Source organism: Palaemon carinicauda, chromosome 6 (genome assembly GCF_036898095.1).
Source record: "Palaemon carinicauda isolate YSFRI2023 chromosome 6, ASM3689809v2, whole genome shotgun sequence".
NCBI lineage: Eukaryota > Metazoa > Arthropoda > Malacostraca > Decapoda > Palaemonidae > Palaemon > Palaemon carinicauda.
The window spans coordinates 65,972,519-66,044,607 of NC_090730.1; the positions used below are offsets into that span (position 1 = coordinate 65,972,519).

The window sequence follows — 72,089 nt, forward strand, 5'->3', positions numbered from 1 at the left end:
ATGTATATATGTGTATATATATATATATATATATATATATATATGTCTATATAGGTATAGATATGTATATATATATATATGTATATGTGTATTTATGTATATATTTGTATGTGTATATGTGTGTATGTATGTATATATATGTATAAGTATATATGTATATATGTTTATATGTGTATATATATGTATGTATATATACATATGTGTATATATATGTATGTATACATATGTATATATATCTATATATATGTATATATATGTATATATGCATATGTATATCTATATATGTATATATATGTATATGTATATACATATATATATATATATATATATATATATATATATATATGTGTGTGTGTGTGTGTGTGTGTGTGTGTATATATATATATATATATATATATATATATAATTTATATATATATATATATATATATATATATATATATATATATATATATATATATATATATGTAATGTACATATATACATATATTTATTTGCATATGTCTGTTTTTATAAAGGTTGTGCTAAAAATTATGGAGCATCATTTGAAAACTTATTCGACTTACCCTCTTTACCGAGTAAGCACATTCTCTTATTAAAGACAATGGAACAATGTATATTTGCATTTCATATATTTCACATTTTCAACTCGAAAGGAAAATAATGTTCACATCTTGAATGAACTACTGTACTGTGCATTCCGCCTTGACATTTTCAGTTATTTCTCCTTTGACAAGTTTCCACTAATATTTGCAAATCTATTTTTACGAAGGAAAACTTTTTTTTTCTTTTTTTTTATTATCGATTGTTATAAAGGTACGAAATTAACTGTTAACTTCTCTGATAATTGTCACAGTATGTTGGAATAATACTTAAAACATTTTTTCCACAAACAAAATTCCTGTTATTAACCTTTGGTAGAATTTATTAAAAGATATATGCCACTGTTCATATGCCTACACGCTACATATTCATATGTAATTAGCGGAAAAGTACTATAGTTTAGAAACTCAACGAAAAAGTATAATCTGTCAAACAAAATGCACAAAATAAGTCGCATAGACCCATGGACAACTTTGATGTACCTCAAATATCAGGTATGCCGCATTTGAGATATGTAGGAGTGTAATACCTTATTTTAGCGGAGATGATATATTTTGTATACAAATCTTTGTATTAGAATTTGAAATGGGCGTAAATTCACAATCCCTATATTAATAGGAGAGATGCTTTACTTTGATGGCTGCTTTTCCGGTCCCATACAGCAGGGGAACCCCACTCTCTACAGGACCTCCACTGTCGTTTTACTTTGTTCGTTCAGAGCATTTAACGTTTCATATCTCTTACACCTTGAATAGAACTCATTATAGTAGAATTTGAGATGTTTTATAAATTAAAATCCCTATTTTAATGGGAGAGATATACTTTGCGTACAAATATTTATAGTAGTATTTGAGATGTTTCAGAAATTCTAATCCCTATTTTAATGGGAGAGATATACTTTGGTGTACAAATATTTATAGTAGAATTTGAGATGTTTCAGAAATTAAAATCCCTATTTTAATGGGAGAGATATACTTTGCGTACAAATATTTATATTAGAATTTGAGATGTTTCAGAAATTCTAATCCCTATTTTAATGGGAGAGATACACTTTGCGTACAAATATTTATAGTAGTATTTGAGATGTTTCAGAAATTAAAATCCCTATTTTAATGGGAGAGATATACTTTGCGTACAAATATTTATAGTAGAATTTGAGATGTTTTATAAATTGGAATCCCTATTTTAATGGGAGAGATATACTTTGCGTACAAATATTTATAGTAGTATTTGAGATGTTTCAGAAATTCTAATCCCTATTTTAATGGGAGAGATATACTTTGCGTACAAATATTTATAGTAGAATTTGAGATGTTTCAGAAATTAAAATCCCTATTTTAATGGGAGAGATATACTTTGCGTACAAATATTTATAGTAGAATTTGAGATGTTTCAGAAATTCTAATCCCTATTTTAATGGGAGAGATATACTTTGCGTACAAATATTTATAGTAGTATTTGAGATGTTTCAGAAATTAAAATCCCTATTTTAATGGGAGAGATATACTTTGCGTACAAATATTTATAGTAGAATTTGAGATGTTTTATAAATTAAAATCCCTATTTTAATGGGAGAGATATACTTTGCGTACAAATATTTATAGTAGTATTTGAGATGTTTCAGAAATTCTAATCCCTATTTTAATGGGAGAGATATACTTTGCGTACAAATATTTATAGTAGAATTTGAGATGTTTCAGAAATTAAAATTCCTATTTTAATGGGAGAGATATACTTTGCGTACAAATATTTATAGTAGTATTTGAGATGTTTCAGAAATTAAAATCCCTATTTTAATGGTAGAGATATACTTTGCGTACAAATATTTATAGTAGTATTAGAGATGTTTCAGAAATTAAAATCCCTATTTTAATGGGAGAGATATACTTTGCGTACAAATATTTATAGTAGAATTTGGGATGTTTTAGAAATTCTAATCCCTATTTTAATGGGAGAGATATACTTTGCGTACAAATATTTATAGTAGAATTTGAGATGTTTTAGAAATTAAAATCCCTATTCTAATGGAGAGATATACTTTGCGTACAAATATTTATAGTAGAATTTGAGATGTTTTAAAAATTAAAATCCCTATTTTAATGGGAGAGATATACTTTGCGTACAAATATTTATAGTAGAATTTGAGATGTTTTAGAAATTAAAATCCCTATTTTAATGGGAGATATATACTTTGCGTACAAATATTTATAGTAGTATTTGAGATGTTTCAGAAATTCTAATCCCTATTTTAATGGGAGAGATATACTTTGCGTACAAATATTTATAGTAGAATTTGAGATGTTTTAGAAATTCTAATCCCTATTTTAATGGGAGAGATATACTTTGCGTACAAATATTTATAGTAGAATTTGAGATGTTTCAGAAATTAAAATCCATATTTTAATGGGAGAGATATACTTTGCGTACAAATATTTATAGTAGAATTTGAGATGTTTTAGAAATTAAAATCCCTATTTTAATGGGAGAGATATACTTTGCGTACAAATATTTATAGTAGAATTTGAGACGTTTTAGAAATTCTAATCCCTATTTTAATGGGAGAGATATACTTTGCGTACAAATATTTATAGTAGAATTTGAGACGTTTCAGAAATTAAAATCCCTATTTTAATGGGAGAGATATACTTTGCGTACAAATATTTATAGTAGAATTTGAGATGTTTCAGAAATTAAAATCCCTATTTTAATGGGAGAGATATACTTTGCGTACAAATATTTATATTAGAATTTGAGACGTTTTAGAAATTCTAATCCCTATTTTAATGGGAGAGATATACTTTGCGTACAAATATTTATAGTAGAATTTGAGATGTTTCAGAAATTAAAATCCCTATTTTAATGGGAGAGATATACTTTGCGTACAAATATTTATAGTAGAATTTGAGATGTTTCAGAAATTAAAATCCCTATTTTAATGGGAGAGATATACTTTGCGTACAAATATTTATAGTAGAATTTGAGACGTTTTAGAAATTCTAATCCCTATTTTAATGGGAGAGATATACTTTGCGTACAAATATTTATAGTAGTATTTGAGATGTTTCAGAAATTAAAATCCCTATTTTAATGGGAGAGATATACTTTGCGTACAAATATTTATAGTAGAATTTGAGATGTTTTAGAAATTAAAATCCCTATTTTAATGGGAGAGATATACTTGGCGTACAAATATAGTAGAATTTGAGACGTTTTAGAAATTCTAATCCCTATTTTAATGGGAGAGATATACTTTGCGTAAAAATATTTATAGTAGAATTTGAGATGTTTTAGAAATTCTAATCCCTATTTTAATGGGAGAGATATACTTTGCGTACAAATATTTATAGTAGAATTTGAGATGTTTCAGAAATTAAAATCCCTATTTTAATGGGAGAGATATACTTTGCGTACAAATATTTATAGTAGAATTTGAGACGTTTTAGATATTCTAATCCCTATTTTAATGGGAGAGATATACTTTGCGTACAAATATTTATAGTAGAATTTGAGATGTTTTAGAAATTCTAATCCCTATTTTAATGGGAGAGATATACTTTGCATACAGATATTTATAGTAGAATTTCTAATCGCTATTTCAACTGGATATATATATATATATATATATATATATATATATATATATATATATATATATATATTGAATGCAAATCTTTATAGTGATGTGGTTTCGAAGATATTTTTTTTCCTATAAAGACTATCAAATACGTGCTACCACTACTACCACCATTTCTAGTAGTAATCATTAAAAATAATAGTTGAATCAGTAGAACTTCAAAAGTTCAAACTCGCACCAAATGTTTTTATGTTGAACAGGCTTACATAAGTTCTTTTATAGTTTATGTATCAAATATCTGTTTTAATGTTATTAATGTTTATAAAATATTTTATTTTAATTTTTCATTACTTCTTGTATTGTTTATTTCCTTCCTCACTGGGCTATTTTTCCCTATTGGAGCCCTTGGGCTTATAGCATCTTGCTTTTCCAACATGGGTTGTAGTTTAGCTAATAATAATAATAATAATAATAATAATAATAATAATAATAATAATAATAATAATAATAAGCAAGGAAAATGCGGTTTTTAAGGCCTAATGTAAATATGACCTTTTTTATGGCAAAGCTTTTAAAGTCGAGCGCTAAGGGAAAGGTTTAGTTTCCATCGACTTTATCTCGACCTTCCCAAAGGCCATCAACTTTGCTGAAATTGATTTTGCAATGATGGTGTTTTCCCTGAATTTACTGATCATTGCCAAATTTCTCTCTCTCTCTCTCTCTCTCTCTCTCTCTCTCTCTCTCTCTCTCTCTCTCTCTCTCTCTCTCTCTAAGTGAGGCGAACACGTTTCTTTTCACCTTTGTTTGCTGTTATTTTAGTTAGTTATTAGAATAATCTTTTAAATATATAGCAACCAAACATCCTAATTTATATGGAAGCTTTTAGGCTGAATTTTTTTTTCAACTGCATAAGGAATACATTGCCCACATTCATGTTTACTCACATGTTTATATGGAGTTTATTAAACTCAATTTTATATAAATTTATATACAAGATATTTGATCAATCAGGGAATTCATATATATATATATATATATATATATATATATATATATATATATATATATATACTGTATATATATGTATATATATATATATACATATATATATATATATATATTTATATATATACATATATATATATATATATATATATATATATATATATATATATATATATATATATATATATATATATATTATAAGAAACGCAAAATTAAGAGAAAACAGTTCCTTTATTTGACGATATTTTCACGAATTATCAATGGTACAGTTGGACAAAGGAGTTCCTGGTACACCTCTCTCAACAGAGTAGTGCACCCTGTGTTTAGCCCCTCCTTTTACCTCTGACATCTCTCCTTACCCTATCTGTTTGGTTACTTGCCGCGAAGTAAGGGTGTGAAAGGGTTTACCTCTTCGAAGCGGGGTGTGCCAGGGACTCTGGTGTCCAACTGTATATACATGTGAAGTAAGAATACAGAGAAAATATCTTAAAGGGATCTTCACAACTTGGCCATTTATTCAGTCATAAAATAATGTTTGATTTAGCTAAAATCAAAAGTTGAGATCGGTAAATTTGATTTAAGTCATATATAAATGATAAGAAAGATCTTCCACTCAAGATTATATGGAAGCCGCGATAATGTATTTTCCCCGGAGGGGTTAGTGCCGTCAGTCCGCCTTGCAAATTGCACTGAAGATATTACCAGAGGTCTTTGCAGCGTTCTGTCGGTACCTATACTCCAATTTTTTTTTTTTTTACCGAGGCGCGTTTGCACCGACTCGCAGGGGTGCCCTTTTAGCTTGGAAAAATTTCCTAATGGCTGATTGGTTGGACAAAATAATTCTAACCAATCGAGCTAGTGCAAAAGCGCCTCAAAAAGAAAAAAAAATTGAGTATATCACATCCATTTTTTAGTTTTCTATTTTGTTTCCTCTCCTGCTCCGGAAAGGCCAGGCAGTCCTAATAACGAACTAGCCTACTAATTTCCACCTTGCTGTCCAACCACTCTTCACTTTCACTACTTATTGAACCTGAATGACCTACCAAATATCTAATCAAACCGATGATATATTTAACGGCTCTGATGAGACACGCTGTGGAAAATAACACCCCCCCCCCACACACACACACCCAAACACCAATTTAAATCAGTCGAGAGTTGTTGCTTTGAACAGACCACAGTCTTTCATGTCGTATGATCTAATCTTAAGTTTGGAATACTTCGATTTAATTAGGGATCGGGAATGCTAGGATTAAGTTCTGAACTTGGCATGCGACAAGGTCTCGAACTTGGAAAACGACAGTTGCTCTTCTGTGAGGTGGGAGGTTATCGAATCCAAAGTTCAGCTGTCTGATTTTTCGGAATTCTGCTGGAAAATCTCTGGTGCCTAAGAATCTAGTGGTGCAAAATGGAAGGGGATCAATGAAAGAATTATTTTTTTTTTTCCGAACAAGAATAAACTGTTTCTTGCCAGTGGAGTCTTGAAGTAACCGGCGAAAAGTCTTTGTTAGGCAAGAAAAATTTTGAAACCGATTCCGTTCTTATGTTATATTGAACATGAAAGTCTTACACTTATCAAACGTTTATTAAGATCCTAATGATCTCGATATAGAGTAGTGTCTTTTGTCATAACAAAACCGATGTTTAACTATGTTTAAGTGCCATTTCCAAACCCAAACCAAATGTGTTCCCAGCCCCAACAAACTGACATTAAAGCAGTGACGTCACGTCACTCTCAAGGGCTATAAACGTACAGGGAAGGCAAAGTTTATTAGAAATTCCATATTTGATTGGAATGAAGTGGCCCTTTGACGCCGAAAATATAATTTGATCATTACTTAGTTGTGTGTTGGATTAATTTAGGTATTCGTGGAGATATATAATTCCAATGGCCGTCACTTTAAGAAAGATGATTTTCAACTAGTAAAAAAGGGTTTCGTTAATTAATGCCAGGGTTGTGTTGAAGTATTGGAAACGTCCCTGCCTGACTATGGTTTGAGTCCCGCTCAAGCTCGATAGTTTCTTGTAGTGTCTGCAACCTCACAATCCATGTGAGCCAAGGGAGGTAGAGTTTGGGGGATCCTATTGGTCTATCTGCAACCTCACTTGTCCTAGCTTGGTTAGAGAGGGACTTTGGTGCTGATCATATGTACGGTATATAAAGCCAGTCTCTAGGGCATTGGCACTCTAATGTCCCTGCCATTCATGAACGACATCATCGCTAAATTAATTCACTTTGCCTGTTATGACTTTTAGTTTTGATCTCTTTTCAAAATCTTCTAGTAGACTCAAATAGAGAAATTGCTTCCCGAAGGATATGGATTTTAATTACCGGTAGTTTTGTGTCTTAAAATTTAAAATGTGTCGATTATTCTCAATACTTTAAAAATTGTTTCTTTTCTCTGTTCCTTATCTTACATATCTCAGTCTTTCCCAGAGTCTCGATCCCATTCCCAATCTTTGCCCGGATCTCGATCCCATTCCCAGTCTTTCCCTAGATCTCAATCCCATTCCCAGTCTTTCCCCATATCTCGATCCCAATCCCAGTCTTTCCCCGGATATCAATCCCATTCCCAATCTTTCCCCGGAACTCAATCCCATTCCCAGTCATTTCCAATATCTCGATCCCATTCCCAGTGTCTCCCCAGATCTCAATCCCATTCCCAGTCTTTCTCCATATCTCAATCCCAATCCCAGTCTTTCCCCGGATATCGATCCCATTCCCAATCTTTCCCCGGAACTCAATCCCATTCACAGTCATTTCCAATATCTCGATCACATTCCCAGTCTCTCCCCAGATCTCAATACCATTCCCAGTCTTTCCCCATATCTCGAACCCAATCCCAGTCTTTCCCCGGATCTCCATCCCAATCCCAGTCTTTCCCCGGATCTCCATCCCATTCCCAATCTTTCCCAGGAACTCAATCCCATTCCCAGTCTTTCCTAATATCTCGATCCCATTCCCAGTCTTTCCCGGGATCTCAATCCCATTCCCTATCTTTCCCCGGATATCAATCACATTCCCAGACTTTCCCCATATCTCGATCCCATTCCCAGTCTTTCCCACATCTCAATCCCATTCCCAGTCTTTTCCAATATCTCGATCACATTCCCAGTCTTTCCTCATATCTCAAATCACATTCCCAGTCTTTTCCCATATCTCAATCCCATTCCCAGGCTTTCCCCATATCTCTATCCCATTCCCAGTCTTTCCCCATATCTCAATCCAATTCCCAGTCTTTCCCCACATCTCAATCCAATTCCCAGTCATTCCCCATATCTCGATCAAATTCCCAGTCTTTCCCCGGATCTCAATCCCATTCCTAGTCTTTCCCTGGATCTCAATCCCATTCCCAGTCTTTCCCCATATCTCGATCTCATTCCCAGTCTTTCCCTATACCTCATTCCCATTCCCAGTCTTTCCCCATATCTCGATCCCATTCCCAGTCATTCCCCATAACTCAATCCCATTCCCAGTCTTTCCCTGGATCTCAATCACATTCCCTGTCTTTCCCCGTATCTCGATCCCATTTCCAGTCTTTCCCCATATCTCAATCCCATTCCAAGCCTTTTCCCGTATCTCAATCCCATTCTCAGTTTTCCCCTATACCTCATTCCCATTCCCAGTCTTTCCCCATATCTTGATCCCATTCCCAGTCTTTCCCTATATCTCAATCCCATTCCTAGTCTTTCCTTGGATCTCAATCCCATTCCCAGTCTTTCCCCATATCTCGATCCCATTTCCAGTCTTTCCCCATATCTCAATCCCATTCCAAGCCTTTTCCCGTATCTCAATCCCATTCACAGTCTTTCCCTATACCTCATTTCCATTCTCAGTCTTTCCCCATATCTCGATCCCATTCCCAGTCTTTCCCCATATCTCAATCCCATTCCTAGTCTTTTCCTGGATCTCAATCCCACTCCCAGTCTTTCCCCATATCTCGATCCCATTTCCAGTCTTTCCCCATATCTCAATCCCATTCCAAGCCTTTTCCCGTATCTCAATCCCATTCACAGTCTTTCCCTATACCTCATTCCCATTCCCAGTCTTTCCCCATATCTCAATCCCATTCCCAGTCTTTCCCCATATCTCAATCCCATTCCCAGTCATTCCCTGGATCTCAATCCCATTCCCAGTCTTTCCCCATATCTCGATCCCATTTCCAGTCTTTCCCCATATCTCAATCCCATTCCAAGCCTTTTCCCGTATCTCAATCCCATTCACGGTCTTTCCCTATACCTCATTTCCATTCTCAGTCTTTCCCCATATCTCGATCCCATTCCCAGTCTTTCCCCATATCTCAATCCCATTCCTAGTGTTTCCCTGGATCTCAATCCCACTCCCAGTCTTTCCCCATATCTCGATCCCATTTCCAGTCTTTCCCCATATCTCAATCCCATTCACAGTCTTTTCCTGTATCTCAATCCCATTCACAGTCTTTCCCTATACCTCATTCCCATTCCCAGTCTTTCCCCATATCTCGATCCCATTCCCAGTCTTTCCCCATATCTCAATCCCATTCCTAGTCTTTCCCTGGATCTCAATCCCATTCCCAGTCTTTCCCCATATCTCGATCCCATTTCCAGTCTTTCCCCATATCTCAATCCCATTCCAAGCCTTTTCCCGTATCTCAATCCCATTCACAGTCTTTCCCTATACCTCATTCCCATTCCCAGTCTTTCCCCATATCTCGATCCCATTCCCAGTCTTTCCCCATATCTCAATCCCATTCCTAGTCTTTCCCTGGATCTCAATCCCATTCTCAGTCTTTCCCCATATCTCGATCCCATTTCCAGTCTTTCCCCATATCTCAATCCCATTCCAAGCCTTTTCCCGTATCTCAATCCCATTCAAAGTCTTTCCCTATACCCCATTCCCATTCCCAGTCTTTCCCCATATCTCGATCCCATTCCCAGTCTTTCCCCATATCTCAATCCCATTCCTAGTCTTTCCCTGGATCTCAATCCCATTCCCAGTCTTTCCCCATATCTCGATCCCATTTCCAGTCTTTCCCAATATCTCAATCCCATTCCAAGCCTTTTCCCGTATCTCAATCCCATTCACAGTCTTTCCCTATACCTCATTTCCATTCCCAGTCTTTCCCCATATCTCAGTCCCATTTCAAGTCTCTTCCCAGATCTCAGTCCCATTATCAGTCTTTCCCTATATCTCAATCCCATTCCCAGTCTTTCCCCATATCTGAATCCCATTCCCAGTCTTTCCCCATATCTCAATCCAATTCCCAGTCTTTCCCTATATCTCAATCCCAGTCCCAGTCTTTCCCCATATCTACCCAGTCTTTCCCCGGATCTTGATGCCATTCCCAATCTTCCCCCAGATCTCGATCCCATTCCCAATATTTCTCCGGATCTCAATCCCATTCCCAGTCTTTCCCCATATCTCGATCCCATTCCCAGTGTTTCCCCATACCTCTATCCCATTCCCAGTCTTTCCCCATACCTTGATCCCATTCCCAGTCTCACCCCAAATCTTGGTCAAATTCCCATTCTTTCCCCATATCTTGATCCCATTCCCAGTCTTTCCCCATATCTCGATCCCATTCCCAGTCTTTCCCCATATCTCGATCCCATTCCCAGTCTTTCCCCGGATCTCCATACCATTCCCAATCTTTCCCACATCTCAATCCCATTCCCAGTCTTTTCCAATATCTCGATCACATTCCCAGTCTTTCCCCATATCTCAAATCACATTTCCAGTCTTTTCACATATATCAATCCCATTCCCAGGCTTTCCCCGTATCTTGATCACATTACCAGTCTTTCCCCATATCTCTATCCCATTCCCAGTCTTTCCCCATATCTCAATCCCATTCCCAAACTTTCTCCGGATCTTGAACCCATTCCCAGTCTTTCCCCACATATCATTCCTATTTCCAGTCATTCCCCATATCTCGATCAAATTCTCAGTCTTTCCCCGGATCTCAATCCCATTCCCAGTCTTTCCCCATATCTCAATCCCATTCCAAGCCTTTTCCCGTATCTCAGTCCCATTCTCAGTCTTTCCCCATATATCAATCCCATTCACAGTCTTTCCCCATACCTCATTCCCATTACCAGTCTTTCCCCATATCTTGATCCCATTCCCAGTCTTTCCTCATATCTCAATCCCATTCCTAGTCTTTCCCTGGATCTCAATCCCATACCCAGTCTTTCCCCATATCTCGGCCCCATTCCCAGTCTTTCCCTATATATCAATCCCATTCCAAGCCTTTTCCCGTATCTCAATACCATTCTCAGTCTTTCTCCATATATCAATCCCATTCACAGTCTTTCCCTATACCTCATTTCCATTCCCAGTCTTTCCCCATATCTCAGTCCCATTTCATGTCTCTTCCCAGATCTCAATCCCATTCTCAATCTTTCCCTATATCTCAATCCCATTCCCAGTCTTTCCCCATATCTGAATCCCATTCCCAGTCTTTCCTCATATCTCAATCCAATTCCCTGTCTTTCCCTATATCTCAATCCCAGTCCCAGTCTTTCCCCGGATCTTTATGCCATTCCCAATCTTTCCCTGGATCTCGATCCCATTCCCAATATTTCTCCGGATCTTAATCCCATTCCCAGTCTTTACCCATATCTCGATCCAATTCACAAGCTTTCCCCATACCTCGATCCCATTCCCAGTCTTTCACCTACCTTTATCCCATTCCCAGTCTTTCCCCATACCTCCTTCCCATTCCCAGTCTTTGCCCATACCTCCATCCCATTCCCAGTCTTTCCTCATATCTCGATCCTATTCCCAGTCTTTCCCCATATCTCGATCCCATTCCCAGTCTTTCCCCATACCTCGATCCCATTCCAAGTCTTTCCTCATATCTCAGTCCCATTCCCAGTCTTTCCCCAAACCTCCTTCCCATTCCCAGTCTTTTCCCCATATCTCAATCCCATTCCCAGTCTTTCCCCATATCTCAATCCCCTTCCCAGTCTTTCCCCATATCTCGATCCCATTCCCAGTCTTTCCCCATATCTCAATCCCATTCCCAGTCTTTCTCCATATCTCAATCCAATTCCCAGTCTTTCCCCATATCTCGATCCCATTCCCAGTCTTTCCCCGTATATCAATCCCATTCGCAGTCTTTCCCCACATCTCAATCACATTCCCAGTCTTTACCCATATCTCAATGCCATTCCCAGTCTTTCCCCATATCTCAATCCCATTCGTAGTCTTTCCCCATATCTCAATCCCATTCCCAGTCTTTCCCCATATCTTGATCCCATTCCCAGTCTTTCTCCATATCTCAATGCCATTCCCAATCTTTCCACATATCTCAATCCCATTCCCAGTCTTTCTCCATATCTCAATCCCATTCCCAGTCTTTCCCCGTATCTCGATCACATTCCCAGTCTTTCCCCATATCTCAATCCCATTTGCAGTCTTTCCCCACATCTCAATCACATTCCCAGTCTTTACCAATATCTCGATACCATTCCCATTCTTTCCCCATTTCTCAATCCCATTCGCAATCTTTCCCCATATCTCAATCCAATTCCAAGCCTTTTCCCGTGTCTCTGTCCCATTCCCAGACTTTCCCCATATCTCGATCCCATTCCCAGTCTTTCCCCATATCTTGATCCCATTTCATATCTTTCCCCATATCTCAATCCCATTCCCATTCTTTCCCCATAACTAACTCCCATTCCCAGTCTTTACCCATATCTCAATCCCATTTCCAGTCTTCCCCATACATCGATCCCATTCACAGTCTTTCCCTATACCTCATTCCCATTCCCAGTCTTTCCCAATATCTCGATCCCATTCCCAGTCTTTCCCCATATCTCGATCCAATTTCCAATCTTTCCCCATATCTCAATCCCATTCCCATTCTTTCCCCATAACTCACTCCCATTCCCAGTCTTCACCCATATCTCAATCCCATTTCCAGTCTTCCCCATACCTCGATCCCATTCACAGTCTTTCCCCATACCTCCATCCCATTCCCAGTCTTTCCCCATATCTCGATCCCATTCCCAGTCTTTCCCCATATCTCGATCCCATTCCCAGTCTTTCCCCATATCTCGATCCCATTCCCTGTCTTTCTCCATATCTCAATCCCATTCCCAGTCTTTCCCCATATCTCGATCCCATTCCCAGTCTTTCCCCGTATCTCAATCCCATTCGCAGTCTTTCCCCACATCTCAATCACATTCCCAGTCTTTACCCATATATCAATGCCATTCCCAGTCTTTCCCCATATCTCAATCCCATTCGCAGTCTTTCCCCACATCTCAATCCCATTTCTAATATTCCCCATATCTTGATCCCATTCCCAGTCTTTCCCCATATCTCAATGCCATTCCCAATCTTTCCACATATCTCAATCCCATTCGCAGTCTTTCCCCACATGTCAATCACATTCCCAGTCTTTACCAATATCTCGATCCCATTCCCAGTCTTTTCCCATTTCTCAATCCCATTCGCAGTCTTTCCCCATATCTCAATCCCATTCCAAGCCTTTTCCCGTTTCTCGGTCCCATTCCCAGTCTTTCCCCATATCTCAATCCCATTCCCAGTCTTTCCCCATATCTCGATCCCATTCCCAGTTTTCCCCGGATCTCCATACCATTCCCAATCTTTCCCCGTATCTCGATCACATTCCTAGTCTTTCCCCATATCTCAATCATATTCCCAGTCTTTCCCCACATCTCAATCATATTCCCAGTCTTTCCCCATCTCTCAATGCCATTCCCAGTCTTTCCCCATATCTCAATCCCATTCGCAGTCTTTCCCCACATCTCAATCACATTCCCAGTCTTTACCAATATCTCGATCCCATTCCCAGTCTTTCCCCATTTCTCAATCCCATTCGCAGTCTTTCCCCATATCTCAATCCCATTCCAAGCCTTTTCCCGTTTCTCGGTCCCATTCCCAGTCTTTCCCCATATCTCGATCACATTTCCGATCTTTCCCCATATCTCAATCCTATTCCCATTCTTTCCCCATAACTCACTCCCATTCCCAGTCTTTACCCATATCTCAATCCCATTTCCAGTCTTTCCCCATACCTCGATCCCATTCCAAGTCTTTCCCCATATCACGATACCATTCCCATTCTTTCCCCATATCTTGATCCCATTCCCAGTCTTTCCCCATATCTCGATCCCATTCCCAGTCTTTCCCCATATCTCGATCCCATTCCCAGTTTTCCCCGGATCTCCATACCATTCCCAATCTTTCCCTGTATCTCGATCCCATTCCCATTCTTTTCCAATATCTCGATCCCATTCCCAGTCTTTTCAAATATCTTAATCACATTCCCAGGCTTTCCCCATATCTTGATCCCATTACCAGTCTTTCCCCATATCTCTATCCCATTCCCAGTCTTTCCCCATATCTCAATCCCATTCCCAAACTTTCTCAGGATCTCAAACCCATTCTCGGTCTTTTTTCAGGATCTCAATCCAATTCCCAGTCTTTCCCCATATCTCAATCCCATTCCCAGTCATTCCCCATATCTCGATCAAATTCCCAGTCTTTCCCCAAATCTCAATCCCATTCGTAGTCTTTCCCTGGATCTCAATCCCATTCCTAGTTTTCCCCATATCTCGATCCCATTCCCAGTCTTTCCCCATATCTCTATCACATTCCAAGCCTTTTCCCGTGTCTCAGTCCCATTCTCAGTTTTTCCCCATATATCAATCCCATTCCCAATCTTTCCCCATATCTCAGTCCAATTCCCAGTCTTTCCCCATACCTCCATCCCATTCCCAGTCTTTCCTCATATCTCAATCCCATTCCCAGTCTTTCCCCATACCTCGATCCCATTCCCAGTCTTTCCCCATACCTCGATCCTATTCCCAGTCTTTCCCCATATCTCAGTCCCATTCCCAGTCTTTCCCCAAACCTCGATCCCATTCCCAGTCTTTCCCCATATCTCGATCCCATTCCCAGTCGTTCCCATACCTCAATCCCATTCCCAGTCTTTCCCCATATCTCGAACCCATTCCCAGTCTTTTCCAGGATCTCAATCCAATCCCCAGTCTTTCCCCATATCTCAATCCCATTTGTAGTCTTTCCCTGGATCTCAATCCCATTCCTAGTCTTTCCCCATATCTCGATCATATTCCCAGTCTTTCCCTAGATCCCAATCCCATTTGTAGTCTTTCCCTGGATCTCAATCCCATTCCTAGTCTTTCCCCATATCTCGATCCCATTCACTGTCTTTTTCCATATCTCAATCACATTCCCAGTCTTTCCCCATATCTCGATCCCATTCCCAGTCTTTCCCCATTTCTCAATCCCATTCGCAGTCTTTCCCCATATCTCAATCCCATTCCAAGCCTTTTCCCGTGTCTCGGTCCCGTTCCCAGTCTTTCCCCATATCTCGATCCCATTCCCAGTCTTTCCCCATATCTCAATCCCATTTCCAATCTTTCCCCATATCTCAATCCAATTCCCATTCTTTCCCCATAACTCACTCCCATTCCCAGTCTTTACCCATATCTCAATCCCATTTCCAGTCTTTCCCCATACGTTGATCCCATTCCCAGTCTTTCCCCATATCTCGATACCATTCCCATTCTTTCCCCATATCTTGATCCCATTCGAAGTCTTTCCCCATATCTCGATCCCATTCCCAGTCTTTCCCCATATCTCGATCCCATTCCTAGGCTTTCCCGGATCTCCTTACCATTCCCAATCTTTCCCATATCTCAATCCCATTCCCATTCTTTTCCAATATCTCGATCACATTCCCAGTCTTTCCTAATATCTCAAATCACATTCCCAGTCTTTTCACATATCTTAATCCCGTTCCCAGGCTTTCCCCATATCTTGATCCCATTACCAGTCTTTCCCCATATCTCTATCCCATTCCCAGTCTTTCCCCATATCTCAATCCCATTCCCAAACTTTCTACGGATCTCGAACCCATTCTCAGTCTTTTCCAGGATCTCAATCCAATTCCCAGTCTTTTCCCATATCTCAATCCCATTCCCAGTCATTCCCCATATCTCGATCAAATTCCCAGTCTTTCCCCAGATCTCCATACCATTCGTAGTCTTTCCCTGGATCTCAATCCCATTCCTAGTTTTTCCCCATATCTCGATCCTATTCCCAGTCTTTCCCCATATCTCTATCACATTCCAAGCCTTTTCCCGTGTCTCAGTCCCATTCTCAGTTTTTCCCCATATATCAATCCCATTCCCAGTCTCTCCCCATATCTCAGTCCCATTCCCAGTCTTTCCCCATACCTCCATCCCATTCCCAGTCTTTCCTCATATCTCGATCCCATTCCCAGTCTTTCCCCATACCTCGATCCCATTCCCAGACTTTCCCCAAACCTCGATCCCATTCCCAGTCTTTCCCCATATCTCAATCCCATTCCCATTCTTTCCCCATACCTTCATCCCATTCCCAGTCTTTCCCCATATCTCGAACCCATTCCCAGTCTTTTCCAGGATCTCAATCCAATTCCCAGTCTTTCCCCATATCCCAATCCCATTCCCACTCATTCCCCATATCTCGATCAAATTCCCAGTCTTCCCCCAGATCTCAATCCCATTTGTAGTATTTACCTGGATCTCAATCCCATTCCTAGTCTTTCCCCATATCTCGATCCCATTCCCAGTTTTTCCCCATATCTCTATCCCATTCCAAGCCTTTTCCCATGTCTCAGTCCCATTCTCAGTCTTTCCCCATATATCAATCCCATTCCCAGTCTTTCCCCATATCTCAGTCCCATTCCCAGGCTTTCCCCATATCTTGATCCCATTACGAGTCTTTCCTCATATCTCAGTCCCATTCCCAGTCTTTCCCCATATCTCAATCCCATTCCCAAACATTCTCCGGATCTCTAACCCATTCCCAGTCTTTCTCCACATCTCAATCCAATTTCCAGTCATTCCCCATATCTCGATCAAATTCCCAGTCTTTCCCCGGATCTCAATCCCATTCCTAGTCTTTCCCTGGATCTCAATCCCATTCCCAGTCTTTCCCCATATCTCGATCTCATTCCCAGTCTTTCCCCATATTTCAATCCCATTCCAAGCCTTTTCCCGTATCTCAGTCCCATTCTCAGTTTTTCCCCATATATCAATCCCAATCACAGTCTTTCCCTATACCTCATTCCCATTCCCAGTCTTTCCCCATATCTCGATCCCATTCCCAGTCTTTCCCCATATCTCATTCACATTCCTAGTCTTTCCCTGGATCTCAATCCCATTCCCAGTCTTTCCCCATATCTCGATCCCATTCCCAGTCTTTCCCCATATCTCAATCCCATTCCAAGCCTTTTCCCATATCTCAATCCCATTCTCAGTCTTTCCCCATATATCAATCCCATTCACAGTCTTTCCCTATACCTCACTTCCATACCCAGTCTTTCCGCATATCTCAGTCCCATTTCAAGTCTCTTCCCAGATCTCAATCCCATTCTCAGTATTTCCCCATATCTCAATGACATTCCCAATCTTTCCCCATATGTACCCAGTCTTTCCCCGGATCTTTATGCCATTCCCAATCTTTGCCCGGATCTCGATCCCATTCCCAATATTTCTCTGGATCTCAATCCCATTCCCAGTCTTTCCCTATATCTCAATCCCAGTCCCAGTCTTTCCCCATATGTACCCAGTCTTTCCCCGGATCTTTATGCCATTCCCAATCTTTCCCCGGATCTCGATCCCATTCCCAGTCTTTCCACATATCTAGATCTAATTCACAGGCTTTCGCCATACCTCGATCCCATTTCCAGTCTTTCCCCATAACTCTATCCCATTCCCAGTCTTTCCCCATACCTCCATCCCATTCCCAGTCTTTCCCCATATCTCGATCCCATTCCCAGTGTTTCCCCATATCTCAGTCCCATTCCCAGTCTTTCCCCATACCTCCATCCCATTCCCAGTCTTTCCTCGTATCTCGATCCCATTCCCAGTCTTTCCCCATACCTATATCCCATTCCCAGTCTTTCCCCATACTTGAACCCATTCCCAGACTTTCCCCATATCTCAGTCCCATTCCCAGTCTGTCCCCAAACCTCGATCCCATTCCCAGTCTTTCCCCATATATCGATCCCATTCACAGTCTTTCCCCATATCTCGATCCCATTCCCAGTCTCTCCCCATATCTCGATCCCATTCCCTGGGTTTCTCCATATCTCAATCTCATTCCCAGTCTTTCCCTATATATTCGTTCCCTTCCCAGTCTTTCCCGTATCTCAATCCCATTCGCAGTCTTTCCCCACATCTCAATCACATTCCCAGTCTTTACCCATATCTCAATGCCATTCCCAGTCTTTCCCCATATCTCAATCCCATTCCCAGTCATTCCCCATACCTTTATCCCATTCCCAGTCTTTCCCCATACCTCGATCCCGTTCCCAGACTTTCCCCATATCTCAGTCCCATTCCCAGTCTGTCCCCATACCTCGATCCCATTCCCAGTCTTTCCCCATATCTCGATCCCATTCACAGTCTTTCCCCATATCTCGATCCCATTCTCAGTCTTTCCCCATATCTCGATCCCTTTCCCTGGGTTTCTCCATATATCAATCCCATTCCCAGTCTTTCCCTATATATCGATTCCATTCCCAGTTTTTCCCGTATCTCAATCCCATTCGCAGTTTTTCCCCACATCTCAATAACATTCCCAGTCTTTACCCATATCTCAATGCCATTCCCAGTCTTTCCCCATATCTCAATCCCATTCGCATTCTTTCCCCATATCTCAATCCCATTCCCAGTCTTTCCTCATATCTCGATCCCATTCCCAGTCTTTCCCCATATCTCAATGCCATTCCCAGTCTTTCCACATATCTCAATCCCATTCCCAGTCTTTCTCCATATCTCAATCCCATTCCCAGTCTTTCCCAGTATCTCGATCACATTCCCAGTCTTTCCCCGTATCTCCATCCCATTCCCAATCTTTTCCCAAATCTCAATCATTTTCCCATTCTTCCCCCATATCTCAATGCCATTCCCAGTCTTTCCCCATATCTCAATCCCATTCCCAGTCTTTCCTCATATCTCAATGCCATTCCCAATCTTTCCCCATATCTCAATCCCATTCCCAGTCTTTCTCCATATCTCAATCCCATTCCCAGTCTTTCCCCGTATCTGGATCCCATTCCCAATCTTTCCCCATATCTCAATCCCATTCGCAGTCTTTCCCCACATCTCAGTCACATATCCAGTCTTTACCCATATCTCAATCCCATTCCCAGTCATTCCCCATATCTCGATCCCATTCCCAGTCTGTCCCCGTATCTCAATCCCATTCCCAGTCTTTCCCCACATCTCAATCATATTCCCAGTCTTTCCCCATATCTCAATGCCATTCCCAGACTTTCCCCATATCTCAATCCCATTCGCAGTCTTTCCCCACATCTCAATCACATTCCCAGTCTTTACCCATATCTCAATGCCATTCCCAGTGTTTCCCGATATCTCAATCCCATTTGCAGTATTTCCCAATATCTCAATCCCATTCCCAGTCTTTCCCCATATCTTGATCCCATTCCCAGTCTTTCCCTATATCTCAATGACATTCCCAATCTTTCCACATATCTCAATCCCATTCCCAGTCTTCCTCTATATCTCAATCCCATTCCCAGTCTTTCCCCGTGTCTTGATCACATTCCCAGTCTTTCCCCGTATCTCAATCCCATTTGCAGTCTTTCCCCACATCTCAATCACATTCCCAGTCTTTACCAATATCTCGATACCATTCCCATTCTTTCCCCATTTCTCAATCCCATTCGCAATCTTTCCCCATATCTTAATCCAATTCCAAGCCTTTTCCTGTGTCTCGGTCCCATTCCCAGTCGTTCCCCATATCTCGATCCCATTCCCAGTCTTTCCCCATATCTCGATCCCATTTCCAATCTTTCCCCATATCTCAATCCCATTCCCATTCTTTCCCCATTACTCACTCCCATTCCCAGTCTTTACCCATATCTCAATCCCATTTCCAATCTTTCCCCATACCTTGATCCCATTCCCAGTCTTTCCCCATATCTCGATCCCATTTCCAATCTTTCCCCATATCTCAATCCCATTCCCAGTCCTTCCCCATAACTCACTCCCATTCCCAGTCTTTACCCATATCTCAATCCCATTTCCAGTCTTTCCCCATACCTCGATCCCATTCACAGTCTTTCCCCATACCTCCATCCCATTCCCAGTCTTTCCCTATATCTCGATCCCATTCCCAGTCTTTCCCCATATCTCGATCCCATTCCCAGTCTTTCCCCATATTTCGATCCCATTCCCTGTCTTTCTCCATATCTCAATCCCATTCCCAGTCTTTCCCCATATCTCGATCCCATTCCCAGTCTTTCCCAGTATCTCAATCCCATTCACAGTCTTTCCCCACATCTCAATCACATTCCCAGTCTTTACCCATATCTCAATGCCATTCCCGGTCTTTCCCCATATCTCAATCCCATTCGCAGTCTATCCCCAAATGTCAATCCCATTCCCAGTCTTTCCCCATATCTTGATCCCATTCCCAGTCTTTCCCCATATCTCAATGCCATTCCCAATCTTTCCACATATCTCAATCCCATTCCCAGTTTTTCTCCATATCTCAATCCCATTCCCAGTCTTTCCCTGTATCTCAATCCCATTTGCAGTCTTTCCCCACATCTCAATCACATTCCCAGTCTTCACCAATATCTCGATCCCATTCCCAGCCTTTCCCAATTTCTCAATACCATTTGCAGTCTTTCCCCATATCTCAATCCCATTCCAAGCCTTTTCCCGTGTCTCGGTCCCATTCCCAGTCTCCCCCCATATCTCGATCCCATTCCCAGTCTTTCCCCATATCTCGATCCCATTTCCAATCTTTCCCCATATCTCAATCCTATTCCCATTCTTTCCCCATAACTCACTCCCATTCCCAGTCTTTACCCAAATCTCAATCCCATTTCCAGTCTTTCCCCATACCTTGATCCCATTCCCAGTCTTTCCCCATATCTCGATACCATTCCCATTCTTTCCCCATATCTTGATCCCATTCCCAGTCTTTCCCCATATCTCGATCCCATTCCCAGTCTTTCCCCATATCTCGATCCAATTCCCAGTCTTTCCCCGGATCTCCATACCATTCCCAATCTTTCCCACATCTCAATCCTATTCCCATTCTTTTCCAATATCTCGATCACATTCCTAGTCTTTCCTAATATCACAAATCACATTCCCAGTCTTTTCACATATCTTAATCCCATTCCCAGGCTTTCCCCATACCTAGATCCCATTACCAGTCTTTCCCCATATCTCTATCCCATTCCCAGTCTTTCCCCATATCTCAATCCCATTCCCAAACTTTCTCCGGATCTCGAACCCATTCTTAGTCTTTCCCAGGATCTCAATCCAATTCCCAGTCTTTCCTCATATCTCAATCCCATTCCCAGTCATACCCCATACTCGATCAAATTCCCAGTCTTTCCCCAGATCTCAATCACATTCGTAGTCTTTCCCTGGATCCCAATCCCATTGCTAGTGTTTCCCCATATCTCAATCCCATTCCCAGTCTTTCCCCATATCTCGATCTCATTCCCAGTGTTTCCCCATATCTCAATACCATTCCAAGCCTTTTCCCATACCTCAGTCCCATTCTCAGTCTTTCCCCATATATCAATCCCATTCACAGTCTTTCCCTATACCTCATTCCCATTACCAGTCTTTCCCCATATCTCGATCCCATTCCCAGTCTTTCCCCATATCTGAATCCCATTCCTAGTCTTTCCTTGGATCCCAATCCCATTCCCAGTCTTTCTCCATATCTCGATCCCATTCCCAGTCTTTCCCAATATCTCAATCCCATTCCAAGCCTTTTTCCGTATCTCAATCCCGTTCTCAGTCTTTTTCCATATATCAATCCCATTCCCAGTCCTTCCCTATACCTCATTTCCATTACCAGTCTTTCCCCATATCTCAGTCCCATTTCAAGTTTCTTCCCAAATATCAATCCCATTTTCAGTCTTTCCCTATATCTCAATCCCATTCCCAGTCTTTCCCCATATCTGAATCCCATTCCCAGTCTTTCCCCATATCTCAATCAAATTCCCAGTTTTTCCCTATTTCTCAATCCCAGTCCCAGTCTTTCCCCATATCTACCCAGTCTTTCACCGGATCTTTATGCCATTCCCAATCTTTCCCTGGATCTCGATCTAATTCACAGGCTTTCCCCATACCTCGATCCCATTCCCAGCCTTTCCCCATACCTCTATCCCATTCCCAGTCTTTCCCCATACCTCCTTCCCATTCCCAGTCTTTCCCCATACCTCCATCCCATTCCCAGTCTTTCCTCATATCTCGATCTAATTCACAGGCTTTCCCCATACCTCGATCCCATTCCCAGCCTTTCCCCATACCTCTATCCCATTCCCAGTCTTTCCCCATACCTCCTTCCCATTCCCAGTCTTTCCCTATACCTCCATCCCATTCCCAGTCTTTCCTCATATCTCAATCCCATTCCCAGTCTTTCCCCATACCTCGATCCCATTCCCAGTCTTTCCCCAAACCTCGATCCCATTCCCAGTCTTTCCCCATATCTCGATCCCATTCCCAGTCTTTCCCCATATCTCGATCCCATTCCCAGTCTTTTCCCATATCTCGATCCCATTCCCTGTTTTTCTCCATATCTCAATCCCATTCCCAGTCTTTCCCCATATCTCTATCCCATTCCCAGTTTTTCCCCATATCTCAATCCCATTCCCAAACTTTCTCAGGATCTTGAACCCATTCTCGGTCTTTTCCAGGATTTCAATCCAATTCCCAGTCTATCCCCATATCTCAATCCCATTCCCAGTCATTCCCCATACTCGATCAAATTCCCAGTCTTTCCCCAGATCTCAATCCCATTCGTAGTCTTTCCCTGGATCCCAATCCCATTGCTAGTCTTTCCCCATATCTCAATCCCATTCCCAGTCTTTCCCCATATCTCAATCTCATTCCCAGTGTTTCCCCATATCTCAATCCCATTCCAAGCCTTTTCCCGTATCTCAGTCCCATTCTCAGTCTTTCCCCATATCTCAATCCCATTCACAGTCTTTCCCTATAACTCATTCCCATTTCCAGTCTTTCCCCATATCTCGATCCCATTCCCAGTCTTTCCCCATATCTGAATCCCATTCCTAGTCTTTCCCTGGATCCCAATCCCATTCCCAGTCTTTCTCCATATCTCGATCCCATTCCCAGTCTTTCCCAATATCTCAATCCCATTCCAAGCCTTTTTCTGTTTCTCAATCCCATTCTCAGTCTTTCTCCATATATCAATCCCATTCACAGTCCTTCCCTATACATCATTTCCATTACCAGTCTTTCCCCATATCTCAGTCCCATTTCAAGTCTCTTCCCAGATATCAATCCCATTTTCAGTCTTTCCCTATATCTCAATCCCATTCCCAGTCTTTCCTCATATCTGAATCCCATTCCCAGACTTTCCCCATATCTCAATCAAATTCCCAGTTTTTCCCTATATCTCAATCCCAGTCCCAGTCTTTCCCCATATCTACCCAGTCTTTCCCCGGATCTTTATGCCATTCCCAATCTTTCCCTGGATCTTGATCTAATTCACAGGCTTTCCCCATACCTCGATCCCATTCCCAGCCTTTCCCCATACCTCTATCCCATTCCCAGTCTTTCCCCATACCTCCTTCCCATTCCCAGTCTTTCCCCATACCTCCATCCCATTCCCAGTCTTTCCTCATATCTCGATCTAATTCACAGGCTTTCCCCATACCTCGATCCCATTCCCAGCCTTTCCCCATACCTCTATCCCATTCACAGCCTTTACCCATACCTCCTTCCCAATCCCAGTCTTTCCCCATACCTCGATCCCATTCCCAGTCTTTCCTCATATCTCGATCCCATTCCCAGTCTTTCCCCATACCTCCATCCCATTCCCAGTCTTTCCCCAAACCTCGATCCCATTCCCAGTCTTTCCCCATATCTCGATCCCATTCCCAGTCTTTCCCCATATCTCGATCCCATTCCCAGTCTTTTCCCATATCTTGATCCCATTCCCTGTTTTTCTCCATATCTCAATCCCATTCCCAGTCTTTCCCCATATCTCTATCCCATTCCCATTCTTTCCCCATATCTCAATCCCATTCCCAAACTTTCTCAGGATCTCGAACCCATTCTCGGTCTTTTCCAGGATCTCAATCCAATTCCCAGTCTTTCCCCATATCTCAATCCCATTCCCAGTCATTCCCCATATATCGATCAAATTCCCAGTCTTTCCCCAGATCTCAATCCCATTCGTAGTCTTTCCCTGGATCTCAATCCCATTCCTAGTCTTTCCCCATATCTCGATCCCATTCCCAGTCTTTCCCCATATCTCTATCACATTCCAAGCCTTTTCCCGTGTCTCAGTCCCATTCTCAGTCTTTCCCCATATATCAATCCCATTCTCAGTCTTTCCCCATATCTCAGTCCCATTCCCAGTCTTTCCCCATACATCCATCCCATTCCCAGTCTTTCCTCATATCTCAATCCCATTCCCAGTCTTTCCCTATACCTCGATCCCATTCCCAGTCTTTCCCCATACCTCGATCCTATTCCCAGTCTTTCCCCATATCTCGATCCCATCCCCAGTCGTTCCCATACCTCCATCCCATTCCCAGTCTTTCCCCATATCTCGAACCCATTCCCAGTCTTTTCCAAGATCTCAATCCAATCCCCAGTCTTTCCCCATATCTCAATCCCATTCCCAGTCATTCCCCATATCTCGATCATATTCCCAGTCTTTCCCCACATCTCAATCCCATTTGTAGTCTTTCCCTGGATCTCAATCCCATTCCTAGTCTTTCCCCATATCTCGATCCCATTCCCTGTCTTTTTCCATATCTGAATCATATTCCCAGTCTTTACCAATATCTCGATCCCATTCCCAGTCTTTCCCCATTTCTCAATCCCATTCGCAGTCTTTCCCCATATCTCAATCCCATTCCAAGCCTTTTCCCGTTTCTCAGTCCCATTCCCAGTCTTTCCCCATATCTCGATCCCATTCCCAGTCTTTCCCCATATCTCGATCCCATTTCCAATCTTTCCCCATATCTCAATCCTATTCCCATTCTTTCCCTATAACTCACTCCCATTCCCAGTCTTTACCCATATCTCAATCACATTTCCAGTCTTTCCCCATACCTTGATCCCATTCCCAGTCTTTCCCCATATCTCGATACCATTCCCATTCTTTCCCCATATCTTGATCCCATTCCCAGTCTTTCCCCATATCTCGATCCCATTCCCAGTCTTTCCCCATATCTCGATCCCATTCCTAGGCTTTCCCGGATCTCCATACCATTCCCAATCTTTCCCACATCTCAATCCCATTCCCATTCTTTTCCAATATCTCTATCACATTCCCAGTCTTTCCTAATATCTCAAATCACATTCCCAGTCTTTTCACATATCTTAATCCCGTTCCCAGGCTTTCCCCATATCTTGATCCCATTACCAGTCTTTCCCCATATCTCTATCACATTCCCAGTCTTTCCCCATATCTCAATCCCATTCCCAAACTTTCTACGGATCTCGAACCCATTCTCAGTCTTTTCCAGGATCTCAATCCAATTCCCAGTCTTTCCCCATATCTCAATCCCATTCCCAGTCATTCCCAATATCTCGATCAAATTCCCAGTCTTTCCTCAGATCTCAACCCCATTCGTAGTCTTTCCCTGGATCTCAATCCCATTCCTAGTCTTTCCCCATATCTCAATCCCATTCCTAGTCTTTCCCCATATCTCTATCACATTCCAAGCCTTTTCCCGTGTCTCAGTCCCATTCTCAGTTTTTCCCCATATATCAATCCCATTCCCAGTCTCTCCCCATATCTCAGTCCCATTCCCAGTCTTTTCTCATACCTCCATCCCATTCCCAGTCTTTCCTCATATCTCGATCCCATTCCCAGTCTTTCCCCATACCTCGATCCCATTCCCAGTCTTTCCCCATACCTCGATCCTATTCCCAGTCTTTCCCCATATCTCAGTCCCATTCCCAGTCTTTCCCCAAACCTCGATCCCATTCCCAGTCTTTCCCCATATCTCGATCCCATTCCCATTCTTTCCCCATACCTTCATCCCATTCCCAGTCTTTCCCCATATCTTGAACCCATTCCCAGTCTTTTCCAGGATCTCAATCCAATTCCCAGTCTTTCCCCATATCTCAATCCCATTCCCACTCATTCCCCATATCTCAATCAAATTCCCAGTCTTTCCCCAGATCTCAATCCCATTTGTAGTCTTTCCCTGGATCTCAATCCCATTCCTAGTCTTTCCCCATATCTCGATCCCATTCCCAGTTTTCCCCATATCTCTATCCCATTCCAAGCCTTTTCCCGTGTCTCAGTCCCATTCTCAGTCTTTCCCCATATATCAATCCCATTCCCAGTCTTTCCCAATATCTCAGTTCCATTCCCAGGATTTCCCCATATCTTGATCCCATTACCAGTCTTTCCCCATATCTCAGTCCCATTCCCAGTCTTTCCCCATATCTCAACCCATTCCCAAACATTCTTCGGATCTCTAACCCATTCCCAGTCTTTCTCCACATCTCAATCCAATTCCCAGTCATTCCCCATATCTCGATCAAATTCCCACTCTTTCCCCGGATCTCAATCCCATTCCTAGTCTTTCCCTGGATCTCAATCCTATTCCCAGTCTTTCCCCATATCTCGATCTCATTCCCAGTCTTTCCCCATATCTCAATCCCATTCCAAGCCTTTTCCCGTATCTCAGTCCCATTCTCAGTTTTTCCCCTGAGAATCCCATTCACAGTCTTTCGCTATACCTCATTCCCATTCCCAGTCTTTCCCCATATCTCGATCCCATTCCCAGTCTTTCCCCATATCTCAATCACATTCCTAGTCTTTCCCTGGATCTCAATCCCATTCCCAGTCTTTCCCCATATCTCGATCCCATTCCCAGTCTTTCCCCATATCTCAATCCCATTCCAAGCCCTTTCCCATATCTCAATCCCATTCTCAGTCTGTCCCCATATATCAATCCCATTCACAGTCTTTCCCTATACCTCACTTCCATACCCAGTCTTTCCCCATATCTCTATCCCATTTCAAGTCTCTTCCCAGATCTCAATCCCATTCGCAGTCTTTCCCCATATCTGAATCCCATTCCGAGTCTTTCCCCATATCTCAATGACATTCCCAATCTTTCCCCATATGTACCCAGTCTTTCCCCGGATCTTTATGCCATTCCCAATCTTTCCCCGGATCTCGATCCCATTCCCAATATTTCTCTGGATCTCAATCCCATTCCCAGTCTTTCCCTATATCTCAATCCCAATCCCAGTCTTTCCCCATATGTACCCAGTCTTTCCCCATATGTACCCAGTCTTTCCCCGGATCTTTATGCCATTCCCAATCTTTCCCTGGATCTCGATCCCATTCCCAATATCTCTCCGGATCTCAATCCCATTCCCAGTTTTTCCAGATATCTCGATCCAATTCACAGGCTTTCGCCATACCTCGATCCCATCCCCAGTCTTTCCCCATACCTCTATCCCATTCCCAGTCTTTCCCCATACCTCCATCCCATTCCCAGTCTTTCCCCATATCTTGATCCCATTCCCAGTGTTTCCCCATATCTCAGTCCCATTCCCAGTCTTTCCCCATACCTCCATCCCATTCCCAGTCTTTCCTCGTATCTCGATTCCATTCCCAGTCTTTCCCCATACCTCTATCCCATTCCCAGTCTTTCCCCATACCCGATCCCATTCCCAGACTTTCCCCATATCTCAGTCCCATTCCCAGTCTTCCCCAAACCTCGATCCCATTCCCAGTCTTTCCCCATATCTCGATCCCATTTACAGTCTTTCCCCATATCTCGATCCCATTCCCAGTCTTTCCCCATATCTCGATCCCATTCCCTGGGCTTCTCCATATCTCAATCCCATTCCCAGTCTTTCCTTATATATTCGTTCCATTCCAGTCTTTCCCGTATCTCAATCCCATTCGCAGTCTTTCCCCACATCTCAATCACATTCCCAGTCTTTACCCATATCTCAATGCCATTCCCAGTCTTTCCCCATATCTCAATCCCATTCCCAGTCTTTCCCCATACCTCTATCCCATTCCCAGTCTTTCCCCATACCTCGATCCCATTCCCAGACTTTCCCCATATCTCAGTCCCATTCCCAGTCTTCCCCAAACCTCGATCCCATTCCCAGTCTTCCCCATATCTCGATCCCATTCACAGTCTTTCCCCATATCTCGATACCATTCCCAGTCTTTCCCCATATCTCGATCCCATTCCCTGGGTTTCCCATATCTCAATCCCATTCCCAGTCTTTCCCTATATATCGATTCCATTCCCAGTCTTTCCCGTATCTCAATCCCATTCGCAGTCTTTCCCCACATCTCAATCACATTCCCAGTCTTTTCCAATATCTCAGTGCCATTCCCAGTCTTTCCCCATATCTCAATCCCATTCCCAGTCTTTCCCCATATCTCAATCCCATTCCCAGTCTTTCCCCATATCTTGATCCCATTCCCAGACTTTCCCCATATCTCAATGCCATTCCCAGTCTTTCCACATATCTCAATCCCATTCCCAGTCTTTCTCCATATCTCAGTCCCATTCCCAGTCTTTCCCCGTATCTCGATCACATTCCCAGTCTTTCCCCGTATCTCAATCCCATTCCCAGTCTTTCCCCAATCTCAATCCCATTCCCATTCTTCCCTCATATCTCAATGCCATTCCCAGTCTTTCCCCATATCTCAATCCCATTCGCAGTCTTTCCCCATACCTCAACCCCATTCCCAGTCTTTCCCCATATCTCGATCCCATTCCCAGTCTTTCCCATATCTCAATGCCATTCCCAATCTTTCCCCATATCCCAATCCCATTCCCAGTCTTTCTCCATATCTCAATCCCATTCCCAGTCTTTCCCCGTATCTCGATCCCATTCCCAATCTTTCCCCATATCTCAATCCCATTCGCAGTCTTTCCCCACATCTCAGTCACATTTCCAGTCTTTACTCATATCTCAATCCCATTCCCAGTCATTCCCTATATCTCGATCCCATTCCCAGTCTGTCCCCGTATCTTAATCCCATTCCCAGTCTTTCCCCACATCTCAATCATATTCCCAGTCTTTCCCCATATCTCAATGCCATTCCCAGTCTTTCCCCATATCTCAATCCCATTCGCAGTCTTTCCCCACATCTCAATCACATTCCCAGTCTTTACCCATATCTCAATGCCATTCCCAGTCTTTCCCCATATCTCTATCCCATTCGCAGTCTTTCCCATATCTCAATCCCATTCCCAGTCTTTCCCCATATCTGATCCCATTCCCAGTCTTTCTCCATATCTCAATGACATTCCCAATCTTTCCATATATCTCAATCCCATTCCCAGTCTTTCTCTATATCTCAATCCCATTCCCAGTCTTTCCCCGTGTCTTGATCACATTCCCAGTCTTTCCCCAGATCTCAATCCCATTTGCAGTCTTTCCCCACATCTCAATCACATTCCCAGTCTTTATCAATATCTCGATACCATTCCCATTCTTTCCCAATTTCTCAATCCCATTCGCAATCTTTCCCCAAATCTCAATCCAATTCCAAGCCTTTTCCCGTGTCTCGGTCCCATTCCCAGTCTTTCCCCATATCTCGATCCCATTCCCAGTCTTTCCCCATATCTCGATCCCATTCCCAATCTTTCCCAATATCTCAATCCCATTCCCAGTTTTCCCCATTACTCATCCCATTCCTAGTCTTTCCCCATATCTCAATCCCATTCCAGTCTTTCCCCATACCTTGATCCCATTCCCAGTCTTTCCCCATATCTCGATCCCATTTCCAGTCTTTCCCCATATCTCAATTCCATTCCCATTCTTTCCCCATAACTCACCCCCATTCCCAGTCTTTCCCCATATCTCAATCCCATTCCAGTCTTTCCCATACCTCGATCCCATTCACAGTCTTTCCCCATACCTCCATCCCATTCCCAGTCTTTCCCCATATCTCGATCCCATTCCCAGTCTTTCCCCATATCTCGATCCCATTCCAAGTCTTTCCCCATATCTCAATCCCATTCCCTGTCTTTCCCATATCTCAATCCCATTCCCAGTTTTCAACATATATCGATCCCATTCCCAGTCTTTCCCCATATCTCAATCCCATTCGCAGTCTTTCCCCACATCTCAATCACATTCCCAGTCTTTACCCATATCTCAATGCCATTCCCAGTCTTTCCCCATATCTCAATCCCATTCCAGTCTTTCCCCAATATCAATCCCATTCCCAGTCTTTCCCCATATCTTGATCCCATTCCCAGTCTTTCCCCATATCTCAATCCCATTCCCAAGTCTTTCCACATATCTCAATCCCATTCCCAGTCTTTCCTCCATATCTCAATCCCATTCCCAGTCTTTCCCCGTATCTCGATCACATTTCCAATCTTTCCCCATATCTCAATCCCATTCCCAGTCTTTCCCCATACTCACTCCCATTCCCAGTCTTTACCCATATCTCAATCCCATTTCCAATCTTTCCCCATACCTTGATCCCATTCCAGTCTTTCCCCATATCTCGATCCCATTCCAATCTTTCCCCATATCTCAATCCCATTCCCAGTCTTTCCCCATAATCTCACCCCCATTCCCAGTCTTTACCCATATCTCAATCCCATTTCCAGTCTTTCCCCATACCTCGATCCCATTCAAAGTCTTTCCCCATACCTCCATCCCATTCCCAGTCTTTTCCCATATCTCAATCCCATTCCCAGTCTTTCCCCATATCTCGATCCCATTCCCAGTCTTTCCCCATATCTCGATCCCATTCCCTGTCTTTCTCCATATCTCAATCCCATTCCCAGTCTTTCCCCATATCTCGATCCCATTCACAGTCTTTCCCATATCTCAATCCCATTCCCAGTCTTTCCCCACATCTCAATCCCATTCCCAGTCTTTACCCATATCTCAATGCCATTCCCAGTCTTTCCCCATATCTCAATCCCATTCCAGTCTTTCCCCAATCTCAATCCCATTCCCAGTCTTTCCCCATATCTTGATCCCATTCCCAGTCTTTCCCCATATCTCAATCCCATTCCCAATCTTTCCCATATCTCAATCCCATTCCCAGTCTTTCCCCATATCTCAATCCCATTCCCAGTCTTTCCCCGTATCTCGATCACATTCCCAGTCTTTCCCCATATCTCAATCCCATTTGCAGTCTTTCCCCATATCTGAATCCCATTCCAAGCCTTTTCCCGTGTCTCGGTCCCATTCCCAGTCTTTCCCCATATCTCGATCCCATTCCCAGTCTTTCCCCATATCTCGATCCCATTCCAGTCTTTCCCCATATCTCAATCCTATTCCCATTCTTTCCCCATACTCATCCCATTCCCAGTCTTTCCCAAATCTCAATCCCATTTCCAGTCTTTCCCCATACCTTGATCCCATTCCCAGTCTTTCCCCATATCTCGATACCATTCCCAGTCTTTCCCCATATCATGATCCCATTCCCAGTCTTTCCCCATATCTCGATCCCATTCCCAGTCTTTCCCCATATCTCGGTCCATTCCCAGTCTTTCCCAGATCTCATCCCATTCCCAAGTCTTTCCCACATCTCAATCCCATTCCCAGTCTTTCCATATCTCGATCACATTCCCAAGTCTTTCCTAATATCTCAAAATCCCATTCCCAGTCTTTTCCATATCTAATCCCATTCCCAGGCTTTCCCCATATCTTGATCCCATTACCAGTCTTTCCCCATATCTCTATCCCATTCCCAGTCTTTCCCCATATCTCAATCCCATTCCCAAACTTTCTCCGGATCTCGAACCCATTCTCAGTCTTTCCCAGGATCTCAATCCAATTCCCAGTCTTTCCCCATATCTCAATCCCATTCCCAGTCATACCCCATACTCGATCAAATTCCCAGTCTTTCCCCAGATCTCAATCCCATTCGTAGTCTTTCCCTGGATCCCAATCCCATTGCTAGTCTTTCCCCATATCTCAATCCCATTCCCAGTCTTTCCCCATATCTCGATCTCATTCCCAGTCTTTCCCCATATCTCAATCCCATTCCAAGCCTTTTCCCGTATCTCAGTCCCATTCTCAGTCTTTCCCCATATATCAATCCCATTCACAGTCTTTCCCTATACCTCATTCCCATTTCCAGTCTTTCCCCATATCTCGATCCCATTCCCAGTCTTTCCCCATATCTGAATCCCATTCCTAGTCTTTCCCTGGATCCCAATCCCATTCCCAGTCTTTCTCCATATCTCGATCCCATTCCCAGTCTTTCCCAATATCTCAATCCCATTCCAAGCCTTTTTCCGTATCTCAATCCCATTCTCAGTCTTTCTCCATATATCAATCCCATTCACAGTCCTTCCCTATACCTCATTTCCATTCCCAGTCTTTCCCCATATCTCGGTCCCATTTCAAGTCTCTTCCCAGATATCAATCCCATTTTCAGTCTTTCCCTATATCTCAATCCCATTCCCAGTCTTTCCCCATATCTGAATCCCATTCTCAGTCTTTCCCCATATCTCAATCAAATTCCCAGTTTTTCCCTATATCTCAATCCCAGTCCCAGTCTTTCCCCATATCTACCCAGTCTTTCCCCGGATCTTTATGCCATTCCCAATCTTTCCCTGGATCTCGATCTAATTCACAGGCTTTCCCCATACCTCGATCCCATTCCCAGCCTTTCCCCATACCTCTATCCCATTCCCAGTCTTTCCCCATACCTCCTTCCCATTCCCAGTCTTTCCCCATACCTCCATCCCATTCCCAGTCTTTCCTCATATCTCGATCATTCACAGCTTTCCCCATACCTTGATCCCATTCCCAGTCTTTCCCCATACCTCTATCCCATTCCCAGTCTTTCCCCATACCTCCTTCCCATTCCCAGTCTTTCCCCATACTTCCATCCCATTCCCAGTCTTTCCTCATATCTCGATCCCATTCCCAGTCTTTCCCCATACCTCGATCCCATTCCCAGTCTTTCCCCAAACCTCGATCCCATTCCCAGTCTTTCCCCATATCTCGATCCCATTCCCAGTCTTTCCCCATATCTCGATCCCATTCCCAGTCTTTTCCCATATCTCGATCCCATTCCCTGTTCTTTCCCCATATCTCAATCCCATTCCCAGTCTTTCCCCATATCTCGATCCCATTCCCAGTCTTTCCCTGTATCTCAATCCCATTGCAGTCTTTCCCCACATCTCAATCCACATTCCCAGTCTTTACCCATATCTCAATGCCATTCCCAGTCTTTCCCCATATCTCAATCCCATTCGCAGTCTTTCCCTATATCTCAATCCCATTCCCAGTCTTTCCCCATATCTTGATCCCATTCCCAGTCTTTCCCCATATCTCAATGCCATTCCCAATCTTTCCCATATCTCAATCCCATTCCCAGTCTTTCCCATATCTCAATCCCATTCCCAGTCTTTCCCATATCTCGATCCCATTCCCAGTCTTTCCCCGTATCTCAATCCCATTCCCAGTCTTTCCCCACATCTAAATCACATTCCCAGTCTCCCAATATCTCGATCCCATTCCCAGTCTTTCCCCATTTCTCAATCCCATTCGCAATCTTTCCCCATATCTCAATCCCAATTCCAGCCTTTTCCCGTGTCTCGGTCCCATTCCCAGTCTTTCCCCATATCTCGATCCCATTCCCAGTCTTTCCCCATATCCGATCCCATTTCCAATCTTTCCCCATATCTCGATCCCATTCCCAGTCTTTCCCCATACTCATCCCATTCCCAGTCTTTCCCCATATCTCAATCCCATTTCCAGTCTTTCCCCATATCTGATCCCATTCCCAGTCTTTCCCCATATCTAGATCCCATTCCAATCTTTCCCCATATCTCAATCCCATTCCCATTCTTTCCCCATAACTCACTCCCATTCCCAGTCTTTACCCATATCTCAATCCCATTTCCAGTCTTTCCCCATACCTCGATCCCATTCACAGTCTTTCCCCATACCTCGATCCCATTCCCAGTCTTTCCCCATATCTCGATCCCATTCCCAGTCTTTCCCCATATCTCAATCCCATTCCAGTCTTTCTCCACATCTCAATCACATTCCCATTCTTTCCCATATCTCAATCCCATTCCCAGTCTTTACCCATATCTCAATCCCATTCCAGTCTTTCCCCATATCTCAATCCCATTCCCAGTCTTTCCCCATATCTGATCCCATTCCCAGTCTTTCCCCATATCTATGCCATTCCCAATCTTTCCACATATCTCAATCCCATTCCCAGTCTTTCCCATATCTCAATCCATTCCCAATCTTTCCCCGTATCTCGATCACATTCCCAGTCTTTACCCATATCTCAATCCCATTCCAGTCTTTCGCCATACCTTGATCCCATTCCCAGTATTTCCCCGTATCTGATCCCATTCCCAGTCTTTCCCCATATCTCAATCCCATTCCCAGTCTTTCCCCACATCTCAATCCATTCCCAGTCTTTCCCCATATCTCAATCCCATTCCCAGTCTTTCCAATATCTCGATCACATTCCCAGTCTTTCCATATCTCAAATCCATTCCCAGTCTTTTTAAATATCTTAATCCCATTCCCAGCTTTCCCCATATCTTGATCCCATTACCAGTCTTTCCCCATATCTCTATCCCATTCCCAGTCTTTCCCCATATCTCAATCCCATTCCCAGTCTTTCTCCGGATCTGAACCCATTCTCAGTCTTTCCCAGGATCTCAATCCAATTCCCAGTCTTTCTCCATATCTCAATCCCATTCCCAGTCATTCCCCATATCTCAATCAAATTCCCAGTCTTTCCCCAGATCTCAATCCCATTCTAGTTTTCCCTGGATCTCAATCCCATTCCAGTCTTTCCCATATCTCGATCCCATTCCCAGTCTTTCCCCATATCTCATCCCATTCCAAGCCTTTTCCCGTATCTCAGTCCCATTCTCAGTCTTTCCCCATATATCAATCCCATTCCCAGTCTTTCCCCATATCTCAGTCCCATTCCCAGTCTTTCCCCATACCTCCATCCCATTCCCAGTCTTTCCCATATCTCGATCCCATTCCCAGTCTTTCCCCATACCTCGATCCCATTCCCAGTCTTTCCCCATACCTCGATCCCATTCCCAGTCTTTCCCCATATCTCGATCCCATTCCCAGTCTTTCCCCATACCTCCAATCCCATTCCCAGTCTTTCCCCATATCTCGAACCCATTCCCAGTCTTTCCAGGATCTCAATCCAATTCCCAGTCTTTCCCCATATCTCAATCCCATTCCCAGTCTTTCCCCATATCTCAATAAATTCCCAGTCTTTCCCCAGATCTCAATCCCATTCCCAGTCTTTCCCTGGATCTCAATCCCATTCCTAGTTTTCCCCATATCTCGATCCCATTCCCAGTCTTTCCCCATATCTCTATCCCATTCCAAGCCTTTTCCCGTGTCTCAGTCCCATTCCAGTCTTTCCCCATATATCAATCCCATTCCCAGTCTTTCCCCATATCTCAGTCCCATTCCCAGTCTTTCCCCATACCTCGATCCATTCCCAGTCTTTCCCTATATCTCAGTCCCATTCCCAGTCTTTCCCCAAACCTCGACCCCCTTTCCCAGTCTTTCCCCATATCTCGATCCCATTCCCAGTCTTTCCCCATACCTCCATCCCATTCCCAGTCTTTCCCCATATCTCGATCCCATTCCCAGTCTTTCCCCATATCTCGATCCCATTCCCAGTCTTTCCCCATATCTCAATACCATTCCAGTCTTTTCCATATCTCAATCCCATTCCCAGTCTTTCCCAATATCTCGATCCCATTCCCAGTCTTTCCCTGTATCTCAATCCCATTCCAGTCTTTCCCCACATCTCAATCCCATTCCCAGTCTTTCCCCATATCTCAATCCCATTCCAGTCTTTCCCCATATCTCAATCCCATTCCCAGTCTTTCCCCATATCTCGATCCCATTCCCAGTCTTTCCCATATCTAAATGCCAGTCCCAATCTTTCCCATATCTCAATCCCATTCTAGTCTTTCTCCATATCTCAATCCCATTCCAAGTCTTTCCCATATCTTGATCCCATTCCCAGTCTTTCCCCATATCTCAATCCCATTCCCAGTCTTTCCCCACATCTCAATCCCATTCCCAGTCTTTCCCCATATCTCGATCCCATTCCCAGTCTTTCCCATATCTCATTCCCATTCGCAGTCTTTCCCCATATCTCAATCCCATTCCCAAGTTTTCCCCGTGTATCGTCTCATTCCCAGTCTTTCCCCATATCTCAATCCCATTCCCAGTCTTTCCCCATATCTCATCCCATTCCCAGTTTTCCCCATATCTCAATCCCATTTCCAGTCTTTCCCCATACCTTGATCCCATTCCCAGTCTTTCCCCATATCTCGATCCCATTCCCAATCTTTCCCCATATCTCAATCCCATTCCCAGTTTTTCCCCATATCTCGATCCCATTCCAGTCTTTCCCATATCTCGATCCCATTCCCAGTCTTTCCCCATCTCATACCATTCCCAGTCTTTCCCACATCTCAATCCCATTCCCAGTCTTTCCCCATATCTCGATCCCATTCCAGTCTTCCCCATATCTCATCCATTCCCAGTCTTTCCCCATATCTCAATCCCATTCCCAGTCTTTCCCCATATCTGATCCCATTCCCAGTCTTTCCCCATATCTCATCCCATTCCCAGTCTTTCCCCATATCTCAATCCCATTCCCAGTCACTTTCCCCATATCTGATCCCATTCCCAGTCTTTCCCCATATCTCAATCCCATTCCAGTCTTTCCCATATCTCAATCCCATTCCCAGTCTTTCCCCATATCTCGATCCCATTCCCAGTCTTTCCCCATATCTCAATCCATTCCCAGCTTTTCCCATATCTCATCCCATTCCCAGTCTTTCCCATATATCAATCCCATTCCATAGTCTTTCCCTATACCTCATCCCATTCCCAGTCTTTCCCCATATCTCGATCCCATTCCCAGTCTTTCCCATATCTCAATCCCATTCCCAGTCTTTCCCCATATCTCAATCCCATTCCCAGTCTTTCCCACATCTCAATCCCATTCCCAGTCTTTCCCCATATCTCGATCCCATTCCCAGTCTTTCCCCATATCTCAATCCCATTCCCAGTCTTTCCCCATCTCAATCCCATTCCCAGTCTTTCCCCATATCTCAATCCCATTCCCAGTCTTTCCCCATATCTCAATCCCATTCCCAGTTTTCCCATATCTCAATCCCATTCTCAGTCTTTCCCCATATATCTCAATCCCATTCCCAGTCTTTCCCTATACCTCACTTCCATTCCCAGTCTTTCCCCATATCTCAATCCCATTTCAGTCTTTCCATCTCAATCCCATTCCAGTCTTTCCCCATATCTGAATCCCATTCCCAGTCTTTCCCCATATCTCAATCCCATTCCCAGTCTTTCCCCTATATCTCAATCCCATTCCCAGTCTTTCCCCATATGTACCCAGTCTTTCCCGGATCTATCCATTCCCAATCTTTCCCCATATCTCAATCCCATTCCCATCTTTCCCATATCTCAATCCCATTCCCAGTCTTTCCCATATCTCATCCATTCACAGTCTTTCCCATATCTCGATCCCATTCCCAGTCTTTCCCCATATCTATCCCATTCCCAGTCTTTCCCCATATCTCATCCCATTCCCAGTCTTCCCCATATCTCAATCCCATTCCCAGTCTTTCCCCATATCTCATCCCATTCCCAGTCTTTCCCCATACCTATCCCATTCCCAGTCTTTCCCCATATCTGATCCCATTCCCAGTCTTTCCCATATCTATCCCATTCCCAGTCTTTCCCATACCTCAATCCCATTCCCAGTCTTTCCCATATCTCAATCCCATTCACAGTCTTTCCCCATATCCATCCCATTCCAAGTCTTTCCCCATATCTCGATCCCATTCCCAGTCTTTCCCCATATCTCAATCCCATTCCCAGTCTTTCCCCATATCTCAATCCCATTCCCAGTCTTTCCCCATATGTAACCAGTCTTTCCCCGATCTTATCCCATTCCCAGTCTTTCCCCATATCTCAATCCCATTCCCATCTTTCCCATATCTCAATCCCATTCCCAGTCTTTCCCCATATCTCGATCCCATTCCAGTCTTTCCCATACCTCGATCCCATTCCCAGTCTTTCCCCATATCTCAATCCCATTCCCAGTCTTTCCCCATATCCATCCCATTCCCAGTCTTTCCCCATATATCAATCCCATTCCCAGTCTTTCCCCATATCTCAGTCCCATTCCCAGTCTTTCCCCATACCTCCATCCCATTCCCAGTCTTTCCTCATATCTCGATCCCATTCCCAGTCTTTCCCCATACCTCTCAATCCCATTCCCAGTCTTTCCCCATACCTCGATCCCATTCCCAGTCTTTCCCCATACCTCCATCCCATTCCCAGTCTTTCCCCATATATTGATCCCATTCCCAGTCTTTTCCCATATCTCGATCCCATTCCCAGTCTTTCCCCAATCTCGATCCCATTCCCAGTCTTTCCCCATATCTCAATCCCATTCCCAGTCTTTCCCCATATCTCGATCCCATTCCCAGTCTTTCCCCATATCTCGATCCCATTCCCAGTCTTTCCCCATATCTCGATCCCATTCCCAGTCTTTCCCATATCTCAATCCCATTCCCAGTCTTTCCCCATATCTCAATCCCATTCCCAGTCTTTCCCCATATCTCAATCCCATTCCAGTCTTTCCCCATATCTCAATCCCATTCCCAGTCTTTCCCCATATCTATCCCATTCCAGTCTTTCCCCATATCTCAATTCCCATTCCCAGTCTTTACCCATATCTCGATCCCATTCCCAGTCTTTCCCCATATCTCAATCCCATTCCAGTCTTTCCCCATACCTCAATCCCATTCCAAGTCTTTCCCCATATCTCATCCCATTCCCAGTCTTTCCCCATATCTCGATCCCATTCCCAGTCTTTCCCCATATCTCGATCCCATTCCAAGTCTTTCCCCATATCTCAATCCCATTCCCAGTCTTTCCCCATATCTCATCCCATTCCCAGTCTTTCCCATATCTAATCATTCCCAGTCTTTCCCCATATTCAATCCCATTCCCAGTCTTTCCCCAAATCTCAATCCCATTCCCATTCTTTTCCCATATTGATCCCATTCCCAGTCTTTCCCCATATCTCGATCCCACTCCCAGTTTTTCCCCATATCTCGATCCCATTCCCAGTCTTTCCCCGGATTTCCATACCATTCCCAATCTTTCCCCACATCTCAATCCCATTCCCAGTCTTTTCCAATATCTCGATCCCATTCCCAGTCTTTCCTCATATCTCAAATCACATTCCCAGTCTTTCACATATTTCAATCCCATTCCCAGGCTTTCCCCATATCTTGATCCCATTACCAGTCTTTCCCCATATCTCATCCCATTCCCAGTCTTTCCCCATATCTCAATCCCTTTCGCAGTCTTTCCCCATATCTCAATCCCATTCCAAGTTTTCCCCATATCTCGTCCCATTCCCAGTCTTTCCCCATATCTCAATCCCATTCCAGTCTTTCCCCAATCTCATCCCATTCCCAGTCTTTACCCATATCTCAATCCCATTTCCAGTCTTTCCCCATACCTTGATCCCATTCCCAGTCTTTCCCCATATCTCATCCCATTCCCAGTTTTCCCCATATCTCAATCCCATTCCCAGTCTTTCCCCATATCTCGATCCCATTCCCAGTCTTTCCCCGATCCATCCATTCCCAATCTTTCCCACATCTCAATCCCATTCCCAGTCTTTCCCCATATCTCGATCCCATTCACAGTCTTTCCCATATCTCAATCCCATTCCCAGTCTTTCCACATATCTCAATCCCATTCCCAGTCTTTCCCCATATCTGATCCATTCCCAGTCTTTCCCCATATCTCAATCCCATTCCCAGTCTTTCCCCATATCTCAATCCCATTCCCAGTCTTTCCCCATATCTCGATCATTCCCAGTCTTTCCCCATATCTCAATCCCATTCCAGTCTTTCCCTATCTCAATCCCATTCCCAGTCTTTCCCCATATCTCAATCCCATTCCCAGTCTTTCCCCATATCTCAATCCCATTCCAAGTTTTCCCTATCTCAATCCCATTCTCAGTCTTTCCCCATATATCAATCCCATTCCACAGTCTTTCCCTATACCTCATTCCCATTCCCAGTGTTTCCCCATATCTGATCCCATTCCCAGTCTTTCCCCATATCTCAATCCCATTCCTAGTCTTTCCCGGATCTCAACCCATTCCCAGTCTTTTTCCACATCTCAATCCCATTCCCAGTCTTTCCCCATATCTCAATCCCATTCCCAGTCTTTCCCCGGATCTCAATCCCATTCCTAGTCTTTCCCTGGATCTCAATCCCATTCCCAGTCTTTCCCCATATCTCGATCCCATTCCCAGTCTTTCCCCATATCTCAATCCCACTCCAGTTTTCCCGTATCTCAGTCCCATTCCAGTCTTTCCCTAGATCTCATCCCATTCCCAGTCTTTCCCCATATCTCGATCCCATTCCCAGTCTTTCCCCATATCTCAATCCCATTCCAAGTCTTTCCCATATCTCAATCCCATTCCCAGTCTTTCCCCATATCTCGATCCCATTCCCAGTCTTTCCCCATATCTCAATCCCATTCCAGTCTTTCCCCATATCTCAATCCCATTCCCAGTCTTTCCCCATATCTCAATCCCATTCCAGTCTTTCCCATACCTCACTTCCCATTCCAGTCTTTCCCCATATCTCGTCCCATTCAGTCTTTCCCAGATCTCAATCCCATTCCCAGTCTTTCCCCATATCTCAATCCCATTCCCAGTCTTTCCCCATATCTCAATCCAATTCCCAGTCTTTCCCCATATCTCAATCCCATTCCCAGTCTTTCCCCATATCTATCCCATTCCCAGTCTTTCCCCATACCTCCATCCCATTCCCAGTCTTTCCTCGTATCTCGATCCCATTCCCAGTCTTTCCCCATACCTCTATACCATTCCCAGTCTTTCCCCATACCTCGATCCCATTCCCAGTCTTTCCCCATATATTAGTCCCATTCCCAGTCTTTCCCCAACCTCAATCCCATTCCCAGTCTTTCCCCATATCTCGATCCCATTCACAGTCTTTCCCCATACCTCCATCCCATTCCAAGTCTTTCCCCATATCTCGTTCCCATTCCCAGTCTTTCCCCATATCTCGATCCCATTCCCAGTCTTTCCCCATATCTCAATCCCATTCCCAAACTTTCTCCGGATCTTGAACCCATTCTCAGTCTTTCCCAGGATCTCAATCCAATTCCCAGTCTTTCTCCATATCTCAATCCCATTCCCAGTCATTCCCCATATCTCAATCATTCCCAGTCTTTCCCCAGATCTCAATCCCATTCGTAGTCTTTCCCTGGATCTCAATCCCATTCCTAGTCTTTCTCCATATCTCGATCCCATTCCCAGTCTTTCCCCATACTCTATCACATTCCCAGCCTTTTCCCGTGTCTCAGTCCCATTCTCAGTCTTTCCCCATATATCAATCCCTTCCCAGTCTTTCCCCATATCTCAGTCCCATTCCCAGTCTTTCCCCATACCTCCATCCCATTCCAGTCTTTCCTCATATCTCGATCCCATTCCCAGTCTTTCCCCATACCTCGATCCCATTCCCAGTCTTTCCCCAACTTCGATCCCATTCCCAGTCTTTCCCATATCTCGATCCCATTCCCAGTCTTTCCCCATACCTCGATCCCATTCCCAGTCTTTCCCCATATCTCGAACCCATTCCCAGTCTTTTCCAGGATTTCAATCCAATTCCCAGTCTTTCCCCATATCTCAATCCCATTCCCAGTCATTCCCCATATCTCGATCAAATTCCCAGTCTTTCCCCAGATCTCAATCCCTTCATAGTCTTTCCCTGGATCTCAATCCCATTCCTAGTATTTCCCCATATCTCGATCCCATTCCCAGTCTTTCCCCACATCTCTATCCCATTCCAAGCCTTTTCCCGTGTCTCAGTCCCATTCTCAGTCTTTCCCCATATATCAATCCCATTCCCAGTCTTTCCCCATATCTCAGTCCCATTCCCAGTCTTTCCCCATACCTCCATCCCATTCCCAGTCTTTCTTCATATCTCAATCCCATTCCCAGTCTTTCCCCATACCTCGATCCCATTCCCAGTATTTCCCCATACCTCGATCCTATTCCCAGTCTTTCCCCATATCTCAGTCCCATTCCCAGTCTTTCCCCAAACATCGATCCCATTCCCAGTCTTTCCCCATATATCGATCCCATTCCCAGTCTTTCCCCATACCTCCATCCCATTCCCAGTCTTTCCCCATATCTCGATCCCATTCCCAGTCTTTCCCCATATCTCGATCCCATTCCCAGTCTTTCCCCATATCTCGATACCATTCCTTGTCTTTTTCCATATCTCAAACCCATTCCCAGTCTTTCCCAATATCTCGATCCCATTCCCAGTCTTTCCCTTTATCTCAATCCCATTCGCAGTCTTTCCCCACATCTCAATCACATTCCCAGTATTTATCCCATATCTCAATCCCATTCCCAGTCTTTCCCCGTATCTCAATCCCATTCCAGTCTTTCCCCATATCTCAATCCCATTCCCAGTCTTTCCCCATATCTCGATCCCATTCCCAGTCTTTCCCCATATCTCAATGCCATTCCCAGTCTTTCCCCATATCTCAATCCCATTCCCAGTCTTTCCCCATATCTCAATCCCATTCCCAGTCTTTCCCCGTATCTGATCCCATTCCCAGCTTTCCCCGTATCTCAATCCCATTCCCAGTCTTTCCCCACATCTCAATCCCATTCCCAGTCTTTCCCCATATCTCGATCCCATTCCCAGTCTTTCCCATATCTCAATCCCATTCGCAGTCTTTCCATATATCTCAATCCCATTCCAATTCTTTCCCCATATCTCACTCCCATTCCCAGTCTTTACCCATATCTCAATCCATTTCCAGTGTTTCCATACCTTGATCCCATTCCCAGTCTTTCCCCATATCTCGATCCCACTCCCATTCTTCCCCATATCTTGATCCCATTCCCAGTTTTCCCCTATGTCGTTCCCATTCCCAGTCTTTCTCCATATCTCGATCCCATTCCCAGTCTTTCCCCGGATCTCCATACCTTTCCCAATCTTTCCCACATCTCAATCCATTCCCAGTCTTTTACAATATCTCGATCTCATTCACAGTCTTTCCTCATATCTCAAATCACATTCACAGTCTTTTCACATATCTCATTCCCATTCCCAGGCTTTCCCCATATCTTGATCCCATTACCAGTCTTTCCCCATATCTCAGTCCCATTCCCAGTCTTTCCCCATATCTCAATCCCATTCCCAGTCATTCCCCATATCTCGATCAAATTCCCAGTCTTTCCCCGGATCTCAATCCCATTCCTAGTCTTTCCCTGGATCTCAATCCCATTCCCAGTCTTTCCCCATATCTCGATCTCATTCCCAGTCTTTATCCATATCTCAATCCCATTCCAAGTTTTCCCGTATCTCAGTCCCATTCTCAGTCTTTCCCCATATATCAATCCCATTCACAGTCTTTCCCCATACCTCATCCCATTCCCAGTCTTTCCCCATATCTCAATCCCATTCCTAGTCTTTCTCCGGATCTCTAACCCATTCTCAGTCTTTCTCCACATCTCAATCCAATTCCCAGCCATTCCCCATATCTCGATCCCATTCCCCGTCTTTCCCCATATCTCAATCCCATTCCTAGTCTTTCCCTGGATCTCAATCCCATTCCCAGTCTTTCCCCATATCTCGATCCCATTCCCAGTCTTTCCCCATATCTCAATCCCATTCCAAGCCTTTTCCCATATCTCAATCCCATTCTCAGTCTTTCCCCATATATCAATCCCATTCACAGTCTTTCCCTATACCTCACTTCCATTCCCAGTCTTTCCCCATATCTCAGTCCCATTTCAAGTCTCTTCCTAGATCTCAATCCCATTCTCAGTCTTTCCCCATATCTCAATCACATTCCAGTCTTTCCCCATATCTCAATCCCATTCCCAGTCTTTCCCCATATCTCGATCCCTTTCCCAGTCTTTCCCCATATCTCAATGCCATTCCCAATCTTTCACTATATCTCAATCCCATTCCCAGTCTTTCTCCATATCTCAATCCCATTCCCAGTCTTTCCCCGTATCTCGATCCCATTCCCAGTCTATCCCCAAACATATATCTATCCCATTCGCAGTCTTTCCCCACACCTCAATCACATTCCCAGTCTTTACCCATATCTCGATCCCATTCCCAGTCTTTCCCCATATCTCAATCCATTTGCAGTCTTTCCCCATACCTCAATCCCATTCCAGCCTTTTCCCATATCTCGGTCCCATTCCCAGTCTTTCCCCATATCTCGATCCCATTCCCAGTCTTTCCCCATATCTCGATCCCATTCCAGTCTTTCCCCCATATTCAATCCCATTCCCATTCTTCCCCATATCTAACTCCCATTCCCAGTCTTTACCCATATCTTAATCAAATTCCAGTCTTTCCCCATACCTTGATCCCATTCCCAGTCTTTCCCCATATCTTGATCCCATTCCCATTTTTTCCCCATATCTTGATCCCATTCCCAGTCTTTCCCCATATCTCGATCCCATTCCCAGTCTTTCCCCGGATCCCCATACCATTCCCAATCTATCCCACATCTCAATCCCATTCCCAGTCTTTTCCAATATCTCGATCCCATTCCCAGTCTTTCCCATATCTCAAATCACATTCCCAGTCTTTCCCACATATTTCAATCCCATTCCCAGTCTTTCCCCAAATCTCGATCCCATTCCCATTCTTTTCCCATATCTTGATCCCATTCCAGTCTTTCCCCATATCTCGATCCCACTCCCAGTTTTTCCCCATATCTCGATCCCATTCCCAGTCTTTCCCCGGATCTCCATACCATTCCCAATTTTCCCCACATCTCAATCCCATTCCCAGTCTTTTCCAATATCTCGATCACATTCCCAGTCTTTCCTCATATCTCAAATCACATTCCCAGTCTTTTCACATATTTCAATCCCATTCCCAGGCTTTCCCCATATCTTGATCCCATTACCAGTCTTTCCCCATATCTCGATCCCATTCCCAGTCTTTCCCCATATCTCAATCCCTTTCGCAGTCTTTCCCCATATCTCAATCCCATTCCAATTCTTACCCCATATCTCACTCCCATTCCCAGTCTTTCCCCATATCTCATCCCATTCCAGTGTTTCCCCATATCTCAATCCCATTCCCAGTCTTTCCCCATATCTCGATCCCATTCCCATTTTTTCCCCATATCTTGATCCCATTCCCAGTCTTTCCCCATATCTCGATCCCATTCCCAGTCTTTCCCCGGATCTCCATACCATTCCCAATCTATCCCACATCTCAATCCCATTCCCAGTCTTTCCCCATATCTCGATCCCATTCCCAGTCTTTCCCCATATCTCAAATCACATTCACAGTCTTTTCACATATCTCAATCCCATTCCCAGCTTTCCCCATATCTTGATCCCATTCCAGTCTTTCCCCATATCTCAGTCCCATTCCCAGTCTTTCCCCATATCTCAATCCCATTCCCAGTCTTTCCCCATATCTCGATCAATTCCCAGTCTTTCCCCGGATCTCAATCCCATTCCTAATCTTTTCCTGGATCTCAATCCCATTCCCAGTCTTTCCCCATATCTCGATCTCATTCCCAGTCTTTCCCCATATCTCAATCCCATTCCAAGTTTTCCTGTATCTCATCCCATTCTCAGTTTTTCCCCATATATCAATCCCATTCACAGTCTTTCCCATATCTCAATCCACATTCACAGTCTTTTCCATATCTCATTCCCATTCCCAAGCTTTCCCCATATCTTGATCATATTACCAGTCTTTCCCCATATCTCAGTCCCATCCCAGTCTTTCCTCATATCTCAATCCCATTCCCAGTCATTCCCCATATCTCGATCATTCCCAGTCTTTCCCCGGATCTCAATCCCATTCCTAGTCTTTCCCTGGATCTCAATCCCATTCCCAGTCTTTCCCCATATCTCGATCCATTCCCAGTCTTTCCCCATATCTCAATCCCATTCCAGCCTTTTCCCGTATCTCATCCCATTCCTCAGTCTTTCCCCATATATCAATCCCATTCACAGTCTTTCCCCATACCTCATTCCCATTCCCAGTCTTTCCCCATATCTCGATCCCTTTCCCAGTCTTTCTCCATATCTCAATCCCATTCCAGTCTTTCCCTGGATCTCAATCCCATTCCCAGTCTTTCCCCATATCTCGATCCCATTCCCAGTCTTTCCCCATATCTCAATCCCATTCCAAGCCTTTTCCCATATCTCAATCCCATTCCAGTCTTTCCCCATATATCAATCCCATTCCAGTCTTTCCCCATATCTCATCCCATTCCCAGTCTTTCCCCATATCTCATCCCATTTCAAGTCTCTTCCCAGATCTCAATCCCATTCTCAGTCTTTCCCCATATCTGAATCCCATTCCCAGTCTTTCCCCATATCTCAATCCCATTCCCAGTCTTTCCCATATCTCAATCCCATTCCAGTCTTTCCCCATATCTATCCCATTCCCAGTCTTTCCCCATACCTCCATCCCATTCCCATCTTTCCCCATATCTCAATCCCATTCCCAGTCTTTCCCCATATCTCAGTCCCATTCTCAGTCTTTCCCCATACCTCCATCCCATTCCCAGTCTTTCCTCGTATCTCGATCCCATTCCCAGTCTTTCCCCATACCTCTATACCATTCCCAGTCTTTCCCCATACCTCGATCCCATTCCCAGTCTTTCCCCATATCTTAGTCCCATTCCCAGTCTTTCCCCAAACCTCGATCCCATTCCCAGTCTTTCCCCATATCTCGATCCCATTCACAGTCTTTCCCCATACCTCCATCCCATTCCAAGTCTTTCCCCATATCTCGTTCCCATTCCCAGTCTTTCCCCATATCTCGATCCCATTCCCAGTCTTTCCCCATATCTCAATCCCATTCCCAAACTTTCTCCGGATCTTGAACCCATTCTCAGTCTTTCCCAGGATCTCAATCCAATTCCCAGTCTTTCTCCATATCTCAATCCCATTCCCAGTCATTCCCCATATCTCAATCAATTCCCAGTCTTTCCCCAGATCTTAATCCCATTCGTAGTCTTTCCCTGGATCTCAATCCCATTCCTAGTCTTTCTCCATATCTCGATCCCATTCCCAGTCTTTCCCCATATCTCTATCACATTCCAAGCCTTTTCCCTTGTCTCAGTCCCATTCTCAGTCTTTCCCCATATATCAATCCCATTCCCAGTCTTTCCCCATATCTCAGTCCCATTCCCAGTCTTTCCCCATACCTCCATCCCATTCCCAGTCTTTCCTCATATCTCGATCCCATTCCCAGTCTTTCCCCATACCTCGATCCCATTCCCAGTCTTTCCCCAAACCTCGATCCCATTCCCAGTCTTTCCCCATATCTCGATCCCATTCCCAGTCTTTCCCATACCTCCGATCCCATTCCCAGTCTTTCCCCATATCTCGAACCCATTCCCAGTCTTTTCCAGGATCTCAATCCAATTCCCAGTCTTTCCCCATATCTCAATCCCATTCCCAGTCATTCCCCATATCTCGATCAAATTCCCAGTCTTTCCCCAGATCTCAATCCCATTCGTAGTCTTTCCCTGGATCTCAATCCCATTCCTAGTATTTCCCCATATCTCGATCCCATTCCCAGTCTTTCCCCACATCTCTATCCCATTCCAAGCCTTTTCCCGTGTCTCAGTCCCATTCTCAGTCTTTCCCCATATATCAATCCCATTCCCAGTCTTTCCCCATATCTCAGTCCCATTCCAGTCTTTCCCCATACCTCCATCCCATTCCCAGTCTCTCTTCATATCTCAATCCCATTCCCAGTCTTTCCCCATACCTCGATCCCATTCCCAGTCTTTCCCCATACCTCGATCCTATTCCCAGTCTTTCCCCATATCTCAGTCCCATTCCCAGTCTTTCCCCAAACCTCGATCCCATTCCCAGTCTTTCCCCATATCTCGATCCCATTCCCAGTCTTTCCCCATACCTCCATCCCATTCCCAGTCTTTCCCCATATCTCGATCCCATTCCCAGTCTTTCCCCATATCTCAATCCCATTCCCAGTCTTTCCCCATATCTCGATACCATTCCTTGTCTTTTTCCATATCTCAATCCCATTCCCAGTCTTTCCCAATATCTCGATCCCATTCCCAGTCTTTCCCTGTATCTCAATCCCATTCGCAGTCTTTCCCCACATCTCAATCACATTCCCAGTATTTATCCATATCTCAATGCCATTCCCAGTCTTTCCCCCTATCTCAATCCCATTCCCAGTCTTTCCCCATATCTCAATCCCATTCCAGTCTTTCCCCATATCTCGATCCCATTCCCAGTCTTTCCCCATATCTCAATCCCATTCCCAGTCTTTCCCCATATCTCAATCCCATTCCCAGTCTTTCCCATATCTCAATCCCATTCCCAGTCTTTCCCCATATCTTGATCCCATTCCCAGTCTTTCCCCGTATCTCAATCCCATTCCCAGTCTTTCCCACGTATCTCAATCCCATTCCCAGTCTTTCCCCATATCTCGATCCCATTCCCAGTCTTTCCCCATATCTCAATCCCATTCCCAGTCTTTCCATATATCTCAATCCCATTCCAGCCTTTCCCCGTCTCAGTCCCATTTCCAGTCTTTCCCCATATCTCAATCCCATTCCCATTCTTTCCCCATATCTCACTCCCATTCCCAGTCTTTACCCATATCTCAATCCCATTTCCAGTGTTTCCATACCTTGATCCCATTCCCAGTCTTTCCCCATATCTCGATCCCACTCCCATTCTTTCCCCATATCTTGATCCCATTCCCAGTCTTTCCCCATATGTCGATCCCATTCCCAGTCTTTCTCCATATCTCGATCCCATTCCCAGTCTTTCCCCGGATCTCCATACCTTTCCCAATCTTTCCCACATCTCAATCCCATTCCCAGTCTTTTCCAATATCTCGATCCCATTCACAGTCTTTCCTGATATCTCAAATCACATTCACAGTCTTTTCACATATCTCATTCCCATTCCCAGGCTTTCCCCATATCTTGATCCCATTACCAGTCTTTCCCCATATCTCAGTCCCATTCCCAGTCTTTCCCCATATCTCAATCCCATTCCCAGTCATTCCCCATATCTCGATCAAATTCCCAGTCTTTCCCCGGATCTCAATCCCATTCCTAGTCTTTCCCATATCTCAATCCCATTCCCAGTCTTTCCCCATATCTCGATCATTCCCAGTCTTTCCCCGGATCTCAATCCCATTCCAAGTCTTTCCCGATCTCAATCCCATTCTCAGTCTTTCCCCTATATCAATCCCATTCCAGTCTTTCCCCATATCTCGATCCCATTCCCAGTCTTTCCCCATATCTCAATCCCATTCCTAGTCTTTCTCCGGATCTCTAACCCATTCTCAGTCTTTCTCCACATCTCAATCCAATTCCCAGTCATTCCCCATATCTCGATCCCATTCCCCGTCTTTCCCCATATCTCAATCCCATTCCTAGTCTTTCCCTGGATCTCAATCCCATTCCCAGTCTTTCCCCATATCTCGATCCCATTCCCAGTCTTTCCCCATATCTCAATCCCATTCCAAGCCTTTTCCCATATCTCAATCCCATTCTCAGTCTTTCCCCATATATCAATCCCATTCACAGTCTTTCCCTATACCTCACTTCCATTCCCAGTCTTTCCCCATATCTCAGTCCCATTTCCAGTCTCTTCCTAGATCTCAATCCCATTCTCAGTCTTTCCCCATATCTGTATCCATTCCCAGTCTTTCCCCATATCTCAATCCCATTCCCAGTCTTTCCCCATATCTCAATCCCAGTCCCAGTCTTTCCCCATATGTACCCAGTCTTTCCCCATCATGCCATTCCCAATCTTTCCCCATATCTCGATCCCATTCCCATTTTTCCATATCTCAATCCCATTCCCAGTCTTTCCCCATATCTCGATCCATTCCAGCTTTCCCATACCTCGATCCCATTCCCAGTCTTTCCCCATACCTCTATCCCATTCCCAGTCTTTCCCCATACATTCATCCCATTCCCAGTCTTTCCCCATATCTCGATCTCATTCCCAGTCTTTCCCCATATCTCAGTCCCATTCCCAGTCTTTCCCATATCTCGATCCCATTCCCAGTCTTTCCCCATATCTCGATCCCATTCCCAGTCTTTCCCCATATCTCATACCATTCCCAATCTTCCCCATATCTCAATCCCATTCCCAGTCTTTTCCATATCTCGATCCCATTCCCAGTCTTTCCCATATCTCAAATCACATTCCCAGTCTTTCCCCATATTTCAATCCATTCCCAGGCTTTCCCCATATCTTGATCCCATTCCCAGTCTTTCCCCATATCTCGATCCATTCCCAGTCTTTCCCCATATCTCAATCCCTTTCACAGTCTTTCCCCATATCTCAATCCCATTCCCAAGCCTTTTCCCGTATCTCGATCCCATTCCCAGTCTTTCCCCATATCTCAATCCCATTCCAGTCTTTCCCCATATCTCATCCCATTCCCAGTCTTTCCCCATATCTCAATCCCATTTCCAGTTTTCCCCATACCTTGATCCCATTCCCAGTCTTTCCCCATATCTCGATCCCATTCCCAGTCTTTCCCCGTATCTCGATCCCATTCCCAGTCTTTCCCCATACCTCGATCCCATTCCCAGTTTTCCCCATATCTTAGTCCCATCCCAGTCTTTCCCTAATACCTCGATCCCATTCCCAGTCTTTCTCCATATCTCGATCCCATTCCAGTCTTTCCCCATACCTCCATCCCATTCCCAGTCTTTCCCCATATCTCGATCCCATTCCAGTCTTTTCCCATATCTCGATCCCATTCCCAGTCTTTCCCCATATCTCGATCCTTCCCAGTCTTTCCCCATATGTAACCAGTCTTTCCCCGGATCTTTATGCCATTCCCAATCTTTCCCCGGATCTCGATCCCATTCCCAATATTTCTCCGGATCTCAATCCATTCCCAGTCTTTCCCCATATCTCGATACAATTCTCAGGCTTTCCCATACCTCGATCCCATTCCCAGTCTTTCCCCATACCTCTATCCCATTCCCAGTCTTTCCCCATACCTCCATCCCACTCAGTCTTTCCCCATATCTCGATCCCATTCCCAGTCTTTCCCCATATCTAATCCAATTTCCAGTCTTTCCTCGTATCTCGATCCCTTTCCCAGTCTTTCCCCATACCTCTATACCATTCGCAGTCTTTCCCCATACCTCGATCCCATTCCCAGTCTTTCCCCATATCTCACTCCCATTCCCAGTCTTTACCCATATCTTAATCCAATTTCCAGTCTTTCCCCATACCTTGATCCCATTCCCAGTCTTTCCACATATCTCGACCCCATTCCCATTCTTTCCCCATATCTTGATCCCATTCCCAGTCTTTCCCCATATCTTGATCCCATTCCCAGTCTTTCCCCATATCTCGATCCCATTCCCAGTTTTTCCCCATATCTCGATCCCATTTCCAGTCTTTAACCATATCTCAATCCAATTTCCAGTCTTTCCCTATACCTTGATCCCATTCCCAGTCTTTCCCCATATCTCGATCCCATTCCCATTCTTTCCCCATATCTTGATCCCATTCCCAGTCTTTCCCCATATCTCAACCCCATTCCCAGTTTTTCTCCATATCTCGATCCCATTCCCAGTCTTTCCCCGGATCTCCATACCATTCCCAATCTTCCCCACATCTCAATCCCATTCCCAGTCTTTTCCAATATCTCGATCACATTCCCAGTCTTTCCTCATATCTCAAATCATATTCCCAGTCTTTTCACATATCTCAATCCCGATCCCAGGCTTTCCCCATATCTTGATCCCATTACCAGTCTTTCCCCATATCTCTATCCCATTCCCAGTCTTTCCCCATATCTCAATCCCATTCCGAAACTTTCTCCAGATCTTGAACCTATTCCCAGTCTTTCCCAGGATCTCAATCCAATTCCCAGTCTTTCCCCATATCTCAATCCCATTCCCAGTCATTCCCCATGTCTCGATCAAATTCCAAGGCTTTCCCCGGATCTCAATCCCATTCATAGTATTTCCCTGGATCTCAATCCCATTCCTAGTCTTTCCCCATATCTCGATCCCATTCCCAGTCTTTCCCCATATCTCAATCCCATTTCAAGTCTCTTCCCAGATCTCAATCCAATTCTCAGTCTTTCCCTAAATCTCAATCCCATTCCCAGTCTTTCCCCATATCTGAATCCCATTCCCAGTCTTTCCCCATATCTCAATCAAATTCCTAGTCTTTCCCTATATCTCAATCCCAGTCCCGGATCTTGATGCCATTCACAATCTTTCCCCGGATCTTGATCCCATTCCCAATATTTCTCCGGATCTCAATCCCATTCCCAGTCTTTCCCCACATCTGGATCCAATTCACAGTCTTTCCCCATACCTTGATCCCATTCCCAGTCTTTCCCCATACCTCGATCCCATTCCCAGTCTTTCCCATACCTCGATCCCATTCCCAGTCTTTCCCCATATCTGAATCCCATTCCCAGTCTTTCCCCATATCTCAATCCAATTCCTAGTCTTTCCCTATATCTCAATCCCAGTCCCGGTCTATCCCCGGATCTTGATGCCATTCCCAATCTTCCCCCGGATCTTGATCCCATTCCCAATATTTCTCCGGATCTCAATCCCATTCCCAGTCTTTCCCATATCTGGATCCAATTAACAGGCTTTCCCCATACCTTGATCCCATTCCCAGTCTTTCCCCATACCTCGATCCCATTCCCAGTCTTTCCCATACCTCGATCCCATTCCCAGTCTTTCCTCATATCTCGATCCCATTCCCAGTCTTTCCCCATATCTCAATCCCATTCCCAGTCTTTCCCCATATCGCGATCCCATTCCCAGTTTTTCCCCATATCTCAGTCCCATTCCCAGTCTTTCCCCATATCTCGATCCCATTCCCAGTCTTTCCCCATATCTCAATCCTATTCCCTGTCTTTCCCCATATCTCAATCCCATTCCCAGTCTTTCCCCATATCTTGATCCCATTCCCAGTCTTTCCCCATATCTCAATCCCATTCCCAGTCTTTCCCCACATCTCAATCATATTCCCAGTCTTTCCCTATATCTCAATGCCATTCCCAGTCTTTCCCCATATCTCAATCCCATTCGTGGTCTTTCCCCATATCTCAATCCCATTCCCAGTCTTTCCCCATATCTCGATCCCATTCCCAGTCTTTCTCCATATCTCAATGCCATTCCCAATCTTTCCCCATATCTCAATCCCATTAACAGTCTTTGTCCATATCTCAATCCCATTCCCAGTCTTTCCCCATATCTTGATCCCATTCTCAATCTTTCTCCGTATCTCAATCCCATTCGCAGTCTTTCCCCACATCTCAGTCACATTTCCAGTCTTTACCCATATCTCAATCCCATTCCCAGTCTTTCCCCATATCTCGATCCCATTCCCAGTCTTTCCCCATATCTCAATACCATTCCCAGTCTTTCCCCACATCTCAATCCCATTCCCAGTCTTTTCCCATATCTCAATGCCATTCCCAGTCTTTCCCCATATCTCAATTCCATTCACAGTCTTCCCCCATACCTCAATCCCATTCCCAGTCTTTCCCCATATCTCGATCCCATTCCCAGTCTTTCCCCATATCTCAATGCCATTCCCAATCTTTCCCCATATCTCAATCCCATTCCCAGTCTTTCTCCATTTCTCAATCCCATTCCCATTCTTTCCCCGTATTTCGATCCCATTCCCAATCTTTCCCCGTATCTCAATCCCATACGCAGTCTTTCCCCACATCTCAGTCACATTTCCAGTCTTTACCCATATCTCGATCCCATTCCCAGTCTTTCCCCATATCTCAACCCCATTCCCAGTCTTTCCCCATATCTCAATCCCATTCGCAGTCTTTCCCCATATCTCGATCCCATTCCCAGTCTTTCCCCATATCTCGATCCCAATCCCAGTTTTTCCCCATATCTCAATCCCATTTCCAATCTTTCCCCATATCTCAATCCCATTCCCATTCTTTCCTCGCTGTCTTTCCCCATATCTCAATCCCATTCTCAGTCTTCCCCTATATCTCAATCCTATTCCCAGTCTTTCCCCATATCTCGATCCCATTCCCAGTCTTTCCCCATATCTCGATCCCATTTCCAATCTTTCCCCATATCTCAATCCCATTCCCATTCTTTCCCCATATCTCACTCCCATTCCCAGTCTTTACCCATATCTCATTCCCATTCTCAGTCTTTCCCCATACCTTGATTCCATTCCCAGTCTTTCCCCATATCTCGATCCCATTCCCATTCTTTCCTCATATCTTGATCCCATTCCCAGTCTTTCCCCATATCTCGATCCCATTCCCAGTCTTTCCCCATATCTCGATCCCATTCCCAGTCTTTCCCCGGATCTCCATACCATTCCCAACCTTCCCCACATCTCAATCCCATTCCCAGCCTTTTCCAATATCTCAATCACATTCCCAGTCTTTCCTCATATCTCAAATCACATTCCCAGTCTTTTCACATATTTCAATCCCATTCCCAGGCTTTCTCTATATCTTGATCCCATTACCAGTCTTTCCCCATATCTCTATCCCATTCCCAGTCTTTCCCCATATCTCAATCCCATTCCCAAACTTTCTCCGGATCTTGAACCTATTCTCAGTCTTTCCCAGGATCTCAATCAAATTCCCAGTCTTTCCCCATATCTCAATCCCATTCCCAGTCATTCCCCATATCTCTATCAAATTCGCAGGCTTTCCCCGGATCTCAATCCCATTCATAGTCTTTCCCTGGATCTCAATCCCATTCCTAGTCTTTCCTCATATCTCGATCCCATTCCCAGTCTTTCCCCATATCTCAATCCCATTTCAATTCTCTTCCCAGATCTCAATCCAATTCTCAGTCTTTCCCTATATCTCAATCCCATTCCCAATCTTTCCCCATATCTGAATCCCATTCCCAGTCCTTCCCCATATCTCAATCCAATTCCTAGTCTTTCCCTATATCTCAATCCCAGTCCCGGTCTTCCCCCGATCTTGATGCCATTCCCAATCTTTCCCCGGATCTTGATCCCATTCCCAATATTTCTCCGGATCTCAATCCCATTTCCAGTCTTTCCCCATATCTGGATCCAATTCACAGGCTTTCCCCATACCTTGATCCCATTCCCAGTCTTTCCCCATACCTCTATCCCATTCCCAGTCTTTCCCCATACCTCGATCCCATTCACAGTCTTTCCCTTACCTCGATCCCATTCCCAGTCTTTCCTCATATCTCGATCCCATTCCCAGTCTTTCCCCATATCTCAATCCAATTCCCAGTCTTTCCCCATATCTCGATCCCATTCCCAATCTTTCACCATACCTCGATCCCATTCCCAGTCTTTCTCCATATCTCGATTCCATTCCCAGTCTTTCCCCATACCTCAATCACATTCCCAGTCTTTCCCCATACCTCGATCCCATTCCCAATATTTCTCCGAATCTCAATCCCATTCCCAGTCTTTCCCCATATCTGGATCCAATTCACAGGCTTTTCCCATACGTTGATCCCATTCCCAGTCTTTCCCCATACCTCGATACCATTCCCAGTCTTTCCCATACCTCGATCCCATTCCCAGTCTTTCCTCATATCTCGATCCCATTCCCAGTTTTTCCCCATATCTAAATCCCATTCCCAGTCTTTCCCCATATCTCGATCCCATTCCCAGTCTTTCACCATACCTCGATCCCATTCCCAGTCTTTCCCCATATCTCGATTCCATTCCCAGTCTTTCCCCATACCTCAATCACATTCCCAGTCTTTCCCCATACCTCGATCCCATTCCCAGTCTTTCCGAATATCTTGATCCCATTCCCAGTCTTTCCCTATACCTCCATCCCATTCCCAGTATTTCCCCATTATCTCGATCCCATTCCCAGTCTTTCCCCATACCTCCATCCCATTCCCAGTCTTTCCCCATATCTCGATCCCATTCCCAGTCTTTCCCCATATCTCGATCCTATTCCCTGTCTTTCCCCATATCTCGATCCCATTCCCAGTCTTTCCCCGTATCTCAATCCCATTCCGAGTCTTTCCCCACATCTCAATCATATTCCCAGTCTTTCCCCATATCTCAATGCCATTCCCAGTGTTTCCCCATATCTCGATCCCATTCCCAGTCTTTTCCCATTCCTCAATCCCATTCTCAGTCTTTCCCCATATCTCGATCCCATTCCCAGTCTTTCCCTATATCTCAATGCCATTCCCAATCTTTCCCCATATCTCAATCCTATTCCCAGTCTTTCTCCATATCTCAATCCCATTCTCAGTCTTTCCCCGTATCTCGATCCCATTCCCAATCTTTCCCCGCATCTCAATCCCATTCGCAGTCTTTCCCCACATCTCAGTCACTTTTCCAGTCTTTACCCATATCTCAATCCCATTCTCAGTCTTTCCCCATATCTCGATCCCATTCCCAGTCTTTCCCCGTATCTCAATCCCATTCCCAGTCTTTCATCACATCTCAATCTTATTCCCAGTCTTTCCCCATATCTCAATGCCATTCCCAGTCTTTCCCCATATCTCAATCCCATTCGCAGTCTTTCCCCATACCTCAATCCCATTCCCAGTCTTTCCCCATATCTCGATCCCATTCCCAGTCTTTCCCCATATCTCAATGCCATTCCCAATCTTTCCCCATATCTCAATCCCATTCCCAGTCTTTCTCCATATCTCAATCCCATTCCCAGTCTTTCCCCGTATCTCGATCCCATTCCCAATCTTTCCCCGTATCTCAATCCCATACGCAGTCTTTCCCCACATCTCAGTCACATTTCCAGTCTTTACCCATATCTCGATCCCATTCCCAGTCTTTCCCCATATCTCAACTCCATTCCCAGTGTTTCCCCATATCTCAATCCCACTCCCAGTCTTTCCCCATATCTCGATCCCATTCCCAGTCTTTCCCCATATCTCGATCCCATTCCTAGTTTTTCCCCATATCTCAGTCCCATTTCCAATCTTTCCTCGCAGTCTTTCCCCATATCTCAATCCCATTCTCAGTCTTCCCCCATATCTCAATCCCATTCCCAGTCTTTCCCCATATCTCTATCCCATTCCCAGTCTTTCCCCATACCTCGATCCCATTCCCAGTCTTTCCCCATATCTCGATCCCATTCCCAGTCTTTCCCCATACCTCGATCCCATTCCCAGTCTTTCCCCATACCTCGATCCCATTCCCAGTCTTTCCCCATATCTCGTTCCCATTCCCAGTCTTTCCCCACACCTCGATTCCATTCCCAGTCTTTCCCCATATCTCGATCCCATTCCCAGTCTGTTACCTCATGGTTGTCACACAGATTTGAAATACGCCCACTGTCTAAATTGATTCTGTGAAAGGCAAGCTGGTTTTGAGAAATAAGCTGACGTGGCGGAGGTCTGCACTCTGAGTGCTTTTCTAGTAGTAGTTGTTGTACAGAGTGAATGGTTATTCATATGGCACAAAATTCTAAGGTTATACAAAGCAATATTTTTCTGCATATAACTGCAAATATGAAAGTTTTTTTGCAATGCAATATTTCGAAATAAAGATGGTTTAATTTTTCATGATTTTCGTGATTGCTTCAGTTACAGATAGATTAAAATATTTGACTTTCTTGTCTTTGTCGATGATGTTGCGTGATATTTCCGGTCTTTCCAAATATGTCACATGGAAAGGAAGTACTTTGTAAATTGCCATCTATTAAATTAAAGTACTTAACGTTGTAACGTGCGTTTGTATTATCCTGATCACTTCATCTGTCTTGTGCAAAGTTTGTAGATCAGTCTATGATCAAATTACGTTCTGATAAAGTTATCGTGCTAATTCCAATTTTAGGGACATTGCGCCAGGCCACCACCCACCCGTTGAGATACTACCGCTAGAGAGTTATGGGGTCTTTTGACTGGCCAGACAACACTACATTAGATCCTTCTCTCTGGTTACGGTTCATTTTCCCTTTGCCCACACACACACACTCACACACACATCTAATAGTCTGGCCTATTCTTTACATATCTTCCTCTGTCCTCATACACCTGACAACACTGAGATTACCAAACAATTCTTCTTCTCTCAAGGGGCTAACTACTGCACTGTAATTGTTCAGTGGATACTTTCCTCTTGGTAAGGGTAGAAGAGACTCTTCAGCTATGGTAAGCAGCTCTTCTAGGAGAAGGACACTCCAAAATCAAACCATTGTTCTCTAGTTTTGGGTAGTGCCATATCCTCTATACCATGGTCTTCCACTGTCTTGGGTTAGAGTTCTCTTGCTTGAGGGTACACTCGGGCACACTATTCTATCCTATTTCTCTTCCTCTTGTTTTGTTTGTTTTTTATAGTTGATATGGGAGATATTTATTTTGATGTTACTTTTAAGATATTTTATTTTTCCTTGTTTCCTTTCCTCCCTGGCTATTTTCCCTGTTGGAGCTCCTGGGCTTATAGCATTCTGCGTTTCAAACTAGGGTTGTAGCTTAGCAAGGAAATAATAATAATAAGGTTTGATTTTATTCCATAAGTTTCAAGCAATCACATTGTCATTTGCTAAAACTGGATTTTTTCCCCTTCCAGTCACTCCCCGTCCTTAGTTTTTTTTTCACCTGTTATCATTAAGAAGCCAAAACGATCAGTATAAATTTGAGGTGTAAAAATACCCAGCCACTGTGTTGAAAAGGAGAACTTGTCGATTATTGGTTCTCGGTTATTAGTCTCTGGGGAAAGTGCGACAGATCATGAGACTTATTTCTTTTCAGTTTCTTAGGAATGACAATTTGTGTATGGATTTAAAATCATGAAAGGTTACTTGTGGACATTTTAGGAAATGGAGATTAGAGAGCTGTATGTTAATTTGTTTGGACAGGTTTTTAAGTAGATTTTGTAATCTTTCCTACCACTATCCCTACATTAAGGGGTCGGTTGCCTGATGCGCTCTCGCCAATGCTTTCCATCAAAGGCATCTTCTACCACCAAAACTCTTGTAGTTTAACGTGATAAATCACACGTTGGGAAAGTGTGAAATAAATAATTAAAGAAAAGGTATAGTAGAGTTGTTCGTTGGAATCAAAATTGACGAGAGACCAAATAGAGGGAAAAATTCAAGTGAAAGCTAAAACTTACTTCCCTTGTGACGGTAATACGAGAAAATTTGAAATAATTTATGAAAAAAAAAAAAACCAGACTGGAATAGCAACAACAGAAATTTATCTGAGGGGTTTCGAAAGAAAATCGTTTTAAAGGAGATTCCATTAAAGGCAGCGCAAAGGTTGAATTGATGTAAAATGTCATGCCAAAGTTCTTCGATGAACATGCAAGAAGAATGATCCAAATAAAACCAATGTGGTTGACTGTTTCTATAACAGATGTCTGAGTATTCTTATTTTATGCTATAAAGGGTTGAAACATTAGATTTGATTAAGATGATAATTTTGAAGTGTTCCATATCACTTCTAGGGAAAGCAGCAGCTCTTAAGCCAGGTATTCTCAGTCATATTCCACTGGGTTCTTCGTTGCTCTCTCCGCAACACACGTGGCCACACTAACATGATGTGTAGGGGCAAAACGCTGCAAAATATAGAAATTTCATTGTCATTAGTTACCTCCTACACAAACAGCACAGCTTGCATACTTTTCTCTCTTAACTTCCATAGCCCGGCCAACTTCTTTGATGGGTGATTCTAACTTCCTTAATTCTATGTCACTGCTTCTAAATGTTCATAATTGTTTTTTTACATCTAAACCTATGTTCTGTTGTATCATGCTCTCACTGCACAACACACACAAACCTATCTTTTTCATTCCTGTTTCTCTAATTTCCTTCAGTATATTCAACCTTGTCTTTATTACTATTACTGCTTCCTTAGTGTTTACGTTCACTTGTGTAATCTCTTCTGCCATTACTATTTAAAAACTCAAGGTTAGTCATTTCTGCCTTCTTTTCTATTTTTCATTTAATTTTATTTGCCTCTTTATTTTTCATTTCCTGTTCTTGCTTTTTATACTTTTTTCCTCTTCAATTGTGATAACTTTATATATATATATATATATATATATATATATATATATATATATATATATATATATATATATATATATATATATATACATATATATATATATATATGTATATATATATATATATATATATATATATATATATATCAAACCTTTTTCCCTGTATGGTTACCTTATTTGGTTTTCCTTAACCAATTGGTTATCATCTGCTGTTATGAAACTGCGTCACCTTTTATACTCTTCCATTTTCAACTGGTCATATTCTAGTTTCTGCTATTAACCTCCAATAAGGTGTGGTTGCAACATGTTCAGACATCTCTTTTTATAATTTTGTACTGTATAACTTCTTGAAGCTGAAATATATCATGATATTAGCCTTTTAAGGTTGTGGTGGCCGATATGGCTGACTGGATTGCCAGACTGGGGTTCGAGTCCCCCTCCATAGTTCCTTTGGTCGCTGCATCCTCACCATCCTTGTGAGCTAAGGATGGGGATTTTGGGGAGCCTATAGGTCTATCTGCTGAGTTAACAGCAACCATTGCTTGGCCCCTCTTGGTCCTAGCTTCGGTAGAGAGTGGGCTTGGGCACTTACCACATGTACATGGTCAGTCTCTAGAGCATTGTCCTGCTTGATAGGATAATGTCATTGCCCCTTGCCTCTGCCATTCATGAACGCCCTGTAAACCTTAAAACAATGCTGGGAAAGTGGTGCCGTCGGAGATATGTTTTGAAGGTATTGGTAACTAGTTTTGTGAAAAGGGATATTTGAAGGAATTATGTATAAGAAAATAGAGAATTTGGGCTAACAGAAGTTAAGGAATAAGACCTTAGATTGCCAGCAGGATATTTTAGAGAGGTAACGTGGTACTTGCTATCGCTGGTAAATATGGTTAGATGAAGTGATATTGAAGTTATAAATAATTTTTATGCGTTCATAGCTTATCTAACAACTAAAGTATGAAGTTAGCAGTTGTTGTAACACTCTTGAAAATATCATTGTGTAAAGTATGAAGTTAGCAGTTGTTGTTTAAAGGCCGATCATGAATGTTATAAATACAACTGTTGAAGTTTAAAGGCCGCTCATGAATGGCAGAGGCAAGGGACAGAGCGCCCAAGCTAGAACCAAGAGTGTCACGCAATGGCTGCTGATGACTCAGCAGAGAGACCTATAAGCTCCCACCAACCCCCTTCCCTTAGCTCACAAAGGTCGACCATGTGGTAATTTTGTAATAATGTACATTCCTTAGAGGGGAGAGGCATCTGAGAGACTTAATATATTGTGCCTCAATCTGTTCTCTAAATTCCTATGGAGTAATTTTTTCTTAGATACACAAAATGTTTCAGAGCTGAATATAATCTGGGTAAATATCTTTCGGTTCTGAACAAATATACATTTTTTTATTTAGAATTTCAGAAATGGAGCATTTAGTTCATAACTTGTTGAATCTTCGAATTATGGAAATGATCGAAATCAGTATTTTTTTTTTTCTAGTCTTCTCATTTTCTAGACAATTTCCTTTACTGATATTTTCATCAATAAATTTTTAGGAAGTTGTGAAATGGAAGTTTTGTATGCAGAAGTCTTTTATCCATGTAGTCTGAAAGAAAAGTACTACTGAAGAGCTCGACTATTGTAGCGAGTGTTGTTTCTCAAGAAAAAAAAAAAGACATCTATAAATGGATTACATAAAAAATTGGTCATTATTCAAAACTTTATTTCTCTTAAAATGCTTATAAAATGTATTAATGTGACGCCTCCAGTAACAGCAATAAGAGAAATATAAGAATACTCTATGAGCAAAAGAAAAAAATCCAGAAACGAATGGAATGGCAACAGCAAAAAAATTAGATTACAATTTCCTGAAGTAAGTGCATATACGTATACTTCCGTTTTACATCTCGATTATGTACTCCAGACAGTAATCTCTTTTGTCATTCTTCATATACCAGTTTGGTATGTATGCATTGTCAACTTCGGAGCAACACTCTCCTGGGTGTGAATCGCCTTTCGACGTCCTTATCTTTCCAACAAAGACCTTGAAGACCAGAAGTCTATGGTCTTTTGCTGTGGGCGAGGGGCAGGATGTATGTTGAAACTCCGCACTGTTGGGGGCAAGAAAATTCATCTATTAAGATTTCTAGAGTTGTACTGAAAAGTTAGGTGAATTATGTTTGTAGAAGTCAGGGAGGGATTGTGAAATATATATATATATATATATATATATATATATATATATATATATATATATATATATATATATATATATATATATATATATATAATTTATTCATTTATTTAGGTAGTAAAAGTATTGAATTTAAAACTCAAGATAGGAGACGACTGGCAAAGTCTAACCAAGACCCTTTGCGTTAATAGGCGTAGATGATGATGATGATGATGATGATGATGATAATATATATATATATATATATATATATATATATATATATATATATATATATATATATATACATATATATATATATATATATATATATATATATATAGAATAAATAAATATACATAAATAAATAAATATATTTATATATTCCTATGAAAGTTAGTTTAACTGAATGTATGCAGTTTGTATTTTTTTTTTAAACGAAAACATTGGCCATCTAAGATAGGAACTGAAGCGAATGGAACATTTAAAGTTCCAATGATTTAGTTTACCTTTGGCAATAACGACACATTTCTAGTTAAACGAGGTAGATTAACCTTAATACAATTTTTTTAGTTGGTATTAGATATAATACATAAAACTTCCAAGGGTTTATAACAAAGTCCTCTGTCTTAAATATAGTTTTTTTTTTTTTAACTAATTCTTTCATTGTTCCATGACTGCTATCTATATCCAAACATTCAGTAGAAAAAGCTATCCTTTGCGTGGTAAAACTAAGAATTGACTGCATATTTCAGAAGGGTAATAAAGAGAAATAATAACTTATCTTTTCCCTAGCCATACTATTTTGTATGAAACTTCAATTAAAATAACTATGCAAAAAGATAAAAAAAACTTATGCAATCAAATTGTGCAACAGATTAAAGAGCAACAATTGTTAAGAGTCAAACTAGGCTGTTTTAAAATTAATGCTGGAAAATAAGCAAAAGCTGAATCCTATTTAGAAATGAGCATCGTTGTAGTGTAGTTACTCACCTCCTAAAAAATACAAGACTGCGGTCACACAGTGATTTCACTTCTTTACACTGATGTTTCCATTTAAATTTATTTCTACAGATGTCCTCGACCAAATTTTTGTCTACCCATTGAAAGAGTGTGTGAATATTCAACATTTCATGGGTGCCGTTATTTGAAGAAACTTCGTCCAGTCTTTTATTGAATGCATTCCACAGCCTTGGATTCTGGACTCTCTTGATGCTTTTTATTTCTGGGGATACAATACTTTGGAACAAGTATTTCCTAACATGACAGAACTCTCTACTTGCGACACTTAGTGTAACTTGGTTTCGGGTTCGTAAATGAATTTCACCAGACCTTGCGCACTCTGGCCGACGTCTTACTTTCATTTCCTCTTGTGTATTGCTGTTTTTCAACATCATCGAGGTAAAACTCAACTCAAAAATGCCATCTGCTATTGAAACCTCCATTGTATCCCACTTCCCTGATTCATAGCATTTTTCTATATCATAGGAGGATGTCAAAGGGGAAACTACTTCAGCACAACCAAACTCTTCCCAAGACTGACCTTTGTTTTTGAAAAACCATACAAAATTTGTAGCACTCTCATCCAATGATTTAACAGTTGATGGTGTCGACAGTCTTCGAATTTTAAGATTTGTTCCTGGGCGGTTTAGTTCCAACATTGTCATGCTGTCAAATTCTGCCAGATACTTGCTTTTTCCTAAAAGACTTAGCATTTTTACACCAGTGAAACCCATTACTTCAGGGTTAATAGCTGGAATCTCTGCATTATCTTCCCAAAGGTCCAGAAAGGACCGCTCAAGGGCTCCTCTTTGAGCCCTTGGTAGATTATACCAAACACCATCATGCATGAATTGCCACTGCCACACAGCGTCAGAGTGAAGCCTGCCACATCCGTTTCCCAAGGCACACTTGTCCTCTATGGTGTTAGTGCAGATTTCTGGTATTTCTACATGCCCCATAATATAGTGAGACCAAACTGCGGGATACATCACATCATCGTTTTTTGGTCGTCGCCTAACTGAAATGACTTTCTTCGATTTCTTATAGGTCAACTCCATTTTGAAAAAGTCAAGTTTTGCCTTGAAATTCAAGACGTTAACAGTCATATATCTACTTTGATTCTTCTGATACTGCTTTTCAATTTCGTGGGAAGTGGTCTCTGGCAGACCTGACTCTGTTGTACTATCTGAGTGAATGTCTACACATTGGCCAAACTCTACCCAGCTTTCATTTTCATGCCTAAACCACTTAAAATCACTGGAATACTTGTTTTTTAATTTTCCAGAAGAAGGCGTAGAGAGCCTACGCAAATGAAAAATGGCTTCACCATTAACCTGTGTTATTACCATTTGTTGGAAGTCAGCCCTCCAGTTATATTCTCCAAGGAGATCCATCAGTTCTTTACTATGCTGTCCTGAATTTGAAGGATCTAATGCTGGTATTACAACTTGTTCTTTATCCACAATCTGGAAAGACCTTTCTAAAAGGTCAGACTGTCTCTGTAAAAGGTTGTGCCATTCATTTTTATGAAGAATTTGCCACTGCCACCTTTTCTCAGCATGAAGGCTGCTGCAACCATCCCTGTCATCGGGGCAGTGGAAGTTTAGAGATTCTATACAGATCTCCGGATTTTCTACATTTCCTTCAACGTAGTAAGACCTCAAAGTACGTTTCCTTTGTAACGGTACCGCATGTTTAATCTGAAAAGAGGAGTAAATAGTACATTGACCAAAATTCTTACAAAATGCGTGCAATTTATTATATCGTGGAAACATGAGACACGTTTAAGTCTACAGTAATGTATTGTGTGGTCTACAGTTGACTCTTCTTGCTATTATTTAGTAATATACATTATGTCAAACCAAAATATACTCTAGGGCTAAACATCAAGAATTCATGACTAGAATTACACATTCAATATTATTCATTACGTACATATCTCTCATTGGCTTACTTAACCAACATGAGTATCTACCAATAGTTAATTTGCTAGTCAATGACTGACCTTGAAGGCTTGTTCCATAGGAATGTATGTTTATTTGAAGAATGATAATAATAATAATTGGGCGAAATACCCATTTCTGCAAGTCTATTTGCTTTTAATTTATTATAGGTCATCCAATTTCCCTGAAGATTTACTCTTTTCCGTGAGAACAAAAGAATTGCAATGTAATTTTTAAAGAATATTGTCACATTTAGGGAAGTTATAATGTAAAAACTGAAAATGTTCAAACAATTCCTGACACCCAAGATAGGCTTGGAATTGTTATCCAAAAAATACAGTTTTTTATCAAGTATTTTTTTTTCTTTCAAGTGATCACAGCAGTATTATTTTTTCTTTTTACTGAATTATGATATTTTGTGGGTGAGAGAGTGATATAGGGTTAATATTACACCCTTTTAGTATTCATTTTTGATACGCTACCGCTTCTTTTCCCATGTAAGCCTGGTTGTTAATTATTATTTCATATGTTTTCTTGGTGTAACCTCGACAACAGTCTGACAAGCTGTTAGCTCGAGGTGTCTTGAAAAGACTGTTCCCTGGGGGTGTCCGTTGAGATACCATACTACCGCTAGAAAATTATGGGGTCTTATGACTGGCCAGACATTACTACATTGGATCCTTCTTTCTGGTCACGGTTCATTTTCCCATTGCCTACACATACACCGAATAGTCTAGCCTATTCTTTACAGATTCTCCTCAGTCCTCATACAACTGACAACAATGTGATAATAAAACAATTCTTCTTCACCCAAGGGGTCAACTACGGCACTGTAATTGTTCAGTGGCCACTTTTCTCTTGTTAAGGGTAGAAGAGACTCTTTAGCTATGGTAAGCAGCTCTTCTAGGAGAAAGCACTCCAAAATCAAACCATTGTTCTCTAGTCTTGGGTAGTGCCATAGCCTCTGTACCATGGTCTTCCACTGTCTTGGATTAGAGTTCTCTTGCTTGAGGGTACACTTTCCTATTTTATTTCTCTTCCTCTTGTTTTGTTAAAGTTTTTATATTTTATTTAGGAAATATTTGTTTTGATGTTACTGTTCTTAAGATATTTAATTTTCCCTGTTTCCTCTCCTCACTGAGCTATTTTCCCTATTGGAGCCCCCTGGGATTATAGCATCCTGCTTTTCCAACCAAGGTTGTAGCTTAGCAAGTAATAACAATAATAGCCTCATCATGGAGACTTTGTTCAGACAAGTTTTGTCATTGTAAGATGTTGATGTTTAAATTGTAAGTTTTTTTTTTTTTTATATCGACAAACGAGAAATTTTCGTCATATTAAGAGTTCAATTTTTAATTATATACTGTCCCTTAAGTGTTGAGGATGCAATCTTGGGTGGCATTAATGACAATATGGTGTTAGGTTATCAAATTTTGTTACTTTTAAATGACTTGAAGGCACTGTCTTTAATCTGACATCAATAGTTCTAGATGTCATCATGATCATTCCCATTCAAGTAACAGACCATTCTCGGACAAAGGCCCTGAACCTTGAGACCAGATTTTCATTTCTCAGGATGGGCGACAAAGAAATAAATTAATGGGAGTTTCACCAAAGTAAAAATTGTTCCTGCCTAGGACAGCTGCCTCCCCAACATCCTTTAGCCACACCATTTCCTAACTTTTTGAAGCGTCAAATAATATCAGGATATCCTAATGAAGGCACCCTCAAGGAACCGTGTCCACAGGATAGCCCAAAGCTATCCATCTGTGAAGACTGCCAAGAATGTTGCCAGGTTTATACTGTAGTACTCGGGGGGACATTGCAATCCGCTACTTAGCTTCCATTAGATTGGCACCCATCATTAAACTCGTTATTTCCCCCTGATAATTCCCTTTAAATACAGAAAGTAACATGGCCAAATTTCAATACAACAATAATTGTTATTGCATTAATGATACGTTAAAATACAGGATAACTAACGATACTGTAGTTACCAAAGATATGAGATGGTGCTTTCCTTAGGGTGCATAGCATTGTCGGTTTGCCCTAACTGCACTCACTTTATGGCCTTCTATCACACCTCCACTTCTCCGCTCTCCTTATTCTTAATTTCCCTCTTAACAACTAAGTTCTAATTAATATTGCAACTATTTTTCTTCAGTTGACCTCTGACGTTGAATGGCCATGCTGGCTTTAGTGCTTGGCCTAAATCCGTTAATCCAATCAAATACAATTGTTTACATGTCTTACAGTATTGTAATTGTTAATTTTCAGTAACAAAACAAATCTCCCAGAATGTGACAACGAATGACATGAATATCGTAATTTACTATGCGACTGATTTTCCATATAGATTCAAATCTTAAAAAGTAAACTTGGATACCACTTACTCCGCTATTTTTTTTTAAATATTTTAAAATAAATTTGTGTAAATGGCTCGTAATTTCAGCTACATAGACTAAGAATTATCTCAAATTCAAATCTTTACTACCATGTGCTTATTTAATGTTTAGTAGAAAGCAATGACTTACGCACTAATTGTATTTGGTGATATTGCCACGCATTACTAGGCGGTCATTTAATTTTACCCGTTTTTTTTCTTCTTTTTTTTAATTAGAAGACCCTCTTATTACAGGAGTAAGATGCTAAGAAAAATATATACCATTTAACGCTCGTCGAAATATTTCTTTTTCTTTTATCTTCATACTGATTCATCATCAAGATTTATATAAATCTATTATAATATCACTTCTTTCACACGTTCTTTTTTTTTTCTTAACAGCTACTATCTACCAGTTTTTCGAAAGTGTAATCTCAAGATTATCTTTTAAAAGGAGACAAGTGACAGAGAACAACGACAAGGTAAAGGTGATTTGCTTGCTTTTTAGATTCCAACCCCCCTCCCCTCTTTAAAAAAAGAAAAAAAAAAGGTAAAGGGGAGAATGTTTACCAAACTGAGTATAACGAACTTTTCCCACTCTTTCTTTTGCTTGTTATATTTGCTGTAATGGAATTTTACGCATAATTATTAAAATATTGTTTCTCATCTCTGGAATTTTGCTCTACCACAACATATTCACGAAAATATAAAAATATTTTAATCAGATAAGAGTGCATGATTCATACATTGTCGTTCTCATCTACGTCAGAATTCTTTATCGGCGAATGTAAACACTCGAGTTTTCCCTCCCAAAATCCGGCTATGGTCAACAGCAGCGGTATTTATGTATTGTTTACAGCAATAAAGATTTCCAAGTAATTGGGCAGCAATTGTTCCTTGCTTCAAAAGTATGACATGCATCGCATAACCATTATTTTTTTAAACGTTCGTTTACCCTTGTTCCTAACTGTTAACTCAGCAAAATAAGTATGCTGGCACTCTATCGCATATAAGTTGCGAAGATTATAAGCTTATCCTTATTAACGTAATTAAGCTTTTTCTACCTGTACCATAACAAGATTATTAATAAAATTCTTAACCTTTACTTTTATCCCATGTATTAGTCTTCATGTAGTAAAGCCTAATTTTCATAATTGATTCTCGGTAACAGAATCGGTATTTTATGCAAGAATGCCGAATCACATTCTTTCTCTTAAAAAATGCGAAGGCAATTATACAAGTTTGGAGCGCATGCAACTGCTGGGGTGTGGAGTTTGTGTGTGTTGGGGGGGGGGGGGGGGGGGAGGGTGGGGGGGGGGGGGTTACTAGGTGTGCCTTGGGAGAGAGTTATACGTGGTGGCTCGTGTCAATGAGTCACAATTCTTCATCTCTCTCCCCCGTCCCCCTTCAAGTTAGGTGAATACTCTGCTAAGAAACTCTTATTAATCTTTTTATCAGTTCTGTATGGGGGGGGGGGGGTATTTATCCATTGTGCTTAATAACCTGTAGGCTCAATCAGAAACACTCCATGGTCAGTAATATTTAGGTCTGATCGCCAAACTATGTCGGTTTCCAGAAATCTTTTAAATTCTTTATTAGGGTTGCTGGGATAAAAACAAAAGGCTTAAGTTTCCAGTTTCTTCAGAGATGTCTGGTTGTGATTACTTTAGGCTGGACAAACAATACTCTTGCCTTTAACTTTTGGATCAATAGTATGAGAGAGAGAGAGAGAGAGAGAGAGAGAGAGAGAGAGAGAGAGAGAGAGAGAGAGAGAGAGAGAGAGAGAGAGCGAGAGAGAGAGAGATTGGACTGTTTCAGTTTTTTGCTATTCAATTGGCATAGGTTGGATGTAATTAATTTAATGAATATGAAAACGTTTACGGGTACAACCCTCACTAATGTCTGGCTGCATGCAATCGTGCTGATTGGACCGTTGCAAAGGATTCCCATCACTTCCAGAGCTAATGTAAAACTTTTTTTTTTTTGTTTCATGGCGAAGATATTTACGAAATTCATGGATTACGTATATATTTTTTTCTCACACGGTGTTCAGTTTCGAATGGAACAAGCCAGGAGGTTCATGATTTTGTCTACTAGGACCACAAACATATCACGAAATCAATGCACTTCTTACCTTTTTGTCGAATCCCGCTTTCCTGTCAGACGACCGGACGGACATGGCTCAGAGTCCTAAAACAAAATAGGACGTTACTGGGGAACCATTTTTTTTATAAATACCATAAACCATTTTATGAAATTAATCATAGATATCTGTGGAGATTAATTAGCCACGCATGTATAATTATCATCATTTAACTACATATATACATTTGTCTTTTGTAAAAATGGTTTAATATGATTAGTCAAATTAAAATAGAGGAAATGCTCATGTTTACTCTTGACAGTAATCTTCTTAGTCTCTTTACACCCAGACTCTTCTCCCACAAGTTTCTTATTCATTGTGAGTATTAAACTCCTATTCTGTGTTAAGTTAGTTATTAAACGGGGGGGGGGGGGGGCAATGACTTGCTCTTGAGTGTCATGTTTCATACGTTTTGAAACTACTTCCGTTGTGGGTCATACGTAATAATCATAACAAAGGCGAAGAAGGTGTTCACAATAACAAACGAAATAACTTGAATAATGGTCAATAGTGGAACACTTATGAGATTCGCATAGAGCAAATTCCCATATCATTGAAAAGATATTCCCTAGAGTTTGTCAAATGCCACACTACGAAACCGGTATAAATTATTTGTCCACTAGCAATTATCATAAGTGTTTTTCAACTTACCTTTGTTGGGAAGAGAGGAAATACGTAAGGATATCCTAAAACAACTGGGGCTTTTAACCACGCGTTTTCTATTTTGCTCCTACCAGTCTCGACCACAACAAAGTGTAGATCTGACGAATAGAAAATTTCACAATTCTCTTTGGATGTTTCGATAATTTGTTTTTAAATAGTTTCGGTGATATGTGAATATCACATTATATGATTTTAACAAACTGCTATATGGAACGGGGTGCCGTGGCCGTCTACTTGTGAGAGATACACACTTGTTATTAAGAGTTAGGTCTTCCACTCGCCAAGGAACTCTCTGAATCCAATACGTTCGGTAAGTAGTACGTTCGGTACGTGTACGGGCTTATCAACGCGAAGGGAAATTTCGTCTCGTCTCATGTAGATACAAATTTGAGCTTTATGTGTTCATAGCGTTGGACACAAATTCCAAATATATCGAAACTGAAACAACGAGTCAGGTGGACAGAAAATGAACGCGTAGTAACGAGACTCAATGTGATAATGCAATGCAATACGTTGGATCGAATATTTACACTAAAAAGGTAGATTGCTTAATATTGATATTGTGCATGACAATGTCTGAACATGGGCGAATCTGCCGAATTGCATAGTTTTGTAATAATGTTATCAATACTTACACATACATGCAGAGAGAGAGAGAGAGAGAGAGAGAGAGAGAGAGAGAGAGAGAGAGAGAGAGAGAGAGAGAGAGAGAGAGAATATGCTTTCACCCATTTGCTTCTCTATTACTTTAAGCTTTTTAATTTCCGAATATGGTATGCAAACGTATAAGTTCGCGTATGCAAATTAATGTTGCAGAATTCTACTCCATGCAGGACAATGGGTAAACAACTGCCACGACAGTTTTTTTTTTTCTTTAGTTGTCCTTCAATTGTTTCTAGTGATCTGTATAATGGGAATTGATTTTGGTAGACTTTTGAGTATTCAAGCGACCGTTTTGGTTGTAAATGGCTCCATTTGATCTCTAAATGTTTCATTATTATTATTATTATTATTATTGTTATTATTATTATTGTAAGGACAGTGAGACAAGCGTCACCAAGATCAACTGATACTTTATTCAAATGTGCGTGGGAGTATATTACAAGGTGCGGACGGAAAGGTAGGATGGCGCTGGCACCAAATCAGATTGAATTGCCCGCCAAAATATATGCGTTTTCTTACACTTACAAATATACGAATTATGAGTTAACAGAAACATGTAATGAAATAATACATATGTCAAAATGTAGCTCTGATAGAGCGGAATACATATACATGGGAAACCACGGTGTGGCGAAAGGAGAATTCAAATAAATAAACAGTTTGTTGATTTTCTGGACGACGAAGGGAGCGGTGTCCTTACGTTATTATTATTATTATTATTATTATTATTATTATTATTATTATTATTATTATTATTATTATTATTATTTCTCTTCATTTTCATTAAACTTTTTACTGTACAATATCTGCCGAGGAGGTAATATTTAATTTAGTGTAGCTTGGAGTGACGAAACAAGTTATAATGCTCTTTTAAGA

General features: G+C 42.5%; 5 protein-coding genes across 5 annotated transcripts; all 5 read right to left on the reverse strand.

Annotated features, from left to right (window-relative positions):
• Positions 1 to 15,916: 15,916 nt before the first annotated feature.
• On the reverse strand, positions 15,917 to 16,402 carry LOC137643035 (uncharacterized). Its single transcript, XM_068375886.1, has one exon. It carries the CDS (start codon positions 16,400 to 16,402, stop codon positions 15,917 to 15,919), a length of 486 nt encoding a protein of 161 aa, XP_068231987.1.
• Positions 16,403 to 20,593: 4,191 nt separating this feature from the next.
• Positions 20,594 to 21,241, reverse strand: LOC137643036 (ribosome-binding protein 1-like). Its single transcript, XM_068375887.1, has one exon. The coding sequence runs from the start codon at positions 21,239 to 21,241 to the stop codon at positions 20,594 to 20,596; it is 648 nt and encodes a 215-aa protein (XP_068231988.1).
• A 544-nt stretch (positions 21,242 to 21,785) lies between these two features.
• On the reverse strand, positions 21,786 to 22,175 carry LOC137643037 (uncharacterized). Its single transcript, XM_068375888.1, has one exon. It carries the CDS (start codon positions 22,173 to 22,175, stop codon positions 21,786 to 21,788), a length of 390 nt encoding a protein of 129 aa, XP_068231989.1.
• Positions 22,176 to 52,575: 30,400 nt separating this feature from the next.
• LOC137643038 (uncharacterized) lies at positions 52,576 to 54,401 on the reverse strand. The gene is made up of 2 exons (XM_068375890.1): positions 53,802 to 54,401; positions 52,576 to 52,902 (listed from the first exon to the last, which is right to left on the reverse strand). Exons 1-2 carry the CDS (start codon positions 54,399 to 54,401, stop codon positions 52,576 to 52,578), a joined length of 927 nt encoding a protein of 308 aa, XP_068231991.1.
• Positions 54,402 to 61,974: 7,573 nt separating this feature from the next.
• On the reverse strand, positions 61,975 to 70,860 carry LOC137642563 (uncharacterized). The gene is made up of 4 exons (XM_068375232.1): positions 70,539 to 70,860; positions 69,879 to 69,934; positions 63,410 to 65,118; positions 61,975 to 62,354 (listed from the first exon to the last, which is right to left on the reverse strand). Exons 2-4 carry the CDS (start codon positions 69,921 to 69,923, stop codon positions 62,144 to 62,146), a joined length of 1,965 nt encoding a protein of 654 aa, XP_068231333.1. The 5' UTR covers positions 69,924 to 69,934; positions 70,539 to 70,860; the 3' UTR covers positions 61,975 to 62,143.
• Between the last annotated feature and the right edge of the window lie 1,229 nt (positions 70,861 to 72,089).

Bases quoted from the DNA above. Each gene is read 5' to 3' on its own strand.
- LOC137643035 (XM_068375886.1), bottom strand. From the start codon at position 16,402: ATGGAGGTATGGGGAAAGACTGGGAATGGGACTGAGATATGGGGAGAG.
- LOC137643036 (XM_068375887.1), bottom strand. From the start codon at position 21,241: ATGGAGATCCGGGGAAAGACTGGGAATTGGATCGAGATATGGGGAAAG.
- LOC137643037 (XM_068375888.1), bottom strand. From the start codon at position 22,175: ATGGGATTCAGATATGGGGAAAGACTGGGAATGGGATTGAGATATAGG.
- LOC137643038 (XM_068375890.1), bottom strand. From the start codon at position 54,401: ATGGGAATGGGATTGAGATATGGGGAAAGATTGGAAATGGGATCGAGA. The intron at 52,903-53,801 runs GTATGGGGGAAG...AATTGGATCCAG, and splicing joins AGACTGGGAATGGGATTGAG to ATATGGGAAAGACTGGGAAT.
- LOC137642563 (XM_068375232.1), bottom strand. From the start codon at position 69,923: ATGTCCGTCCGGTCGTCTGACAGGAAAGCGGGATTCGACAAAAAG. The intron at 65,119-69,878 runs GTAAGAAGTGCA...TCCTCTTTTCAG, and splicing joins AAGCGGGATTCGACAAAAAG to ATTAAACATGCGGTACCGTT. The intron at 62,355-63,409 runs GTGAGTAACTAC...TGCCCCCAACAG, and splicing joins AGTCTTGTATTTTTTAGGAG to TGCGGAGTTTCAACATACAT.